We start from the raw sequence: 72,089 nt of genomic DNA, 5'->3' as shown, positions 1-72,089 counted from the left end.
CGTATGCTTCTTGCATATGCAGCATTCAAGGGATTCAAAGTATATCAAATGGATGTAAAGTCTGCATTCCTGAATGGAATACTAGAAGAGGAGGTGTATATAGAGCAACTAGATGGATTTTCCCTATCAGAAGACAGTGACATGGTGTGTAGGCTACATAAGGCCTTATATGGACTAAAGCAGGCACCTAGAGCATGGTATGAATGCTTGCACTCCCATCTTGTGAAGATTGGATTTGAGAGAAGAAGTGAAGATAGTAATATATACCTGAAGTCAGAATGAGATCAGATTCTGATCTGTGAGGTATTTATTGATGACATAATTTTTGGAGGAGATGATAAGATGAGTCATGATTTTGCAGATAAGATGAAAAAGGAGTTTGAGATGTCACTTATACGGGAGATTAAGTTCTTCATTGGACTACAGATTCAACAAATGAAAGATGGAATCTTTATCACTCAGTCCAAATATGTCAACGAGGTGTTGAAGACCTTTGGCATGGAAGACAACAAACCAGTTGGTACACCGATGGTGACCAGTTGTAAGAGGATGACTCTGGGTTGGTAAATGAGAAGGAATACTGATCAATGATTGGTAAATTGCACTATGTAGTACATAGCAGACCAGACATTACACATGTAGTGGGCATTGCTGCACGGTTCCAGAAAAGCCCAAGAGAATCCCACTTGGTAGCAATCAAGCAGATTCTGAGATATCTGAAGGGAACTATTGACTATGGATTATGTTATCCATACAGTAATGATTTCAACCTAAAAGTGTTTACAGATGCTGACTGGGCTAGTAATGTGGATGACCGGAAGAGCACAACCAATGGTGCATTCTTTCTTGGTGGAAGACTAGTCTCATGGATGAGTAAGAAACAGAGCTGTATCTCTCAGTCTACAGCAGAAGCGAAGTATGTTGCAGCATTTATGAACTACACCCAGACAATTTGGATGAAGCATGTATTAAATGGCTTCAAAGTTCCTGTATCTGAACTGGTAAGTATATTTTGTGACAACACAAGTGCGATTAACATCTCCAAGAATCCGGTTTTACATTCTAGAACCAAACACTTTGAGCTTAAGTATCATTTCTTAAGGGAAAAGGTTTAGAACAAAGAAGTTGTACTAGAACATGTTTCCAGTAAGAAGCAGTTAGCAGACATATTCATCAAGCCTCTACCGAAGGCTACCTTTACCTATTTGAGAGGTGAATTAGGGGTGCTGCCCCTTCAAGAGGTGAACTAAAGGGTGTGCTCCACATCAGTCAAGACTTACATTGATATATCTTTCTCAGGATTGATGTGTTGAAGGATGCTACTCCTTAGGGGGAGTAGCATAGTAGAACATAGATGCTTATGCCTTCACTTTGGCATTATTGTCAAAGGGAGAGAAGATGTGAAGCTCAGAGATATCCTTGTATATTGCCATCAATGACAAAGGGGGAGATTGTTGGCATATGTGCAGAGTATGTTGACATGATGATATTGTATGCTGTCATTGATGTCAATATGATGAAGAGTGAACCGGTATATTGAAGTAAGCACTTACAAGAGAACCGGTATATGTGAAAAAGTGAAGCGGTATGTTTGTCCAAGTGAACCGGTATGTTGAAATGTAAAGCGGTATATGTGAAAAAGTAAAGCGGTATGTTTGTCCAAGTGAACCGGTATGTTGGAATGTGAACCAGTATATGGAATGTTTTGTATCAAGGTTTTATATGGTATGACTACCGGTTAGTAGTCTTAGCTTCAGGGTTTTCGATTGAAGTGTTCTATGCCTATGTGATTCAACCGATGACATTGTGTGATGTGTTAGCATTGTAATGAAGAACAGATTGTGTTGCCACATCAACTCTGTGCACGTGAAGGATCTTGCATGAAGGAGATTGATCCTATCTACCTTGGGAATGTGTGAAGTCTCTGTAAATAGTGGAGAATGCGTGATGGGTTATCAGCCTCCAAGAAGCGGTGAAGAACGAATGATGGAGAATATCTTGAGATCTGTTCAAGACCGTTGTATTAAAAGCAAACTGTTCAATGGTCAAGATTGAACCGACTGAATTGCTCAACCTAAATGTTTAGGGTTTAGAATTTATGCTACCAACCCATCTGTTTCCTGTAAGATCGATGTTGTTTTTCATGTTGAAGTTGTTAGAAAATGTTGTGTGTATCTAAGTGCAAAGATACGTGATTCTTGCCAGACCAGATATGAGAATAGATACCTACAGAGTGTGAGTGCAGAAGGAAGGAACTGAAGCGGATCTGCATTGGCATTGAGTGTTGTTACCATATCATTGTAATACCTGTTGACCTCTAACCACTTCAACAGTTGGAAAATCACTTAACAAGGTAGCCTTAACCGGCTTGTTGTAAATCCTTTAACAGGGTGACTCAAAACCATTGAGTTCTAAAAATCCTCTAACAAGGTAACCTTTAACAGGGTTTAACCCTTAACCGGGTATGTTAGCCATCCCTTAACTGGGTGATCCCTAGCAGGATCGGTTCCTAAAAAAACCTATTGTAAAGTCTTTAACCAGACTAGGCTCCTAACAGAGCAGACTTCAAAAGAGTTCAAAGAACAGCTTGTGGGTGTTCATCCCCACCGTGGTTTTTCCCAGTTGGGTTTCCACGTGAAAAAATATGTTTGTTATGTGTGATGCTTTTCATATGATGCTTTGTTATTCTCTATTAAGTGGTAAAGCATGTTGAACCTGTAAGTCTTTACATTTCTGTTAAAGTATTGCTAGTGTATGCATATGGGTGAAGTGGAAATAAGATGTTAGATTGTGTGGAAAGCTGAGGTACTAGTTTTTGTCTTTCACTATGTTTAACCGATAGTAATCTGGTTCAGACTGGTGTTATTGCTTGCCAGTTAAAGTGCAGGGTTCTCAGTCAAACCGGTTCAAGGAAAAGTGTTTTTATTAGTACTGATTCACCCCCCCTCTCAGTACCGGTTTGGTTTGGTACTAAATGTTCATAATTGATTCATCACCTACCTCCCCCTGCAGCCACCACACCACCTTCCTCCGCAGTTCCGACGCCAACCCTTCCCACAACAACACCCCCGTCCACAGCCTCCACCCACACGCCGCCGCACCAGCCAACAGGCCTGCCTACGAGCTAGGGTTGTGATGCCATAGCCAATGCTCAGCTCCCATCGCACGCAACACCGCCATGGTTTCCCACCTTTGAGATATGGAGTTCAATAACAAACAATGTCCCATAGACATCTCAAATTCATTCTTCACATTTTCAGAGAATTCCATACATAACTTATCCTCACCTCCAAAAATGATATCATCAACAAATACTTCAAAAATCAATATGTCATCATCAATGATCTTATAATATAAGTTACTGTTAGCATTGTAATACCCTAAAAATGGTCATCTAAACCATGAGCCCCTAATCTCGACAACGTCACCAAGGTCCTAACCAAAGGCAATTAAGTAAATCTTGAGCACACAATTAATTTCTAAATCGTTAAATGTCACATGGTAAAATTAATCAACCAATATTAATATAATATTTATATTTAATTAATTAAATCATTCCAAGAAAATCATTTTAAACAATTATCTTATTTATTTTATTAAATATCCTAGCATATTTAATTAAATAAATCAATTTGCCATTAAATCAAGAAAGAGGAATTTAAATAAATCAATTGAACACAAATCTTCAAAAATGGAAATAAATCAAAAAAAGAATTAATTGACCAAGAAAGAATTAAAAATTTGAGAAAAGAAATCAATTGGAGATAATCTTGAAAAACAAATTAAAATTTGATAAATAATCTCAAAGAAAGCAATTAAAACAATTAAATATTAAAATTGAATGAAATAGAGAATAAATCAGTTTTTTCTTGATTTTATCTTAATTTTAGTTCAATTTCCTTTAAAACTGAGAAAAGCATCCAATCACATCAATTCACCTAGATTGTGCTTCCTCTTGGAAAATCTTGACCGCTCATCATAATTTGATCTCAGTCGTTGGTTTCTTTCTGAATTTTCTATAAATTCAGGCTCTCATCTCTCATTAAAAAATCTTGGAGGTTGGAGAATATATTGTTATTATACTGTTTTTGCTCTAGACTCATTGATATATTGCATGTTAATTATTTCATATTGATTAAATCATTTAGCTCATTTATTGCTTAAATCTTGTTAGATCAATATTACATCCATCTAGCATTCATCATGCTCATATAGATTAAATCCTTCGTCTTGATGTTGTCTAGTCACTGGTATTGCTTATAATCTGAGAGCAATCTTATACTTGCATCTTTTAGAAGGCAATGGGTCGATTTGTTATGGTTTTCATATTCATGTTTATATCTGTCTAACCATGCATGTAATGACTTGATTGAAGTGTTGTGTATTGCAGATACATATACAAGTCCACTTTTCACACACACATTTGTGGCGCCCACCGTGGGGCAGAAAACTACTTTTTTGGCCTCAAAATCATTTTTTTTAATCCTGCAGGTTTCGTTCGTACAACCTCTGTGAAATATCGTACGAGCAGTTTCACTGCATCATATGACATTATATTGACACCTGCAATTTATCATATGAAACAAGATCATATCCTTTAAATTATCGTACGAATCGGAATATGGACTTGTACGACATACTGATTTTCTTATAGTTTGTCGTTCTATGATGATTCCTAACTCGTACAACATACTGCTTATGCTATCTTTTTGTCATTCTACACTAGTTTCTAACTCGTTTGATAAAACTATTATGTCATTCTGTTTTATGAATATTGTCGTACGATTATGTTTTCTTATAGATTAAAAACATATTACCTTTCAAGATTTTTTGCTTAAATTTTGATGATGCTAACGCTGACCCTGGATTGTCTTCTGTCTACCTGAGATTTTTACAACCTGACCAATCTCTTACAGGACTCTTGTCAAAGAATCTATCAAATCAAACATACGTCTGTTAAAGAATGAAAACAACATGACTACTGATGTGTTGTTTTTGCAGGTTGCCTAAAGAAAATCAACCAAATATCGTGTATTCTTTAAAATTTATTTTTTTTAGGCACTTAAATTGCTATCTGGTTAATGAACAAATATGTCTTTCATGTTTTCAAAAAGATCTAAGAGGTAGGAGAGTATGCTCTTGTCTTTTATAGACAATCAGAAATCTAGACCCTCGAAACTTTCTTCTAAATTTTGAGATTTGTGTAGCTTTAGCGGGCCTGTCACAGTGGGAAAAAGTAATCACCCTGTGAGAACGACCCAAGTGAGTACAGCTAGACCTGAGCATTCCAACTCACTATAATAAATAGGTCTCTGATGATTAAAGTCTTAGAGGATGGGATTATTTGAGTTTTCTCTTTGAGATCTCTCATATCGGGCATTTTGTAGGACCTCACGGTCTCAATCGCGTTTATGTGACTACAACTTATTTCGGTACCTTGTCGAGCTATAGGCCTCAATCATGCTTGTGTGACTTCAAGGGATAATTTCAAATGGAATTCCTTAATAAGAACTATAAAATAGAAGCTACCTGATTCACCTTCGAAAGGTTGATAATCTTTGTGCAAGAGAGATAGTAACTCTCCCAAGACACTTGCCATATCATTCCCCCATTAGCATTTGGAGTCGGTTGATACGGCGTTAAGAATCCATTGCGTGAGACTCAACAGCCGTATTCTGATTAGCTATTGGGTGTGTACCTAAGTCAGCAAGCAAAGGTTTTCTTCTCTAAGCCAACTTCCATAGGGTTAGCATGTTGTGCTTGAAATATTACATATCTTGCATGTTTTCAGTGTTTTCATCCCTGGAATTTAAAAATGAAATATTGAAACTAGAGCAAACAAATCAAACAGATCAAACAACTTAGTGATAAACTCTTTCTATGTCAAAACTGGCCTATCCCTGCCAAAAATCAGTCCATCTTAGAAATTGGTTATACTCAGTTATCGTACTCAGCCATTGAAAAACTCAGAATTTTTAGTATCTGCTCTATGAAACGTCATACGAGTCTGGTAAATTGTCATCCTGCACCATATCCTGTGTCGTATGAGTATACTAAATTGTCATCCTGAGTCCAATCTTGTGTCGTACGAAACCAAACAGTCTGTCATTTAAGCTAAATCCTGTGTCGTATGAAACAGACCAAACAGAATCATTTGTCATCTAGGACTTATCCATTTGTCGTACGGTACTAGGAAGCAACTCGTACAAAATAGAATTGTTGTCATCCTGAACTTGTTGAACTGTCGTACGGTCCCATAAATTATGTCGTACAAGTCTCTGATTTTGCCAATCTAGAACAGTTAAACCTGTCCAAAATAGTCTAGAGCGAGCCTAAAACTGGTTATCATCCTCACAAGCATAAACAACCTTGATAGTGTACCTCTATAGTTGCATTACATGATTTTGTCGATCATCTTTAAGCTGGTTCAAACAAACATCTTATCAAACCTAAGTGAACTTAGATAATGTCTTACACAGGATAGATCATTCCTGAAACCAGACCAGATCTTAAGTTACTTCTCTCAATTACTATGTTAAACAAACTACTAGCTACAATTTGATCTTGACTTCTACAACACATCTCACTCTTAGTTATGTCGGTTACAAAATGCCTATTCAAACTAGAAATTCTCGCAACAAAAAGGACAAAGAAAAAGAAACGCCCTTTGTGTCAAAAGCCAATCCATTCTTTGTGGAAAACCCCTTTTACAATAAACCGTCCTCGTCACAGATACCAGTTTATGACATACCAATCTTTGGTCAGCTCCTATCTCCCACCATGTCTCGGGAAAGACAAGAAAGAGAAGCTAATAAAAAAAACACTCATGACAACTTCAGCAATCATGCCATTGACAGCGATTCATCAACTGAATCTGAGCTTCCTGAACCTCCTGAAGACGAAGTACATAGATGTCAGAATAATAAAGAATTCCAGAAAATGATAAAGGTCATCATGGCTAGGGAAAAAGAAGACTATTTCCTAGAATTAGCAAAACAAGGTGCCAAACTCCCTACTAGTTATAATATGGAGGCCCTTGTTGCTAAAGAGGAAGAGACACCATGGGCAAAAATGAGAAAACAAATGCAAGCATTACAAACTATAGTCACAAGGATAGAAAACAAAGATAAAATGCCAAAACAATATTCTCTGGACACAATATGCCCATTCCCATTTGACAAAAACCTTTACATGTCTCTATTTCCTTCATGAGTTGAGATCCCAAAATTTGATAAATACGATGGTACCTCAGATCGTCAAGATCGTGTCAGAGAGTTTTGTGCTGCTTGTATGGAGTTTATGCATGATCAAACATACCTCATGTGCCTTTTCCCAAGGAGTTTAGGGGGTCAAGCAATGGAATGGTTCCCAAGCCTACCCAAAGGAATAAAAACGTTTGAAGAACTAATCCAACTATTTTTACAACAATACTCATACAACATTCGTCACCCAGTCACTATGATAGAGCTTTGCAATACCAGACAAAAGACAAGAGAACCCTTTCTCACTTTCCTCCAACGATGGAGAAAGATGTTCTCTAGGTATTCACAGACTTTCCCAGATCTTGAGAAAATGGATATCTTCGTCAACAACTTAGTCCCTGAATTGAAATACAATATCCAGATGCAAGTACACCCTTCATTCAACAAAATGGTAGATAACGCCCTCAAAATGGAAGATGTGCTTATCAAAAAGGGAGATATATCACTTTGGAAAGAAACATCGCAAGGTTCTAGCTCTAAAGAAAAGAGTAAATACTGGAAATATGGCAAAGACAGCAACAAGAATGTTGTTAGTGATGGAGTGGTAGATATTGTCCAAGCAAAAACAAAATCCACAATATTTAACTTGGCCAGTGGCACACAAGCACTCGAGGCAGCTGAAACTACAACAGAGAATCCCCCAAAGAAAACAAGAGAGTGGTTTAAAGACAAACCTTGGGTCTCAAAGCCTAAGCGTGAGTTTACTCCTCTAGATGAGTCATATGAATCGGCTTTTAAAACTTTATTGGCAAATAATCTGATAACATTGCCAGACAATTCCAGACCATATGACCCAGAAATTAGACCCAAATGGTGGAGAGAAAACGAGTACTATGAATACCATCGGAACAAGGGACATAACATAAACCACTGCATGAAACTCCAACATGAAATCCAAGATCTCATTGACGCAGGCAAGATCGTTGTTGGAAATCACGCAACTAATGCTGATCATAAGGCCTTTAAAGATCCCTTACCCACTTATGAACAAGGAGATTCCTCAAAATCCAAGGGAGGAGCTAGAGTCAATTATACTTACACTAACAACGATAATGTGATCAACATGATTGAATTTGTTCAACCTGAATATTGCAATGTGATCATAGTCCAGGATCATCAAAGTCAAGCACAAGCTGCTAATGCCATGACTCGTGCTCAAAGGAAGATTTCTCTCCCAAGAGCTAGTCCCCCAACTTTTGATCAAACAACATCAAAACTGCCAAATAGACAAACAGACACAATCATGGCTAAATCAAAACAACCAGCTTCATCGTCTTCTCCTGGTTATAGTATTGTCAAACAATTGAAGAGAACCAATTCTCAAATCTCCATTTTAGAACTGCTTAAGATCTCTTCTGCTCATAAAGAGGTCCTGTACAAGGCTCTACTTACCACCAGTGTCCCTAAAGATTTGGACGTAGATCGGTTTCAATCTATGGTAGGTCACCTGACCTCACCCCATTATCTCACATTCTCTGAAGAAGATGATAATTCACTGAGTCACCCACATAACCAGCCATTACACATTGAAGCCATGATTCATAAACACCACGTTAAACATGTTTTGATAGATGGAGGCGCTGGGTTGAATATTTGTACCTACAATCTATTAACACAGCTGGGATTTTCTGAGAATGTCATTGATCCAACAAAGAAGATAACAATCAAGGCTTATGATGAAGAGGAAAGAACTTCTAAGGGACTGATTTCATTACCAATCAAAGTAGGACCTATGGAAAGAGATGTCATTTTTCAAGTCCTGGATCTTCATCTTTCATACAACATCCTACTGGGTAGGCCATGGATTCATGAAATGAAAGCAATACCATCTACGTATCATCAATGCCTAAAATTTCCCTATAATGGAATAGAAGTCAGTATTCCGACCGATACAAGCTATACCCGCAATGCATTAACACAGGGTGCTGATGCTTTTGTTCCTAATAATAGAGCAGCTTCTGCAACTAAAAGTTTGGAATCTTTGCTGAAAGATTTCGAAAAGAAACCGAGAATCACAAACACTGGCATGGATGGTTACAAGATAGAGCCTATGCTCTCACTAACATCTCTTCCTCCATCACCAAGACAGTTGGGAAAACCATCAGAGGGTATGAGGCCACAAACTTCAATTCCAAAAGTCATTCATGATGGCACCTTTATATAGTCCTCTACTTCTCTTGCAGGTGAAATAGAAGGGGATGATGTCCTTAAATCGCTCTTCAAAGAAGACGGTGCAGATAAAGAAATACAACATTGTGAGATTTCCCCGACACAATATGGTCCAGGCTATAAGATGCTTCAACGCATGGGATATTCAGGTACTGGTCCTCTTGGCAAATGTCAAAAAGGTATTGTTGAACCTATTCAGTTACAAACTAAGTCTCCCAATGATAAAGCTAGACTGGGATATGATCCAAGAAAGTCATCAGATCAAAAGCACACATCTCACCATCAACGTAAATGGAAGAAAAAGGTACTACCTTTAACAAGACAAGAAATTGATACTCAACAAACTCAGGAGAAATGTGACGGTGAACAAAAAGAATTGCCCACCCAGAGAGAGGAAACAGATGGTAATCAAGTTCCAGTTATATCAACTATAATACCATAGGAAGTAGAAGTCCCAGAGGATATGAGAGACGAAGTATACAAAATTAGAGAATTGTTTGCACCACTGAACATTCTGGTCACATATATTGGTAGACAATAGGTAGATGATTCAGAAACTGATTCAAATGAGTTTGAATGGGGTCCTGACCATCTCTCAGATACATCTACTACAGACACCCCTGAAGAATCCAGAGTTATTACAAATGACACACAAGAACTGATACACCTAAGAATGCAAAAGAAAATAGAAGAAATGAGACTAAAAAGACAAGAAGACTATGAACAACAACTAAAGAAAGAAAAGACACAAGCAATTCCTTCACCTACCAACCCTCCTAATGAGATAGGACAAATAAGGTACAAAACTACACAAGAAGAACTAGAAGCTACAGAAAAAGAACCAGTCATCAGTCCAGAAGAAGCTGAATGGAACAGACGATAGGGATTAATAGAACCGTCAAAGTCATGTCTACAAGTGTGTCAAATGCAAGCAATCAATGAACCAAATCACGAAGGAACTTGCAACATCAAGGATGTGGGTGTTGATACTATATATGCCTTCACTAAACCACTTGAAGATGAGTTAGCAACTCCATCCTATGACTCTGATGACTCAGACAAGAGCTCTGTCTATGACAACAACTATTCAACAACACATTATGACTACTCTGTCATGAATGATGAGATACTGTCTACTGTTATACCACAGTATGTAGCCCAGTCTGAAGTAGGTAACGACGCTAGAAGTAGGTCGGTTGAATTAGGTCCAATACATACTAACATGAATGACGATAATCGTGTCGTAACTCTTCCTGGTCTCAAGACACATACACAAGGTAGTCTTTTGGAACTTGACTGGTCGGTCTGAAACAATAACGATAGTACCGTGAACTCCCTTGAGCCTATTCCAACCTTATCCTTAATGCATCCAAAACTGATTAATTACACCCTTTATAACCAACCCTTGAATGTACCTACTTTTGCCAGTGACTATACACTAGCCTACTATCTCAATGCAGTTGAACCCATCTACTCTTCCACCAACGAACATAATGAAAACATGACTGAAGCGAATATCAAGTATGTTAGTCGCAAAAGCAAGAAAAATAAGAATAAAGGATCTGATGGTGAAAAACACATTGTGGCAGTGTCAAACTCTAAAAAAGAGAAAATAAAGGATGAACCTAAAGGTGAAAACCTCTCTGAGGCGCCTGAAGGTGAGATACTTGATATACTGCCAAGTCACTTCCAGGAGAGATCTTCCATATTGATCGAGCCAACTCAACCAGTGAACATTGGGAGTCAAGAGATACCGCATATCATTCATTTAGCTCAATCACTGTCAGCAGAAGAGAAAAGATTTCAGCAATCTATTTTTAGAAAAGAAGATCAACTTTGCATGGACATACTCAGATATGCCAGAACTAGATCCTGATCTCATCATGCATCATCTCTCTATCATGCCAGGAGTTAAACCAGTCAAACAAAAACTCTGAAAGATGCATCCTCATGTGGTACTACTAGTCAAGGTTGAACTAGAGAAATTGCTAAAAGCTGGATTTATTAGAGCTATAGACTACGCAGAATGGATATCCAACATAGTACCTGTATCAAAAGCAGACAAATCTATTAGAGTTTGTACAAATTTCAGGGATCTCAACAAGGCATGTCCAAAAGATGATTTTCCATTGCCCAACATTGACATGATAGTAGATATGACTGCTAGATATGAGATGTATTCATTAATGGATGGATTCTCTAGTTACAATTAGATCAAGATAGCACCTGAAGATCAAGAGAAGACAACTTTCACATGTGCATGGGGAACCTTCTGCTAGAATGTTATGTCGTTTGGTCTAAAGAACGCAGGAGCAACTTACCAAAGAGCAGTAACCACTATTTTCCATGGTATGATGCATAAAAACATGGAAGATTATGTTGATGACACCCTGGTAAAGACTATGAAGAGATCTACGCGCATTCAAGAGCTAGGCCTCATATTAGATCGAATGGAAATATTCAAGCTCCGCTTAAATCCAAAGAAATGTGCATTTGGGGTAACATCAGGAAAATTGCTTGGGTACATAATATCCAGAAAAGGAATTGAGGTTGACCCTGAAAAAGGTCCAAGCTATAATGGAAATGCCACCACCAAAGAATATCAGTCAGATGAGAAGTCTACAAGGCCGTCTTCAGTCCATAAGGCGTTTTATATCTCAGCTAGCTGACAAAGCTCAACCCTTCACAAAGGTATTAAGGAAAGGGATTCAATACAACTGGGATGAAAATTGTGAACGAAATTTACAACAAATCAAAGAAAATATTTCTAATCTACCCATATTAATGCCACCAATTCAAGGTAAGCCACTAATCCTGTACATATCAGCTACGGATACTTCACTGGGGGCACTTCTGGCACAACAGGATGACAATAAAAAGGAACAAGCTATCTATTACATCAACAAAATATTGGTGTCATATGAAATGAATTATACTATAATAGAGAAAGCATGCTTAGCTTTGGTCTTTGCATCACAAAAATTAAGGCATTATATGTTGGCACACTCTATTAAGCTGGTAGCCAAGATTGATCCACTCAAGTATCTTCTCAGTAAAGCAACGCTTACAGGAAGACTGGCCAAATGGGTCATGGTCCTTATAGAATTTGACATTGAATATGTGGAACGTACAACCATCAAAGGACAGGTTATTGCAGACCAACTTGCCGAAGCTCCACTAGAAGACGATCAACCTCTACATATAGAATTCCCAGATGAATCAATCATGCACCTTACTAAACAATCATGGAAGATGTTCTTTGATGGGTCTTTCACTCAACATGGTTCTGGTGTCGGGATACTATTTATTACTCCCTAGAAATACTCAATTCCAAAAGCTTACAAACTTCTCTTCCCTTGCACAAACAACATTGCAGAATATGAAGCTTTGGTAAATGGGATTAAGCTGGCCATCGAGTGGAAGATCATGGAATTACACATCTATGAAGATTCTCAACTCATTATCAACCAGATTAATGACCTATATCAGACGAGAGATGAGAAACTGATGCCTTACAAGTGGATGGTGGATGACCTCAAGAAATATTTTACCTCTGTATCATTTCAGCAAATCCCCAGAATAGCAAATAGAGCAGCAGATGCAATGGCCACTTTGGCATCTATACCACAGCTACAGGAGTCTAATTTTTGCTTTGAATTCCTGGTGGAAGAGTTACAATACCCTGCCTATGATTCTCCCGAGTCCCAGGTAGTCTATTTTATTATTGGACATGACTCATCTCGTTATAGCCACATTTTCTCTTACCTACGTAACCAAGTCGTCCCTGCTAATCTTTCCCGAAATGAAAAAAGGAACCTAATCCGAAATGCGTCACGGTACGTCATCATTGCTAATGACCTATTCAAGTGAGGTTTAGATAATACTTTGCTTAGATGTCTAGAAACTGAGGAGTCCCAATGCGCATTATCCAAAGTTCATGAAGGTGTTTGTGGATCCCATTCGAACGGTCTAACTTTAGCATGAAAACTACTCAGGGCTGGCTACTACTGGCCAGACATGGAGGAAGAAGCTATAAAATTTGCTAAAACCTGCAAAAAGTGTCAGCTGCATGGACACCTTATACACGCTCTAGCAAGGGATCTCATACCCTTTGTGACACACTGACCCTTCCAATAGTGGGTGTTCAATCTGATAGGCCAAATATATCCTGCGTCATCTAATGGACATAAATTTATTATCACTGCCACTGAGTACTTCACTAAGTGGGTAGAAGTGGTTCCGCTCATCAAACCGGAAAACAAGTAGCTCTATTTATTCTTAACTATATCATCTGCAGATATGGTATACCTTCATCAATTATAACAGACAATGGAGGATAGTTTAAGAACAAAGATCTAGATGAACTCTGTGAGAAGTTTAAAATCAAACAACACTAGTCCTCAGTATATTACCCTCAAGGTAATGGACAAGCAGAGGCATCTAAAAAAAACCTACTGACTATCTTGCAGAGAACAATGAATAAATCCGGGAAGGATTGGCATCTGCAGCTCAATCCTGCACTGTGAGCTTATAGAACAAGTATTAGAACACCTACTGGGGCTACACCTTTTTCTTTGGTGTATGGGTCCAAAGCAGTATTACCTATTGAAGTAGAAATACCATCTCTAAGAGTTTCCTTGCAAGGTCTTGCTACTGATGAAGACTATAGAATATCTAGATTGCAAGAGCTCGAATTGCTGAATGAGCGTCGACAAATGGCATTTGATCATCTCAGAGTGTATCAAAACAGAATGTCCAAAGGATATAATAAGAAAGTTCAACACCGAGAATTTCAGGTTGGTGACTTAGTTCTAAAAGAGAATCCTAAAAATCAACAATTTTGAGATAACAAAGGGAAGTTTGAACCCAACTGGCTGGGTCCCTATATCGTTACTGCAACTTTTGGCTCTGGTGCTTATCAACTTTCAACATCAGAAGGAGAACAGCTCCGCAAACCGATTAACACCATCCATCTGAAGAAATTCTTCACCTAAATATTCTTTGCTCTAGCAGCTTTTACAATGGAAAATGTCCTGAAGAAATCATAAAAATCAGAAAATGTCCTGAAGAATTCATAAAAATCAGAAAATGTCCCGAAGAAATCATAAAAATCAGAAAATGTCTTGAAGAAATCCTAAAAATCAGAAAAAGTCCTAAAGAAATTCAAAAAAAAAGAAAAAAGAAAAATAAAAAAAAAACAAAAAAAGAAAAAAAGAAGAGAAAATGCCCTGGTGAAAACCTGGTAAATAGGCACCTTGGTAAAAAAAATAAAAAATGAATCTCTGCCAAGCAGGTGAAAACCTAGGAAACAGGCACCTCTTGTACTCAAGCGCTCCATCTATCAACGCAACATTGGCATTCCTGCTTTCCTGCATATTTGCTTTCGCTTGTACATATTTCATTCACTTTTGTGACATCCTAGTTCGTTGAAACCTTCATGGCTTGAAATCAATCAATGGCCTAGTCTTAGGTAATCAACAGAGCACATTACATGTCCTAAGCAGTGTCAACCAAGTCAACCTTACATCAGTGAAACCTGGTCGTCCACTCCGAGTCAGTTACCTGTCTCCTGACTACAGAAGAGTTTTATCACTAAGTTAACAAGCAAAACATTATTGAAAACAATCACTAAACAGTTTGAGCTATGCATGAAAATTTTCTTTGTGTGTTGTATTTTATATTGGTTTTCGATTATTATCCCTCTGAGTAACTCGAGGAAGTCTATTGTGACCAAGAGGAGCAAGGACTGGGGGCATAATATTTTCTTGTTTTCTGCTTGTAGGAATGATTTCGAAGATCTGAAAACATCTAATCAGCTGGGTGTCTATGATAAGAGCCTTCACATTAAGGTGAAATCGCCACACATACCTCGACTCCGCTTATTTGTATGCTACAGGAAGGTTCCCATCATTTCTTTGTCTGTCTTGAGGGAATTTCTTTATTGTGCAATCCAGGTCCCTGCAAAATCTGTCCAAGGATATGAACGAAAAAAGGGTCATTGCGGACAAGATAATTAATATTGCACATGAAAAGAAAAGAACTCCAATCTGCCTGCTATAATTGTAAAACGCTCAATGATGAAAATTAAACTTTTCACAATCCAATGACTAGGTTTAGATTGCATTTTACATCTCATCTTGCATTTCATTCTGCATCTTGTGAATGTAGAGTGATTTCAGTATGGTAACACTAATCTCTGTATCTTCTAAATGAGAGTTAGAAGCTTCATCATTTCTCAGCTAAGTGGTCTCTTTTTCATCATCATTTCTCCGATCGAGTACTTGTGTATTGAGATGTTAGCTGCATACATGAGCATTTAATATAGATTCATACATTTCATTATTCACTCATCTACATTCATCTTATTGCATAGAAAAATGAAAAATTTGCATTACTCATTACTCATTCACATTCATTTATTTGCATATGAAAAGAAAGAAAGAAAACATCCATATTCCATTTGCATTCATTCATCTATACTAAAAAGATATGCATACATATAGAATAAAGCATATAGAACAACATCTCATAATCCATCAACACAAGTACGATGAAATCAAATCACGAGCTCGTAAATCGGCTGTCCCGTCCCATTTCAGGATCGAAATTGAAATCTGATGTCAACTCTCTCATCGAAATTTCAGAATTTGGACCACTTAGCGCTCTTTTCATCAAAGCTTATTCTTTCTTCTAATTGCACTCAATTTCTCGTTAATCAATGCTGAATCTGAATTTAATTTCTGCAAATCAACTTTGCGCTCAATTTCTCGCAATTTTTTTTTTTTAAATTCCTCTGATTTAATTTGTGCTCAAAACAACTTATTATCGCTAAAAATTGCCTATAATCATCATGTACCCTCATTATCTTTCGATTTCGCCCCTGAGGGGGCATACTCATGACCTTATGACCTTACATCTTCAAACATCGAGAAAATTTTCAAATCTTCATCGAAAGTCAAGCAAAAATATTTTTCAACTAAAATCAATCAAATAAGACCTCATCGCTAGGGGCATCTCAACTTCATCAATTTATATCAAGTTGAGATTTCTGAATCGAATCAATCTCTAGGGGCATATTAGTTTCATTGCTTCATATCAAACTTGTATTTGTCTTTTATCTGAATCAATCTCTTAACGTTAAGGAGTTTCTTTGATCACGCTAAATCTAAGCAGGTGTTCAGTATTCGTTTCTTGATCAAGCTGAATAGTTTATCTTTATCGTATCTTGATCAATCAAGTTCAAGATCGATTTTTATCATCACTCACTGTGTCTAGATCAATCAAGTTCTAGATCAGTAAGATCCACTTCTTGATCAATCAAGTTCAAGTTCGGTATCTTTTGTTTTCTATCGTTCCTAGTTCAATCAAGTTCGGGATCGGTATCGCTTTAATCATACTTCATTTAGCTTTGTCACTTCGAATCAAGCTAAACACCTCGCTTTTTAATCTAGTTCATGATCAATCAAGTTCAGAACTGGCATCTCCTCAACATCAACTATTCTTTGAACCAACACGTTGCTCGCACATTAATTCAAAGAGGGGCAAATGTAATACCCTAAAAATGGTCATCTAAACCATGAGCCCCTAATCTCGACAATGTCACTAAGGTCCTAACCAAAGGCAATTAAGTAAATCTTGCGCACACAATTAATTTCTAAATCATTAAATGTCACATGGCAAAATTAATCAACCAATATTAATTAAATATTTATATTTAATTAATTAAATAATTCCAAGAAAATCATTTTAAACAATTATCTTATTTATTTTATTAAATATCCTAGCATATTTAATTAAATAAATCAATTTGCCATTAAATCAAGAAAGAGAAATTCAAATAAATCAATTGAGCACAAATCTTCAAAAATGGAAATGTAGCGTCGTAAATTATACGCACTTGCTAGGGTGGTACAATTTCACACCTAGTTTAGCACCCGCCTTGGTGCATTTTACATTTTGCATTGCATTTCTCCTTTAGCACTTAATTAATCAAATTAATTAGGTCTAAAGTCCTATTTCACCATTCTCCACATCATAAAGTTGGGCCCTTTCGTTAAAGTGTGCCCTTTTCATTTTATTCCTCCAATACATCATTCAATCAAAAACCCTAATTAGGTCCTATTTTGAACTTGGGGGCTTGGTTTCGGGGGTCAAAACATCTCGAAATCACCTGTAGCTTCGGGATTCTCTCTAAAATCATCATATCCGACGGCCCTGAAAATTTGGTGAAAAGCTGTCGGGACCGTGGCGCCCAGAGTGCACATGGTCCCGGACATTTTTCCCAAAATTTTAGGAGCACAATCCAATCATAAAATAAAGCTTAACCCCAAGAAATTGGCGGGAAATTCAATCTCTAGGTCGGCCAAAAGATGAAATTATGACCTAGGGTTTCATACATAAGAGCTCTCTTTCTTCATTTGAAGGGATCCGATTTTTGTTTTCAAGAACCTCATATGCAGCGAAAGAGCAGATCTTTGAAGACTTCAACAACATTCAACATCCCTCTATCAAGCATTTATCAATTTCATTCATTCATTTAGGGCTTGGAAGACATTGAAGAACAATAGGAGATTACCGATTGAGGATTGGCTTGTACCCCTCCCTTGGGGGTTGGGTATGCTTTCATGTTGTTTTCATGTCTTTGCATAAGCTTCAATACATCACTTATTCATGCTTTAGATCACTTTGCATCTTGATTTAGAGCATTTACATCATCATTTACAAGCAATTAGGGTTTACTTTCTAGGTTGCTCTAGTTTGCTTGCTTGCATTTTAGGATCTTGCACACACACAATACATTTTACAATACAACTTGGCTATTTGTGGAGGTGGAAATCACCGAAGCGGGGGTTTGACTAAGGCAAAACCCTATATAGCCGTCCACACCCTTTTCAGATATAAGTGCAGGTTTCGGGACTCGGATGACGCCGCAGGTTACAGATCCGGGAAAAGCAGGTCGAGACAGCACTCCATACCAAATTGCAGAGCAAAAGACCTGGACAGGGGCGTGGGGCACCCTGGTCCTGCTAGGAAAGGGGCGCTGGGCACCCTGGTCCCTAGGACAGAGGTGCTGGGTGCCCTGGTCCTCCTGACAGACAGCATTTCCGACAGTTTCCAGAGTGCAAGACAGCAGTTTCCGGCACAGTATCAGGACAGTGGCGCCCACGCCCCCGTCCTGAACATTTTCAATCACATTTTGACTCCGGGTACGCATCTGCATTCTTATTTCGTCCTTGTATTTACCGCTGTTCATTGTTTAATCTCAATTCTGTAATCTTGTTATTAGTTCGTACGTGCATTTTGGGATTAGGACTTGAACTTGTATCATTTTATCTTTCAATTACAACAAAGGAATAGAAATCCTAACAGGTAGCCTGTGGCTCTCTCTTTCACAAAAAGAAGTAGCCAATTGTGTGATACCTCTAGGCTCTTTCGTATTCCGTAATGTGTGTCAAAAGGTAGGATTAGGGCACGTTAACCTAGTCTCGCTTTTTCCCCTACACAGGAAATAAATCAAAAAAAGGAATTAATTGACCAAGAAAGAATTAAAAATTTGAGAAAAGAAATCAATTGGAGATAATCTTGAAAACCAAATTAAAATTTGATAAATAATCTCAAAGAAAGCAATTAAAACAATTAAATATTAAAATTGAATGAAAGAGAGAATAAATCAGTTTTTTCTTGATTTTATCTTAATTTTAGTTCAATTTCCTTTAAAACTGAGAAAAGCATCCAATCACATCAATTCACTTGGATTGTGCTTCCTCTTGGAAAATCTTGACCGCTCATCATAATTTGATCTCAGTCATTGGTTTCTTTCTAAATTTTCTATAAATTCAGGCTCTCATCTCTCATTAAAAAATCCTGGAGGCTGGAGAATATATTGTTATTATACTGTTTTTGCTCTAGACTCATTGATATATTGCATGTTAATTATTTCATATTGATTAAATCATTTAGCTCATTTATTGCTTAAATCTTGTTAGATCAATATTGCATCCATCTAGCATTCATCATGCTCATATAGATTAAATCCTTCGTCTTGATGTTGTCTAGTCACTGGTATTGCTTATAATCTGAGAGCAATCTTATACTTGCATCTTTTAGAAGGCAATGGGTCGATTTGTTATGGTTTTCATATTCATGTTTATATCTGTCTAACCATGCATGTAATGACTTGATTGAAGTGTTGTGTATTGCAAATACATATACAAGTCCACTTTTCACACACACAAGCATTACCTTTAGTAAAACCAAGCTTCAAAAGATATTTGTCCAATCTAGCAATACCAATCTCTAGGGGCTTGTTTCAATCCATATAATGCTTTCCTTAACCTGCAAACCATGTTTTTATCAGCTGAAAGTGAAAAACCATCAGATTGCTCAATATAAACTTCCTCTTCAAGATCTCCATTAAAAAATGCACATTTTAACATCCATTAGATAAACCTTGTATTTCTTATGGACATCATAAGCAAGAAATAATCTCACAGCTTCAATCCTAGCTACCGAAGAAAATGTCTCATCATAATCAATTCCTTCCTTCTGAGAATATCCTTTACATACCAATCTAGCCTTATTCCTCACAACTTGTCCATCCTCATTCAGTTTATTCCTAAGAACCTATTTAGTTCCAATAACATTCTTCTTTTTAGGCCAGGGAACTAAAGTCCATGTGTTCTTTTCAATTTGATCTAATTCCTCTTCCATAGCTTTCATCCAGCATTCATCTTTACAAGCTTCAATAACTAATGCCGATTCAACTTGAGAACTTAAACATACCTCATAAGTTGTCAACCTTCTTCTTGTCATCACTCCTTTGTTCTTGTTTCCAATGATATGATCTTCAGAATGATTCAACCTTACATACTGAGGTGTCTTCTGACTTTCTGTTTTCTTGCTCTGATCTTCAGTTAGTTTTGAATTTTCTGATACTGTCGGAGTAACTGGTTCAATATTTTGTTCCAGTACAGGTGCTACTAGTTCAGTTATGATCATCTCCACTTCTGGTTCTCTCTCATAAGTTCTGATTTAACCTTTGTACAACTCATCCACCTTGACATTAGCGCTTTCCACAATTCTCTACAATATCTTGTTATAACATCTATATGCTTTTCTTTCATTAGAATAACCGATAAATATACCTTCATCACATCTAGGATCAAACTTTCCAATGGAATCGTCTCTTTTGATATAACATTTACTACCAAAGATTCTGAAATACTTAACTGAAGGTGTATGACCAAACCATAACTCATAAGGTGTCTTAATAGTGTCTCCTTTGATATGAACTATGTTGAATGTGTATACCACCGTACTCACAACTTCTCTCCAATAGATATGATGCAGATTAGCTTCCATCATCATAGTTCTAGCCGCATCCAAGATAAACTGTTCTTTCTTTCCACAACACCATTCTGTTGAGGTGTTCGGGGGCTAGACAATTGTCTCCTTGTCCCATGCTTCTCACAATAACTGTTAAATTCACCGGATGTGAATTCACCACCTTGATCTGACCTTAAGCATTTAATCTTCAACCCTGTCTTTGTCTCAACTTTAGCTTTAACGATCTTAAACTTTTCAAAAGCCTCAAATTTCTCCCTTAGAAAAGTAACCCACATCAATTTAGAATAGTCATCAATGATTAGCATAAAATATCTATCACCCTGAAAACTCTTAAGTCTAGAAGGACCACATAAATCAGTATGAATAAGATCAAGAACATCATTATATTTATCTTGTATACTCTTAAAAGAAGTTATGACCTTCTTTCCCAATTAACATTCCTTACATACTAGATTATAGGGCTTCACAATCCTAGGTATATCTCTAACAACCTTAGTTGAACTGATCTTTACAATGCAATCAAAATTCACATGACCCCCGTTGCAATCTCCAAACTTGATTTGTTAATGATTTTGCAATTTCCATCCTTGAACTATAATTGAAATCCCTTATCCACCAATTATCCTACACTCAAAAGATTATGCCTTAAAACTTGAACATAATAAACATTATCAGTATTATGCTTACCATCCAAAGATATAGTTCCTCTTCCTCTGACCATGCATGCTTTGTCATCTCCAAATCTAACCAGTCCACCATCAAATTTTGACAAAGATAAAAACTTCCTTTTATCTCTAGTCATATGATGTGAACAACCACTATATATCACCCATTCATCCTTGTCTTCAATTTTAGCAGCAAGAGCCTTTTCCTCATTTTGAACAACAGGTACCGGAGCATCTTCCTTAATAGCCAAAAATACCCATTCCTTATCACTACCAGATCCACTAGCCGAATCTTGTGTCAGTTCATCATCAGAATCAGTTACACCTTCCTCATCTGCATAGTAACATGATTTGTCTTTGTTTCTCCTACACTTATGCTTATTCTGATAATCATGTTAGGCCTAAAAGATCTTCTAGCTCTCTCTTCAAATCTTGAATTCCTCTCAAGACATCTAGATGCAAAATGACCTATCTTATTGCATGCAAAACATTTAAAAGGTGATTTTCCTTCATACTTACTTCCAGCAAGACCTTTAGGTACTCTTCTAGAAAATAGGGCTTCAAGTTGCTCAAACTCTTCATCTTCTTTCTTCATTTCATACAGTTCCTTCACATATAAATCTTTCCAATCACTCTTGCCAGTTGATAATGTAGGTGCATGAAAAGTAGATTCGGTCTTTTCAGCTCCTTGAGGACCAAATTCTTCAAGCTCAAAAGCAAACAATTTTCCAACCAAAGTATACCGGTTAACAAAAGTGTTAGCCATTGTTCTCAACTCATTAATTGTAGAAAGCCTTCATCTTGTAAACCGGTGCAAAGCTCTCAAAAATTTAGAAACACTCTCATCTTCGCTTAAAGATCAACCACAACACTAAATTCCCATTACAATTTCATTAACTCTTTCCATGAAAGCAGTAATCCTTTCATCTTCTTCCATATTTAGGTTCTCATACCTTACCCGGTAATCATCAAGTTTAACAATTTTAACAATAGGGTCACCTTCATTCAAAGCTTCCAAGTTATCCCATATAGCCTTCGCATTAGATTGGTCACTTAGTCTCATAATCTGTTGATCAGAAAGTGCACTCAAGAGTGCTTCTCTATCTCTACAATCATTTTCAATATTCTTATCCAGGCTTGTCGAAGGAAGATTGCCAGATGTCGGATTATGAGGAGTATAGCCTTTCTCCGTGATCTCCCAAATTTCTTTCCCAATACATCTCAAATGAGTTTCCATCTAAATCTTCCATACTCTATAATTTGTCGAATCAAGCTTAGGGGTTTCTCCCCGGAAAACATATGCAGTTGAATTATTAGTTGCCATAGGATCTTCCTCAAGCAGTCAAGCTTCTGCAAAAGAGAACCAAGCTCTAATACCAATTGTTAGGATAACCGGTGGACAACTGAGAGGGGGGGCGAATCAGTTGTCAACAGATTATTAAAATGTAAGCTCACAAAACCTTCTACCATAATGCATAAACCAAACAATAAATCCAACCGGTGACGCATTGGGAGCATCAACCAACACGTTACACAAATTGGTCCATAACCTAGCATAATAACCACCAGACCTAAAATAGGTCTCCATAAGACAAATGAAACACCACCGATCAACTATAACACGAACAAGATAACCATCAACATCTTGATAACCTTCTAGAAGCCGCACCAACACCACTTATCGGATTCATCAAAAGATCTTCATCAAAGTGTTGTCAATAAAACCCTTACCTGTGACCAAAAGGTTTACTAGAACAAAATATAGCATCCAAATCATCAAATCCCGAACCAACTGAATGTGATGCATGTCAGGAACACGTGAATAACCAACCCAAGCCAATACCACAAGCAGAACCATATCAGAGAATACTAAAGATGGTCTCTAGATCAATATCTTAGTCCAACCACTCTATCGGAAGCCGATAGACAACAAACCAGCTAGTGTTGACATCAATGCAACACATAATCAATTCCTCGAAATACTAACTATTATCTTGAACTGCATGATTTTGTGTTGGTGTAGGCATAGAAGCATTAGGAATAGGATTAAGTGATGGAATATGTTGCATCAAAGAACCATTAGCTAGAGGCACTTGATTAGTCATCATTTGAATCCCTAAGCTAGGCAACAAACCATACCTTATCTATCTCATCTCTTTATTTGCACTCACCGCTTTTGCATAAGCCTCAAAAAAATTCACCTTCATTAGGAATTTTCAAGTTACAAACATTGATTTTAAGGGGTCTAAAGCTGCATAATACACTGATAATGCAACCTTATTGGTCAATGTATATGGAGCTTCTAACTTAGAGTAAGCTCTATGAAACCTATCATTGAAACAACTTATTGGTTCATGTGGTTCTCTACAAATTAAGGTAAATTGATTATATAATATTGTATAATCAATTGGAGCTTTGAAATGAGATAAAAAAGCATTTTCCAGTAAATCACAAGAAGTAATGGATCCCATAGGAAAATTGATGTACCACACATATGCCTCATCACTTAAGGTATAAGGGAACAACCTGCAAACCACATCTTCAAGAGGAATGTGAGCTCTTACATATATATCTTTGAAGATACAAAGATGTTTTCCAACATCACTATGAATTTGAAAATTAGGGCACAATTTGTTTGGATTTTTAGGCAAGTCGTGGTAATTGGCAAATCTAATAGGTGAGTTAGCATTAAAGAAAGCCATCGGTCGTGGAAGAGATGGGGCTTGCACCTAGCTAACAAGAACTATAGGGAGTTGAGGTAAGAACATATTATATGAGGTTGGTATGGGACCGACTGAGTTAGCCCTAGGCATGCAGTTATTCCTCTTATTTCGTAGTTCCAAAAATTGAAATCCAAGCTCACAAGGCATAGATCTAGTTACTCTCGTATACTCCAGCTTACTAATTCTAGTAGAATAAGATTTTTGGCCCTCCTTCTAGCACCAAATCTATTGATGTAGAAGTCACCTTCACTTTAACGTGGTAAATTTCCCTTTAAAGTTTAGCCTACTTTCTTGAAAGATTAATATTTTTACTAATCCCAAGGCTCAAAAATATCAGTTCTTTATTTGTAGTATGCACTCAGGGTTGATACATCAACTATTAATATAAGGGGCTCCAATGTATTCTACTAGGATTAGTTCAACAAAATTACAAATTTCTAGAGTAGATTGTTTTTGTTCACTTAATCTCGCTTCACTTCACAATAAATAGAAAAAAGATATGAATGTAAAGAATAAAACTACTTCTATATTTCAGTTCCACAATTAAACGACTCTTGAAAATGTTGAATTGAAGAGAATATAGATTTTACAAGCAACCATAACATAACTCATAATTATCTACAAAACTGTGCAATCTTTTTTAGTAAATTATTTTCCAAAATCAAATTACTATAATTGATCAATTAGAAAAATTCTAGTAGTTGTTGTTGAAGGCTATTACATAACTTTGGGCTTATTTATGGAGCTTTGTTGTTGTATAATGATCATATATGTAAATAAAATGATTAAAGAACCTAGAAGAATAGGCCAAAACATTGTTGTAGGTAACCTCGATAGGGAAAATGTATATCCTACACGAGGGAACAATTAAATGTTTGCTACTTAGGGTAATGAACTTCACAACATAGTTGCTAGTAAATTGGTAGATAATTAGTCTTCAAAGGAACGACTTGACAATTGGGGAAATGGAGAATTCTAAAACCTTTCACCCTTAAATTGATGCTTTGGATCAAGAAATTTTACATTAAGGGTTTTTGTGGCTTCTTTATAGGGATTGTTAATAAAAAAAAATGCAACAAAGGTAGCTTTTGAGATAGTTTTCACAACATGTACAATGAATTTCCTCTTTGTCAAGAGGATTTTTTCTTATAAAGATGTGTTAGCTTGAGTTTTTCTATAATGGAAGTCTATTGAACATATGATCAAACCAATTTGGATCCTACAAAGCAAGAAGATTGAGAACTCAAAAAAATATCTAAAAAGGAATCAAGTAAGGTAGTCCTCCATTAGATCTAGCATATGGTTAAGGTTCATGTCACATCCCCATAAACCTTATATTTTCTTTTGTGTTAAATGCTTAAGGTTTTGATGTAATTTAGACTAAAATGAAAATCCTAATTATATCATGCTTGATATTTTTAACTATAGTTAAGACCTAATGTTTCAAGCTATAAACTTAATATTTGATAGTTAATTATTACCATGTTGAATAAATAAAAGTTATGAAATGAATGTGTTGTTTTAATGTACAATGCGATTGTATCTATACATATGTGTTATATTTTTAGACTAACCAAATACTAACATTTTGTAGTGATGTATGTATAAGAATTGAATTTAGTTATACAGATACCTAAATGAACCTAACAATTTATTTTGAGAACAATCCTTAAACTTTATAGCCTTGCCTTACAACTAGGAGGTCAAGTCACACTTAATAGACCACCTGACTGTGAATCTCCTTGCCAATTACAAGTAAAGTATTTAATTCACACTTAATAGACCATCACTTCACTCTAGAAGGCTGTTCAATTAAACCTCTCATTGTCTCATAGACATTCTACATGAACCATCAATGGATGAATTTGCAAGCTATCGATTGAGTGAATAAATATTGCAACATAGTCTAATTGATTTTAAGGTGTTTAAAAAATGAGATTAACATATAAAGATTATCTTAACTGACCGAATGACATTCTTAAACATTCAAGTTAGAAACTACACATAAATAGATTTACACCAACCATGCAGTAAGGAGAGGGCGACTATATTCAGGGATAGTATTTTTTCACAGTTGTATTCTGCTTGTGTCATCAGATTTTCACAATTTATTAGATTAATGCTATTATTTCTGAATTTGATTGCGTTAGATCATCTGTTCATTCTGATCCGTGTATAGACACTTCGGTAAGGAGACAGTCCGAGTTAAGAGGGCATGGCGTGAGTGTGCAGAAGTATGGAGTAGGGCAAGGAAGAAGGGTCGACAGTGCCATATAGGGAGCATGACGACCCTCCAATCCTCTAGAAATTTGCTGCTACGGATGCAGGACAGCGCGCAGAATGAAATAGACTTGCGTTCCTCCATAAATCTGCAATTTCAGGCTCTGTTTTGTGAAGAAAAATGCAGAGGAAGGCGTGATAACAGGCGATCTGGATTGTGGCGTGGGAGAGAAAGGCAGAGGGAAGGCGTGAATAGAGGTGACTGGGGTTGAGGCGAGTTGCAGAGGTGTGTAGACGGCGGGCGGGCGATAGTAGGAGTATTTCTTCAGACATAATACACCTTAAACAATGCTGGGCTTGGAATACGTCTGCCACTAAGAATAAGGTTCTTAAAGCGCTGGTATTTTCTTCCTATTTTTTCTTAAATGCCAATTCAGATAATATACCTGAACCCCTAGAAATTAGAGAGCGATTGAGTTTTTTATATGTTTTTATGATAGTTTTTTATATGGTTAATGCGAGATTCATAATGTTGCGTTGAGTAATGGTTTTCCATTTGATGTTTGTGATAAAGAGGGCAAGGAAGGGTATGAGCCTTAATAAGTGTTGTTCATTTCTATTAAGTTTATTGACTGTATGTTAAGGGCAGATGTTTATTGAGAGATGCTCACAAGGTGTTTAACAGAATGTAACAATGAAGTGATCACTTTGTTTTACTATAAGCAATAATGGGTTCCCACCCAAAAGGGATTGACTATTGTCAACGTACTCTTTATCTTTGTCAAAATGAAGCCTTGAGTTCTAGGTTGGAATTTACGAAACCATGGTTGATTGATTCCAATTTTGGATAGCATAAATTATTTTAAATTTTGTTAGGAATTTGTTTAAATGGTCCTACATGGTTGGAGTTCTCGAGATGCTTGGTAAAAGTTGGTCTTGCTTTAATAGCTGTGTGAAAAATGAAAAAAATAATAGCTAAGTCTAGCTTATAACCACCATTCAGCTAAGTTGGTTTTTTCTGGTTTTTACTTATGAGCTGTGAACTGTGCTATCTAGGAACAAAATTAAACAAAAGTTAAACAATTGGATAAGTATTACATTGTGATAATTACTATCACCATAGCTGCAAATATATCCTCCACCGTAATAACTGCTAACCCTCATCCATTTGCCAGTGCTGATATAAGGTTTAGGGCATAGTGTCATTAACATGACTGGTTGTAAAAGAAAACACTAAGTTGAAGAAGCCTGCAGCGAGCCTTTACACTTATACCATTCCAAGTGACAAGATTGTTATTACAATTCCTGAAGTTAGTGGAAACTGACTCAGAATCATCATTCTATTGTCGCCAAGAAACCAGGATATAAATGATAGAATTAGAGCATTGGAGTCTTTGCTAAGGAAAAGATGAATGAAATATTTTCTGGTCACTTCTGCCTATATATCCAGGTAGATAGTGTGAAAATAAACAACACGCAGGATATTCATTAGTTCTTTCAGATAGGAGGCAAGGTGTAACACGTTATGGAACTGGTGCACCATTTAGTTGTAAGCTGTAGAGTTTGAGAATTATATCGCCAGATCACCTTGATTGTATGAGTTTTATAACTTGAGGAAAACCTCACATAAATTTTGTAGAGAAAATCTAATAGCAATTAAGTTCTACTAATCTGCTGATCAATTGGCTGTCCTTAGTTCTGCTTAACCATCTATTTTGGTAGTTCGTGCTTGCATGAAGTTAAGAAAGGAATTACCAACATTTTTGTACTAGTCCTGTGGTATATGACACTAAAAATGATTAACAAATATGAAGAAATAAAACTTTTGTATATGAACCTTGTGTGAATCAGTGGCTCGCTAAGGACCCTTGAGGCTCTGCCTGTTCTAAAGTCGAGGAATTAAGTCTTGCTAATTTTCTGTGGTTTTTATCAATGGGTATTCACTGCCATAGGTACTGTATGCCTAAATAAATAAGTGGATGGTGTTACCTTGACCCTCCTTTGGTCATACGAACCTTTAAACTAATGGGAAAGCTTTAAATCTAGTAATATAATCATCAAGTTAAATCTGATTTAAATGAAGGCTGGTATAATATTAAATGTCAGAGTTACATTAAACCTATGCTCCCCCAAGTTTTTGGGACAGGGACGATGGGATGTGTTACTGGTATAGGGGTACTTTTTGGCCATTTTTTAGGGGACAATAGGGGACAGCTATTAATTTTTATTTTTTTTAAAGAGAAGAAATTTCAAATATTCATATGATAGCATTGATATAACATTCATCATAGACATTGTTTAACCTTTGTGAGCATGGATAGTTGAATAGGAATTATGATGTTCTCTATATATACATATGAGCATGAGTTAATGATGGCATGCTTGACTCGTGTGTATATTCAAGATATGGATTTGTTATTAAAATTTTCCTAAAGCCTTCAAGATTGCATGTTTTGTTGTCAAACTCATTAACAAAGAGGAAAAGTTTAGTTAAGAGATAACTGGTTATGTTCCAATTTGACCTTAGATGGGATTGTTCTATGAGTTATTTGTGCAAATGCATTTTTGCATTATGAAAATGACATTTCTTGCCAATTATGTTTTAACTCATATTCAACAATATAATGACTCTAGCATGCCAACTTTGTCTTTGTCAGTCTTTGTATACGATAAACAAGTTGTCCAATGTATTTTGTAGATTTTGTGATCACGTTTCACCTTTGATCTATTACTTAGTTAGACTTATAGTTTGATGGGGGTTTGGGGGCAATGCCTCCAACAGGGTTGAGGGGCAACACCCTTGGTACGTTCCTTGTCATGACATAGGACAGGGTCAAGGGTGGAGCCTTTGCCACCAATCCCAAATTAACACCTTCAGAACCACACAACTTTCATGCCGAACACCATTTTTTATGTTTTTTAACAAATCCTACTGCACATGTCATAAACCAAACAAGCATTGAAAGGTTGTAAGTTTTTTTAAAAAGTAATTGAAATTGTCCTTTGGTATGTTAGAGGATAGCTAGCCGTCCAACAATGTACCCTACAATTTTTTTGAAGTTGAAGGATATTTCCTAAATTTTGACAACAAAGGGGATGGGGAGGGCAAGTTTCCCAGGCGTCCCCCAGATGAGGGTAAAAAAGTAGGGGACACATCCTCAAGGAGCACTGCATTAAACCAATATTTCTATTGTAGACTATGGCTCACCTCTCACTAGTCCACTAGTATCCTTGTATTTGAAGAAGCGATCTCACATTGTTATTCCTTGATAATATGTTTAACACCTTTACCCTTCCCAACTTTGTGTATACTTGTGATGACTAAACATGATGAACAAAGTCAACCTGAAAATATAAGGGTTGGATAATTCCGGTTCATACTAGTATCTGTCTGGAAGGCTCTATAATAATCTACCTTTAGTTACCTCAGTCAATTATTCGTTCACTTTAGAATGCTTGTTAGGTTGAATCAAAATGCAGCTAGAATCGCAATTAATTTCAGGCTGTAGATGACCTAAGCTTGAACCTTGAAGATATTGGAGTAGTTATGTGCAATCATAATATAAAAAGGTAGGGGATGCATCCTCAAGGAGCACTGCATTAAACCAATACAATAATGGATCACCTCTCACTAGTCCATTAGTATCCTTGTATTTTGAGGAAGGGATCTCACATTCTTATTCCTTGATAATATGCTAATACATTTACCCTTCCCAACTATGTGTATACTTGTGATGACTAAACATGGTGAACAAGAAGGTCAACCTAAAAATATAAGGGTTGGATAATTCTTGTTGGAGTAATTAGGACAATATCTAATTTTTTAATTAATTAGGTCTTTTAATTACTTTATTCACTTAAGCTAAACTTAGGTGCTTTTTTCCTTTTATTAAATCAGGCTAATAATATCTCAAGTTGTCTCATTTATTATGATTGTGACTCTTGGCACTAGCTAATTTAATCTTGCTTTAGGGTTTCATTCATCCTTTTATAAGAATTCATTTATTTTGATAGTCATTGTAATCATAATCTTTTTGTGCAGTCAATACAAAATTCTCAGGTTATGTTGAGCAAATTATCCTCGCTTGATCTTTCTTTGTGTCAAGTGGTGTGCTTGCAGATGATTCTTGGCTTGTGAGGTTAAATCATCAACTTCTATGGTTCTGGTTCATGCCAATGTTTGCTTGGAAGGCTCTATAATAATCTACCTTTAGTTGCCTCAATCAATTCTTCGTTCACTTTAGAATGCTTGTCAGGTTGAGTCAAATGTAGCTAGAATTCTAATAAATTCTGGGCTATTAGATGACCTAAGCTTGAACCTCAAAGGTATTGGAGTATGATAGGCAATCATGATAAAAAAAGGTAGGGGACGCATCCTCGAGGAGCATTACATTAAACCAACATTTCTATTGTAGACTATGGCTCACCTCTCACTAGTCCACTAGTATCCTTGTATTTGAAGAGGGGATCTCACATTCTTATTGCTTGATATAATGTTAGTACCTTTACCCTTCCCAACTATGTGTATAATTGTGATGACTAAACATAGTGAACAAGATCAACCTAAGAATATAACAGTTGGATAATTCCGGTTCACACTAGTGTTTGTCTAGAAGGCTCTATAATAATTTACCTTAAATTCAACTAGTGTAAACCTTCTAGAATGACCTAAGCAAATTAAAGTCAAATGCAACTAGAATTCCAGTAAATTCCAGGCTATAGATGACCTAAGCTTAAACCTCAAAGATATTGGAGTAGTGATAGGCAACATTGGACCATGCCAATGATCAATGCTTGGGGCAACTATTGTACCTTAGGGACTAGCCGACATTCGCTTGTATCATGAAAGTGAAAGATTGCCAAGGGCTATCCTAGATGTGATATTGGAGTGGTTGAGCTTGTTGTTACCACTATTTGTAGGTAACAAAAATCAGAGCTGCTCGTTGCATCGGGAAGGTTAGCGGGCAATCGCCTATAGCGCGAAGGTGATCAATGCTAGGTGCTACTCATATTGTGAAGAGGATAGTTGACAATATCACTAAGGCCACGAGGTGGTATACATTCAGAGCTATTTCCTTCTTGGGTGGATAGACTTATTGCTAATGGCCTAGGGGAAATTGAAATTGAAATCCACCAATATGGAAGGTTCATTACTTGTGGACCCTCAATTCTAGGCAATGATTGCAGTGATTCTAGAATGCTATCAATAGGTATTTAATAGTTTGGTAAAAGGTTTATGCAGAATATTATTCATCTTTAACAGCATATGATCCTTGATCCATCATCGTTCTCTTCATTTTTTTATAATATTTTTTTTAAATTTATTTATTTTAGCTTTCATCCCTTCTGATATATCTTTTTTACATGTAGCATTTTTTGTATTTAGGATTCCAAGAGCATGTTTTAAATTGTACTTGGTGACTGGTTAATTTTCTCAGTATCACCTATATCAGAAATAGGAGAGTGGAAAGAAAGACAATAAAGCAAGAATATAAGATAAGTACAATACTTTTCATGTTGGGTACCTAGAGGTTTGCTTATCATCTTGTAGTCACACATTTCACATGACTTCCTAAGCTCTCCAATTATAACATTGTAACCAACCTATAGGGTTTAGTAATTATGACATCCATAATAATCGCAAGCAATATTAAGCTACTACAGTTGAACAGAAGAATGGACATGATTCATAACCAACTCTTTTAATTTCAGAGTCCTCATTTTTTTACACAAATATTGTAGCTTGCAATACAAAACAAGGAGATGTTTCCTCTATCATGTCTTAAAAACCTTAAATAAAGAATAAATTTGAAAAATTCAAACAAATAAATAGACTAAGTAAACCTTCAAATTCTAACTAGCAAACACATAAGCACACACCCATAGGAAAATCACACATAAACCTCAGGTATGTAACACACCATGTTTGTTCTTTGCAGAATGCTGATAAAGTGGGATAGATTTAATTTACAAGGCTTGCTTTGCCAATTCAACTATTCTGAAGGCAACCATATCTACTAAGTTCAGACAGAATAGGTTCCCTACCACTGAATCCATATACATGGGAAATTGGATGGTGAAGTAAAGCCTTGGCACGCCATGATGACCACATAAAAATCCACTGTCAAAAGGTTTCTGCAAATACTGGATATCAGACAGCATAGAATGTGACTGCCATGTAATAGCATTTCTGAAGGACATAAATCCAGGTCACAAGATGTATTTCAGCTTTCAATTCAGATCAATAAGGTTTTAATTATGCTAACATATTTCTTGTTCCACTTCTGTTTAAATCCAGCCTTGACTGTCTAAAGCTTAGAGAATGTTTTAGAATAAACAAGGCATTTAAACTGCTGGCAAGAATCATACAAAAATTCTGCTTAGAGAATGTTAAAAAATGGCAAACAAATGAAATTCATCGAAAAAAATACTGGCTTATAAATAAAATAAAGAATCAAGCACTGAAGTGCTTGTAGAAGTGTGAAGATAAGTCCATTGTAGGGTGAAATGCTGACATAATTTTAACAACAAAAGCAATGGCTAGTAAATTAAATGGTGCTTTCACGACCCATGAAATGTTCCAACTAAAGCATTCATTGACTATCAATTTGGTACACATTAAACAGGGGGAAATATAATTGCCCAGCTAAATATCTAGTGGTAACAACATAAAGAACACAAACATAGGGGACAAGATAGGCTGAGACAAATAGCAAAATGCTGATGATGCCCCCTGTTTCACAGTGGCCTCACTTCATTTTAATAAAATTGTGATGAAAGATAAAACTCCACGAATAATTATAGTTGCCTTGAAACTGTGCTCTTTGTTTGCAATACTAGAGGAATTACAAAAGGAGCAATACTAACGCTCAAAGTAATTCCAACATCTCCTATTTAATAAACTATCAAGTTCAAGATGGGTTTCCAGATCAAACCTTAGTCAAGACACTTGAGTTGGCATCGTTCCTATTGAGGCATCCTCATCAGGCAGATACACAGGATGAAAATCCGGAGCATTGCTTTCGTGGTTGGAATCTAATTATTTCATTAGGCGAATCCATATTACTGTAGAACAGAAGATCGTTTAGCTGAGATTTCTGCATGCAGCTCTCTGATCCAAATCAAAGGAGTTAATCAAATGCCACCAAGATAGTCACTGATCTAAATCTTAATATATTGATCTGTTATCATGTTGATACCTTTTCTTCAGATTAACTGCCGCATCTCTGACAGTTCATTGATCTAGGTTAAGATGCTGATTTAGAAGTTCATTGATACCTGCAAGTTTTGGCGTAGCTGCAAATCTATATTTTTGACAGTTACAAAAGAGTTTTGAGTTACAATTTCTATAAATAAAATTTTGAGAGTTTTTTTTATAATGCCTCTATACAGATATATTAGAAAATTTCAAATAATAAAAATATAAATTCATTTGTAAAATGTATTTTTATTTCTACTTTTTGATATTGTAGAAAAAAAAAAAAATTTTTAGAAGAGTAAGGACTGCAATTTTTATATCATTTACAATATATACTCATCTTAAGAATAACATATACATAAAAAATTAAACTTAGAAATTGTGCTGTCATCAACCTTATCGGAAATAGAAGATTGGATCCTAATCAAAACACTATTGTCCAGCGGGCTCCTCCATACCTATGCTCTTCTCATATATCCAGGATGCATGACACCACTGCCCTAAAAACAACAATGGCACTTATCCTGATGTGCACATAATATGCATTCTTCTCAAGCGATACAAGACAGAAACCCTTGATCATCCACATCCAATTGTTTGTGGTTTTAATGATGTATTTGTGTTAATTGCAATGAAATTCATCACTATTGTAGAGTTCATTGACCTCAAGGCTGTTGAAGAAGTGAATTACAAATCTGATTGCGGATATTAGCCTAATAAACTTCATTTGTCTCGCAAGTTTTCTAACTTGAAAAATAATTATTACAATATAGATAATTGAATCTAGCAAATCTAAACATTAAATTGTCCTGATCGTATTGAGGGAGAACTCATGGTAAAGTACCTTTTCATGAAGTTGTTTGCCTCATGTTAATGCTAGGCTGTGTAAGGGTTTGTAAGTCTAACTATTACAGCCTAAGTGGTTCCACTTCCTAAACTTGAAGGCTCTCCTATTCTACACAGGTGTTTCAACTTTGGTAACATGTCCGTTGAATATAAATAATATATAAGTAGAAATAATACCATAAGAATCCCTTTGTGAAGTTTGCCATGACCTAAAAATTTGTCACTGCTCTGCATTCTATAGGCTTAAATTATTTATTTTTTTCATCTTCCTGCTGCCACTTTGTTGCTTCCATTTTCTTGTTGGCAAATTTTGGTAGCTAGCATCTTTCTTCAGCACTGATTTCAATGTTATGTTTTGAAAATGAATCTGTTCAAGTTTCCCACTCATTGTTTTATTTAAAAAAACTGTTCCCAAGACTATAATTATGTGCTTACTGTGGTTTATTGTTGAATTTATTCCAAGATAATTTATATCGAGGTGACGATAGTCAATTTTACTATACAAGAAAATGATGGTGGAGAGCATCATATGTTATCTTCTACAACAGAAGTTTAAAATGCCCTACATAATTTTACAAAACACTTCCACCAATGCATATCACAATATAAGTTTTTAATTACAATAATTTGTACAAACAATGCATATCACGTAAACAACAAGTGAAATCGAGTAAACACCTTAATCAAAAACACCATATTGACATATTCAATTCAAGACAGAAAGGAAGAATTTTAAATCCAAAGACAAACGAAATTCCTCACTATTTATTTTATTGTTGCATATTTGACCAGCTATCAGAATTGAGAAGCAACATTTCACGGGATGCAAATACAACTATTCTATCACTCTCCAACTTTATGATAATATACTAATTTTAATATATGCTCTGCATCATCTTATTAGATAATTCCATAATTACCTTCAATTGCAATTGTTTTCAAATAATGCATATCTATCAGAGGAACGATAACACCATATTGATATTTGCAAACTTCAAGACAGAAAGGAAACAATGTAATTTCAAATAAACGAAAGTACTCACCATCTTTTTTGGTTGATGCAGATATGAGCAGCAGATAAGAGTTGAGAAGAAAACCAGAACTGAACAGCGAATTGCTTGAAGGCAAATAAATGTATCACAATTTCAAGATCCATAAGTCTCTTGTAAGAACAGTCTTCACTTTCAATGGAAAAGGGCCTGTAGTTCAGTGTTTGGGCATCACAGCATGCTGATGGGTGATCTACATTGAAGTTTTAACAGGTCCATAGAAAATACAATATTGCTGTAGAACTGTGCCCGTAACATTTGTTGAAGACGAGGCTGAAGAAGTGTTATTGGGATGACTGCTAACCCATCCAACACCTAATCACAAAGGAAAAGTTAAAAACATTGACACTCACTTGAAAACAGGATTTTTCAGGAGGGTTAAACAGGTGAGTTACCTGGTCTTGACGTGTCTGCCCTTGAATAGAATCAGGTGAGTGTGAAAGTAGTAGGGAGCAGATGGCTTTTACAACTTCATCTCGGAAATGCACCATATCCTCAGCTTCTTTGAACTCCAAACCCTTAATTGACCTTATTTCTCTTAAAGCCCTATGCCATTCAGCTCGAGTCTCATCAGCTATCCCAAAGTCTTTCCATACTTGGTTGTCCTCTGTAATTTCAGAAAGGGACTTTGGCGATATCATGAAGAACAAGGGTAGTATCTTCATGTTTGGATTTTTGCCAGAAATTTTAGCTTTGAGAAAAGCGGAAAGTTCCAGCATTGGCCACTTTGAGTGGCTGAAATCCTTTGAGAGAACCAATACTGCTACTCTGCATTTCTCAGCGGCTTCAAAAATGCGGGGAGGGAATTTTTCAGCTATTGGCAAGCTTAGAGGATCCTCATCAAAGAAACAGGACACACCTTTATTTGTGAGGTCCTTGTGTAGCTCCCGAGCAAGGATCTTCTGTTTGCCGCTGTGACCAATAAATACATCCTTAGCCAAAGACTCGCTTCTTCCTTCACCATCTCTGTTAAAAACAGAACAAAAAAGGTCAACAGGTCAATTTCTTCTTACAAACAACCAGGCCTTGAATTTGATAAAGCAGTAATTGCAATTCTTAGGTAGAAAAATTTAAAACAGGTTGTATGAGAGCTATAATTTTGTGCCCCACAAATTTGCAAAGCTCTTAAATGTACTAAATAAATATTTATACTAATAACAAAATACGTAAAAGGAAACCATAAACTCAAATTTGCCTCACCTCTGTGTTGAACTCGTTGAAAACCTGCCATAAGCAGTCAGAACGTGCAGCCACTTTAAGGTGAAATCCATACTCACCGTAAAGTGGCGGCACATTATGGTCTGATGGTTTAAGCTCTTCCTTATTAAGGGCCTCTTCACCTCTGCCATAAGCACGGCACTAGAGGACAGCCCTCTAGAAACACCAGGAATTCTTGCAAGCATCTTGGGTCTGTAGCATAGTCAATCAAGAAAATAATCATAAGAGTATCAACAAATTGTCAAATATGTGAATGGATGGTATAAAGCTTGTTCAAAGTGTTTCCAATGTATTATAAAACAAGAAATATAGAAAATTGTTCACTCACAAAATAAGAACACTACATGAATAGCTAGCTTAAAAGGTACAAAATATTGACCATTCACCAGCTTTATGAGAAGAACAATATCTTCAACCTCCTCCAAGAATTCTAGAATTATAAATCTCATTTGTTAGACACTAATCCACTCAAATCACATTCTTAAAGAAAAAACCATTCTCTTTTATTGAAATGACATTACCTACACAGCCAGCCTTAAAGCCCCACAAGATGACCCTAAATCAGCGCACGGAGACACCTGATTATGTCAGTGAAAAACTCAACAAATTGCAAATTTTGGTAGGGTTTTCAGATTGATGTACTGCTGGGCAAGGCAGTATTTTCATCAACATTTCCTCTAAGAAGCAGAAAAATGCACCCAATAACCGTATCAAGTTCATATAGTCAAACCTATCTATATATGCATGCATGGCAAGTTTTCATCAAAACAAACACTACCAATACTACATTCAAAATCAGCCATTAGATATACAAAGATAAAAATGACAACTAATTTGTTAAATCTCTGCTATACAGTGCTAAATTAAGTAGTGAGCAGTCATTCTCACAAGGCTAAAACGCAATCTTAGAAAACCAAAGTTAAATTAAGCTAAGCCATACCAATACTAGATAGGATAGATATATATGTCCATTTAGTAAAAATCATAAAAACCAGAACTCACCTGACTTCTCGGAACTTCCTTGTGACAGAAATTCAGTTGGATGCAGAACTCTAATAGTTTACAGTTTACACCCTTTTATAGGAAGTCTCTACTAGGCAAAGCATAGAATGTCATTCGAATCCGAGGAAAAATAGAATCCTCTATGGATCACATACATGACGGTAGTGCTGCATCTAGTCGTTAGATTTGATGCTTCAAAACGGGAAAATAAGGTGAGACAACTCCATAGCAACACACTAATTGGTATGTTGTCGACATACTTTTTGACTGAGTGACCCTGGCTTGTACAACAGTATGTTAGACAACCCCACCGAGTCGACTAATCTTTTGGTTTGGAGATGTACGATTGGTCAATCAGTAATGATTCGATTTAGTTGGGCCATCCCCTCCATTGGCTTTTTGTTTGCTAGTATTAAATGCCATTACTGTTTAGCATGTGAGCTTGTGAAGCCAGACTGTCTGTTTTGACGACTTCTGTTGTGTGAAGAATCTCACTCCACAATTAAAGAAAAGGACTAACGTTCAGATTACAATGGATTTGATTGAACTGAACTCTCCTCCTCCAAGTGGTCTTTTGTTCATTAGTAAAACTATAGGATTCTTAGAAATATATCTGTAAATGTTTTTATTCATTAACCGTGGAGTAAGGTCCCACTCTCATTGTTTTGAACCCTAAAAAGCAAAAACAAGGAGGGAGGAAGCTGAGGAGAACTGCATGGTTAGTTGAAGAGAGTGCGGATTAGTGCGCAGAGCGGAGGGGCGAAGCATTTCGAGTTAGGATTATCACTAAGTAGTAAACGTAATTCCTCTCGTTTAAATATATCCAGCTCTCCAAGAAGAAAATATATTTAGACGATAAAAGTGATCAAGGAGGAAGTCCCCAAGATGGCCTAGTGGCAAACCGTAAGGTGAGGGGTTAAATTATGATGGTATCTCTTCGGTTTTGCCCTTCATGAGTGAGAATAGTGTTGTGGTTAATGAAGAAATTATGAAAGGTTTATTGTACTTTATAATTATATTAAATATATTTTTTTTTAAGGAGGGAAGTTTTTTCCATTTTTCATCATTTCTATTTAAATTAGGGGTTTGATTTGATACACAATTATTCCATTTATTAACATTTTAGTTTTTTAGATTCCTAATTTTGGTTGGTAGTCATTATAAAATTATTTCTTCTCAATTAAGTCTAATTAGTATGAAAGATCCATCTTTATGATTTGAATTATTCACCTCTAGTTAAACAAGCACCTACCAACTTCTTATTGATCTACTAACCATGATGCTAATTTTTTAAAGCTACCTCTAAATTCTTGTCCCCATAGAAAATAGATTCCAATATAATTTTTAGTAAAAAATGTTAAGGTCATATATTTATAACTAAACGAAAATAAGACAACCTTTAACTTTATTTAAGGTTAGTAATTTAATTTTAAAGAAAACATAAATAAATAAAGCTTAAGAAGAATAATTATTTTAGAAATTGTAATTAGAGGTGTGCTAAAATAGAAATAGAAGGGTTTTGGGTTGGATAACTTGAAGTAAAGCTTACATAACAATATTTTGCTATAGAATACTAATCTTTGGACATTAGGATTGGATAATGAATTTGAAGATTGAGATAAATGAATTTTAATTATATAAATATTCAATAGAGAACCACAATTGCAAAGATGGGATTCAAAAGTTACAATTATCTAGAATCTTCAATTCTATCCTAGAAACTTGTGATCTTAGTCAAAATAGAGTTGAACTTGTAAACAAGGTTTTCTTGGTCCTATTTGAAATGAGTAATGCTTTGTTAAAGTGCTAAGGACTATTGTGAAGCATTATAGACTACATTGCAAAAATGTACTAACTTCTCCCTTACTCTTTTATCAAGACCCAAAATTGTGTTAATAGTAAAAATAAAGAGATAAAAGAGGTATCCAATAAATTCTTGAGTGTAGATAGTAATGTATGTCATTAGATAGTTTGTTTTTGATTAAGGAAAAACAAGTTTTTAAGGGACCAGAAACCCTTTACAAGACAGGTTTTAGAAGGACTTGCAACCCAAATCGAAAGATAAGCTTGAAAGTCCACTCAAAGAAACAAAACACAAAAGAGACTCGACACAGCCAACCAAAAGAAGGGGAACAACAAATACCCCCACCAAAAACCAACAGGCTGCAAAAAACCAGTAGCCCTAACCCAACCAAGAAGGATCAATAATTTGTCTTACCCTTGTGGGATCGAAGGGTCATATCAAAAGAGGACTGGGACAATTTAGATTTTTTACTTTTAACAGTGATCCATCCCTCCTCAACCCTAGCAGCAGCCTTTTGCCAAGAGGAAGGATCCAGAATAGAGGGCCTCCCAACATCAGGAGGAACAGAGCTAGCATCCAGAGAGGCAAGGACAACAGAAGATCCAACAACAATCTGGGACGTGGGAGAGTCATCCATTGAAGAAGGAGATCCAACATTTTTCAAACAATCAGTTGGGGTACCACCGCAAGCATCCACACATTCATGAGGAACAGAGGCAGCAATAGGAGGCTCATCGGGTTGAGGAACCTATGCCACCACCTAGGAGAAGCTTTTCTTTTTAACAAAATAGTGTTCAGAGGATGCACCCTTCCACCAAGTAGCAGATTTTTTTTTCTTTTTATCTTTTTCACACCGTGCAGCAACATGTCTAGTTTGAAAGCACTTTCGACATCTAAAGGGGATACCTTCAAAGTCGAGCAGTTGGACCCAAGATCCCAAGGAAGATTCAATTTCTAACTCAGCTGGAAGCCCTTTAGAGACATCAATGTTAACCAAAATTCGAGCATAAGTAGAGTGATAAATTTGGAAAGAATCCTTATCAATCATTAGGAATTTGCCTAAAGCCTCCCCCACTTCCTTTAGCAGAGAATCCGTCCATAGATGAAGCAGAAGGTTAGGGAACCTAACCCAAATAGGAATCTCATTAAATGAATCAGTAGATAGGTTAAAACTCGGGAACCAAGGTTTTACCATCAAAATAAATTTGTCTTCCCAGCTGAAAGGATTAATACCTAAGATTTTCCATCTATCCTCTGCATATTTAAATTTGGCAATGAAAAAACCCTTAGCTGAAGGAAAAATGGTAACCGAACCTTTTATGATCGGTTCCCAGCTTTGAGAAATCCAAGTGTGCAGCAGAGGAAGGCTTGGCCAAAAACCCTGAAACCTGCAAATCAGACCATGAGCTTCAAACACAGAGGAAGTGTGGATGATCTCCATATCAGTATCAATAGACACCTTGAAAACTAGAGTTTTGCAAACTGTAACAGCCATAGGCATCCCGATCAACAACAGAGGGCGCTGGAAGCACCGTATCTCCATCCTTAGGCGAAACCCCCGAAGAGCCCTTCACAGCACCAGGCGAAATCCCCTCTGAGCCCTTCACAGCACTAGGCGAGACCCTCGAAGAGCCCTTCGCAACACCAGGCGAAATCCCCGCAGAGGCCCCGTTCATAGCACCGAGAGCAGTCCCAGCCGCACCAGGAATCACAGCAACAGACTGCCTTGGGGAAGCGGCAGTGGCAGGCATAAGCGGCCTTAGGGCAGCGGCGACAGATGCAGCGGGAGACGGCATCGCGAGAGTAAGTTAGTTTAAGTTCGTTGTTGTAGTCATAAAGATACGGCAAAAAATCTCTGCGTCACAAATCAATCAATTTTTTGAATTCAAGGCTCATCATTAGATAGTTTGTTATGGAGTGTGCCTTGAAGCGAACTGTGATAATGGATTTAAGTTGATAAAGATAAATGATTTTTTTTGTAAATGTATGCAAATGGATATGCTTGGTGCACTTAATTGCATTTAGAGAGAAGTCTTGTGTATAATTTACGAGTATTCAAATCATTTCTTCATGTGTTCCTCTTATGTGAAAATTAAATGCATGACCTTAAACACATGAAATTCTAAATTTTGTATACGCATTGGTAAATATTGGTTTAATCCTAGGTTTTACAATATTAGGACTTGGTAAGAGGATAAACTTGCATTATTGTTCTTGTCTAAGGTAAGTGCAAGATGATGGGTCCACATTTGACCATAAGTGGTAGTGTTTTTCCTCAAAATCAAAGTTTGTCATAGTGGAGCAAAAATTTGAAGCACTTACACATTTCTGGAATCTTAACAAGGTCTAAAAATTTTAAATGTAGGGTTTTGTGTCTAGTTTTTAAACATGTTATTTATTCTACTACGTAAATGATAAAAGTCAGTTCTATGTAGGATTTACAAAAAAATCTTATTAAAAGTCCCATGTTTTGAGCCAAAACATGCATGTGTACAACCAACATAATTTGGCCTAAATAAATGTTATTGTATAATTTTATTTAATATTTTTTTATTTTTTCTTAAATTAATTTTAAAACCCCCTTGTGTACAATCAACATTATTTGAGTTAAACTAATCATAAAATTATTATTATTATTTAATTTTTGTAAAGACGAGTGTCTAGATTTGTAACATATTGTTTTTTCAAAGTTCCAAAAAATAAGTAGTTACTAAAAAATGGTGATACCTATCATTTCAAGTTTATAAACTACCTTCCTAAAAAAATTAATAAATAGGAAAATATGTTTAATCATAAAAATAGTCACATATTCAAAAACTAGATATCATCATCTATGATGGATTTTAATTTCATCAAAAAATAAATAAAAAAAGACTGTCAACCATATTGCCAAAGTCAACCTAACACTTCCATTGAAAGTGGTCCCATCAGATTGTAATTAGTTACCCTCTTAGTGGTAGAATTAGGTCCTGGGCTAGTGAATACCAAAATGTTCTATCTTAACCTAGAAGCATGCATCCTTGACAACCACTACAATGAGAAAGAATACAGAGTGGAAAAGTGGTAAGGTGTACTTTTTTCTCTAAATTTTTCACCTGCTTTGATATGTGTGCAAAAATAATTGAGCATACTATCAAACTAGAGCATATGGATACTACACATATAAAAAAGGCATTTTGGTTATAGAGATTGTGCTTAATAGCTAGTTTTAATTGCAAGGTAATTTTGATTAGATGTGATGTATTTTGCTAGGAACCAAATGTACCATGATTCTACAGAGCATATAGATGTTTAATATCACTTTATTTGTAGTACGGTGCGATTGGTAAGATCATGATTTACAAAGTTGAAATTTGGGGTAATGCTACAAATTCACTTACAAAATTAGTGAGTATGGATACGTTATTGTGGAGCAAGGAGGCCATGCGACTTGCATTCGATACTTGATTTATTTATGTTTTTATTTATAGCATTGCAATGTATAAAATCAAGTGGGAGAAAGATAGGACAAGTTGATACTAACCTTGTAATGTTATGTACTAATGTTTGATGTCCAACATTAGTTAGTGTAGACACTTGACCACATTTGGTTTTATCCCTTTTGAGTGATAATCAAATAAGACCAATTGTTTAAACAACCTTACAAAGAATATTATTTTAATTACGTAAAAGTAAATATTAATAACTTTTGGTGCTCCTTTAGGAGATATGTTTAGCTAAATTAAATATTTATTTGGGTCCTCTCTTGTGACATATTTAAAATATTTTGTGTGGGTTGCCCATGGGAAAAAATTTTAATATTAGAAAAAAATAGTATTAAAAAAATATTGGAGTAAATGGTTTTGTGTACTCATGGTTTAGAGGCACATGGTTTTACTTTTACCACTTGGTTGTTTTATGTGAGCTTGATGTTTCAAAAGTATTCATGGAGACTTTGTAAGCGTATTGTAACATTTTTCATTACTAAATAATACATTGAGTGAGGATATTTTTGGAGGCTAGGTTTTTTCCTCTTGAGGGTTTTTCCAAGGTATATCTTGTGAAATGTTGTAGTATGCATTACATCTTTACATTATGGTTATTCTATAATCTTTTATGCGTGTTTTTCTCTCATAGGATTATGTAGAAGATGTTTAGATCAACCTAATATTATTTATTAACAAGTGATATTAGAGCCATGGTTGTGGTTAAAGGAGGTGAAAGATCCATATTTTTTGTCTAGCCGTTTCTTAAGGAGATTTGTTTCAAATTTGAAGCCATGACAATGATAGAGAGATTTCATACATTTCAAGGTATAAGATATATTGTGCAAGCTGAAAATGTAGATTTAGAGTTTTGGGGTTTATAGATTTGTGGTTATGTTTTTTTTTTTAAAGAGAGTTTAAAAAAGGCATTTGTTTGGGTTTTTACCATGAGGCTTTTATGAAGGAATTTTTATAAATAACCCCATGGGACAAAACAACCTTCACCTTGAATTTCAGAGGCCTAAGAGACAAGGATTAATATATAATTTGACCCATTTTGGCAACTAAGGCCTAGAAGTGAAAAAATGTCCCTCCCCTTGGCGTCTTATGGAAATACAACCATACGTTTTATATATGGTAAAAAAAATCTGCAAAAGTGATTTCAAAAATAATAAAAAAGAAATTCAAAAGGGTGGGTAGGGTTCTAAAGGCCCTTATACTTCACATGATAGGCTTCATACTAGCCAGTGCCAACTGACTACTAGTACCAATTTGATGGTATAATTGGTAATTAAGTTTTGTTCTTTCTAATGTATGTTTATAAGTATTTTTAGAGTTTAGAATTTGGTGGAGACAAGTAAATAAATTGTATTTTGGTTTAAAGACATGGTTGATATGTATATGAGACAAAGTTTCAATTTAGTGAGAGTTGAGTTCATATATAATGATGATGATGATTATGATGTCATGGATGTTCATGTACATTTGAGCATTGACATGATATCATCATGCATGAAATTAATAGGTTGTGGTATTTTATTAATTCACGAATACATGTGGTGGTAATTCAATGTTAGAAGATTGTTCTTATCTCTTGGATGATTGTTTGGTTCCTTGACTCAGGGCACTTGATTGTGGATTTGTTTCGAAAATCAATTCTCTAGGTTATTTTATGTTTGATTGGGGAGATTTACATATATTTTTCTTGGTTATTTCAACTTGTGGGTTACAAATATGGTGGTGAGTTTGCATGTTACATTGGTTTGACATCAATGAGTTATGCAATCTAATGAGTTGGCCACCCATTTGGTTGTAGTGGGACGAATCAAATGTGGACTATTTATATCCATATGCATTTTTAGTTTTGTATATCTAGTTAGTTGACATTATTTGTAGTCATTTATATATTGGTATATTCAATTAGAATGCAAGGATGGATTATTGGAATGTTTGTTCACCTATCAGGACTAGTATCCTAATTGCTTATCATGATGCCATGCATATCTTGGTTACATATTTCAATGGAAGCATTTGATAATGACTTTTAGTGGTGATTTTATCTTGGCTTGGAGATCTTGGTTCTATTTTACTTTTTAGATCTACATGGATTGCAATTGAGTATGTGTGGACCATGTTGGCATTTGCATGAAGATTGCATAATGATATGTTATGTTGTCATTGATGTCAATTGAAGCGGTAATGATATTGCTGATATTGTTGTTATTGTTGATATTGTCTTGTAACCGGTAGGAAGAACTTTGTGAAGGATATTGTAAACCGACATGTAAGTTTGTGAGTTGAATCGGTAACCAAAGTAAAAGGTTTAACCCTTCTATGTTATGTAACCAATAAACCCTTCCAGTAGTTGTTTTTGCTAAACCCTAACCGATTAAGGTTGTTGAATTGGTTATGTTGGTTTATGATCTGATGGAGACACGTAAGGTCATTGTATGAAGACAAGTTCAAAATGTTTTGGTGCATTTGTTTGTTGATCTAGGGAATGAGAAAAGTGTATTGCATCTAATGCAAAGCGCGTGATGAGTTACTGAGCTCAATGAAGCGATAATCAAGGAGCGGTTGAGGTTTTTTTATTAATGTGTAGAGATTGCTATGAAATCCAACAGTCATTATTGTACCGACTTGTTTGTAATCTCGATGAGAAGACTAGATTTTTGTTGTGTTACCGACCTAATTGATTTGTATTTAAGGTCGATGAAGTTGTTTTGTTTTGGAGTTGGCAAGAGTTGGCTGAAATCAGTTGAGTGTGTGGTTGCCGAACCAGAGAATAAGTCTGCAGTTTGAGTAAAGGCAGATAGAAACTTAAATGGATCTGATCAAGCAAATGTAGTGTTATTCAGACAGATCAAGAAACTCTTGTTGTTTTTTAACAATTATAGCATAATTGAAATCCCCTAACCGGGTAATCTCTAACAAGCTTGGTTACTTATTAAATCCTCTAACAAGGTGGTCCATTAGATTGGATTCTTAAATCCTCTACTGAGGTTACTCCTTACAGGGAAAACCGAGTGATTCCTAATAGAATCAGTTCTTAACAGGACTTTTTTAAAAGCTTTAACAGGCTTGGCTCCTAACAGGGCAAACTTCAGAAGAGTTCAGATATTATCTTGTGAGTTCCATCTCACCGTGGTTTTAACCTATTTGGGTTTTCCACGTATAAATACTTGTGTCATGTGGTGAATGTTTTTTGTGGTTATGATCTTACTGTTGATTTGATTAACTACTTAACTATTTCTGATAAGGCATGATAACCGGAAGCATTGAGAAATGAAGCATTTGGATGTTTAGAAGCTTGATGTTGTTTACTGTTAAGTTGCTGTAACAGTCAACCGATATTCTTATGAGTATTGATCTTGACAGTGGTATTTCATTGATAAGTTTACTTTGAGTGATTGAGTTTGAGTTTGGGAAAGTTTGTATCAGTTTTTCTATTTACCGATTCAACCCCCCCCTCTCAGTAATCTACTGGATACTTATTCTTTCATCATGCCATCAATTCGGCGATCTTCATTAGGATATGACTATCATAATTCCATGGAGATGTCAATATCATGGTTCAGTGAGAGTTTCAATACTGATGGATCTTTTGTAGAAGTTCTTGTTGTTAGGGAGGAGCTCTTGGATCCCAATTACTATTGTGAGAGTTCTTTGACATGTTAAGTTTCATTAAAAAGAGATGCTTATCTTCATGTGATTAAAGATGTTGACATCTTGGTTAGCCATTGGGGAATCCTGGAGTTTTTTGTTGAGGTGTCAACTTATGACCTTTTGACAAGTGGTCCTCGATTGAGAGGATGCTTGGTGTTGTGCCATGATGTACTATTGATTACACATAAGAATTTGGCATGATACAAGTTCTCTTGTGATTAGAATACATTCATTGGGGCATATGATGTTTTCTAAAGGAGATATTAGATCATGATATCATGTTGTATGTGTTAGGATTATGTGACATTGACCTTCCAATCCTAAGTCATTTTTGTGTGCCTCCTTATTCCTTGGAATGGGTTGGACATCTAGGGATATAAGAGGCTAAAATATATATTTTTAATTTTTCTATGGCATATTGTAATTGCATTTATAGAAGTAGACATGTACTTTTGCTGATGGTTAAGAAACATATTAGTAGATTAATAATTTTGGCATCCACTTTTTGGGTAGAGACCACCCAGACTTGCATCTTCGTTTGTATTGACATATGCATTTTCATGACACCCTGAGTTGGGTATCCATATTTGCATGTTTTGGGTTTGAGCCATCAGAGAGTAATGGAGCACTTGGGACTGACCAATTTTCATTGGCTATGGTTCAATCACCTATGTGAAGGCCATGTGATATTTAACTATCATCTACCATGTATATGGGTTATCCACTAAGGGAGGCGTGGGTTTTTCTAGGTGGCTTTTACTTCTTGTTTGGGATATCATGGTAGTTTTCTCTCTTACAAATCTCTGTAGATTAGAGCCTTGAGATAGTAGTTTCATGTTGAGCTGCAAGTATCTAGATGCTATTGGATTGCTCAAAGAATTGTAGTGAAGTGTGTTTATGTACATCTCTCTTTGAAGATTAATAATATTCTTTGCATCTTTCTTGTATGGATATTTTTATCGAAAGGGTTTCTCTACGTAAATTTGGTCTCATCTATGGTATTGTTGAATATTATGTTTTATGTTGAATATGCAATCACCTTAATCATCTAAGTGGGTAATCTTTGCTACATAATTTTAAATTCTCATTACTTTGTATAAGTTATTATTACAACATTTCTACTTTGATTTCAAATATTTGATATTAGAGTTAATCATCTCGTTGAGAGGGACACCTTTATCTTAAGTGTTAATGAGTTTTTAGCTATAGTGGGATCTTTTGTATTGTTAGTTTTACATATTTGTGGAGAAGATTACTTCTCAGTAGGACATTTTGAAATTCAATAATAGTAGTTATTAGATGTGGAAATTGAAGATGGAGGATCTCCTTAAAGAGAGATCAATGGTTCTAGTATCACAAGATACAAAACCATCTACAATGATGGATGAAGTTGAATAAGAATGCATGAGGAGTCAATTACTTTTGTCTTGTAGATTTTATCCCCTTGAATGTCTTAATTGAAGATATTATATTCAATTTTTGGAAGAAGAGAGGTGAAATCTATCAGACTAAAAGTTTGTCTATAACTATATTTTGTTGCTTTTTTTGTTTGAATCTTGTTGGGATTAAGGTGTCTCAACCTTTAGAGTCCTAGCATTTAATTTGTTTCTATTTTCTAGGAGTCAAATTTGAGAGTTGCTAATATAGTTGGAGTTGCGCGTAAAGACAATTATTGTTTCATCATTACTATTTCTCAACCTCTAATTAGCTATGATTCAAGTTTCCAACATCATTGGACAACATTTTGTACACGAAGTGTCTTGTCACACTCATAAAGGTATAATTTTGAACTTCCAAATTTTGGATCTCCCAAGCCGAACTATTGATACCAATTCTCACATGTATATCTCATAACCTTGCCGAGGTATATAGTTTCTTTGATCTACAAGCACCTCATACTATTGAGCAACTAAATATTATCCATTGCATCCCTCCTCGTCTTCAACTTTTTTTCCTCTTCAAAATAGGATAAGTACCTCATCTTCAATGAGGCCATCATCTTACCAATATTAGGTTGCTCTTCAACAATGACTATAGCCATGCCAACAGGCTTTGACTTGGCTGGAGACTTCTTTTCATACTTTGTAGATTGAGGCTTCTTCATCTTTATTGTCTTCACCATAACAATAACACAATATTTGATGGAAAAATCTTTTAGAGATTTCACTCAAGAATTATCATTGACTACAACTTTTCTTGAATTTTTAATGAGTTTCTACACAAATAATTTTCAATGAACTTCTTGCAACCTTATTCCTCTCTCAACTAAGTTTTCATTTTTAAATACTTCTATGGTGAAAAATAGAAAATCAGTTTAGTGAATGTTTCACTATAGAAGGATTTGCAACAATAAAAAAATTACATGCACACACATATTGGCAACAACTTCATCTCTCAATTTTGTGCTATTCTTCTTGCATCCATAGCTTCTCATCTTTCTTCCACTAATCAAACTATGAATTTCAATAGAATAGGCATAATGTGATTTGGATGTTTCTCTAATACCAAATTAAAACAAAAACAGAGAACAAAATAAAACAACATACTATTGGAGTTTATCCCTCAATGCCACAAGTCTCAAGGATCACTTATAATCAAACACTCATCACAATGTGAGAGAGAAGAAAAAATCTATGGAGGCCAAAAGACAATTGATCCAAAAAATGAATCACATTGATTATTTGAATGATGAAATAATGTTACCATGAATCCTTATAAAGGAAACCTAAAAGCTAAATAAAGCAACATAAGATAAACCTAGGTGATGATAGAACTAGATCATGCCATGTATCCTCATCATATGTACGTGACTCAAGACACTTAAAATGAACATAACTTGATTAAGATTAAGCACTAGAGTACTAGATTACTCTAACAGCCCCCCTTAAGTGCAACTTAGGGAGTAGGTAAAACCTTTAAATGCAAATGCATTTGATTAGGTATAGATCTTCAAGGAAAATATCTTTCACAATTGAAGAAAAAGATAAACCCTCATGCAAAATAACTCCTCTTCGAAAGAGAGAATACAAGATGAAGGACTAAGAAGCCTCCAAAAAGTAATGTTCCAATAGAAACATGAAAAACGTCACCAAATCATGAAGAAGTTGTAGGCAATTGTCAAAAGATAACTGTTATGGTGTTGTGAATGAAGAACCTCTTCTAAAACAAGGAAAAGATCATAATCAAGAAGACAACAATCTACATGAGTGTCTATATGGTATGTTCTCCATCTCAGCGAAATATAGCCACTACTTCAACCTAGTACATAAGAACAAATATTGGATAATCATGAGAATATAGACACCAATAGTCTAAGGAACTCTAATTAAATGAGGATGGAAGATTTCCTGCATAAAACTAGAATGCAAGAGTTTCTATATGGTAGGTGCTCCAACTGCTGCATCTGGCTAGTACATAGGAACAAATACTAGCTACATAGCTCACTCCAAAGAGAAACCAAGGAAGCATCAAATCACCACATAATGTTTTAAAGGGAGAGGCATTAAAGGTCCATTGAAACCATGTGTCATCATGTAGTGCATAAAGGAGAACAAAGAACATCTGAATATGCACAAGAAATTACCTACAGCTAAAATGCACACATGAGATAAATATGTCCTGGAAAACTACAACACTACAAAAACCTTGCCATGCTACTTTATAATATTGCATGTACAAAATAAGACACAGTAGGATGTGTGAAATCCCTAAAAACTTATACAATAGTGATACTTTATCTTAGTGCATCTACAAATAGAAAAGTGCTTGCAAAAGATGCTCAGAAAGTTCAAATAGGAAAAAATGTTGGAAATACATGTACAATAATCCAAATGAAGTCATCCCATTCAAATAGAAAGATTTCCAACAACCAAAACAACAAAGTAGTCATTCAAAATGTGAAAAAACATTGAAAAAAAAAAAGGAATTGAATAGGGGAAGAGCACCAATAGATAACATAGCTCCAATAACCGTCACCTTATTGTCATGTTGACCCCCCAATAGTTGTCATAGTGAAAACACCATTAATAAATTTGTTTTGTACTAATAGCCGATCATTTTTTGTAATTAATTGGCCCATTTGTGCACAACTATTGGAACACTTGTCCCATTTGTGTACCACTATTGGAACATTTGTGCACCACTATTGGGACATTTGTCAACAAGTACTAGCGATTTTGAGTTGACGATTACTGGAACATCTTTAGTTAGGTATCAGGCAACACTTTGAAATGTGTACTTTTTGACCTTTGTGCGCATAACTGATTCCACAACGTGCATCGTTACTACCCAGAAGCCAGATCAATAGCTATAAGCATTTAAGTCGCATACGAAGACAACTAAAAAAAAAATCAAAATATGATATATCGTTTAAGATCTGTGGGTGCGCGAAGTTAGCTATGACGGCTACTGGTGCTCTTCCCCTATACCTGGAGAAAATCTAGAAAAAGTGCATGGCTAGATATGAAGATATCCAAGAGATCTCTCCAATGCTATAAGAATTGTGAAAAATAGAGAAAATGACAAAAAAATAGTAGCTTGGGAGCGAAAATAATATATTTGACTTTGATATGTGATAAAACATACTAGCAACAAAACCATAGGAAATGTATTACTTACACCATTAGAAAGTTCTTAGAACCAAATTTCCAAAGCTATATGACTCATGAAAAGATGGCACTATAGGCTCAAGTTATGGTGAAAAGAAAAAGAACACCTCTAGGAAAGATGAAGGGGTCAAGGGGCCAAGGATACTGTTGACAAAAACCAATTGCTAGAAAATGTTGAAATTGGATAAAATTTATGTCCATGTGGCCAAAAAACAACCACTATCACAAATCTAATAGAAGATAACAAAAACTGTTTCCATGGATGAAAAAGTGATGCAATTGGTTAGGCCTAAAAATATCTTGGGCTAAAAAAAATGCAAGTTTCACCAAAAATAGCCACCAATGAAGGAAATTTTGAGCCTGACTATGTAGGAAAACTTTTCACTGACAAAAAAAGGCACCCAAAAAACTAGCAAATGGACACTAAAGGAAAATAACTCGCAATTTGAAATATCCCCACAACAAAAAGGACCAAAAAGACAAAAAGGACTCACAACTATTAGCGTATGAGTTTAACAATGACTGTAATGAACAACAAGGTAGAACAAAAGGAATGAACAACAATAAGCTCAACCTTAACAAATGTCATATTTGACTTGAAAATTGTAGTATGGTAGATTTTATTATAAGTATGATAGGGAACCAACTAAGATTGTTAGTCCATGACTCCAATTATGACTCAAGACAAGAAGAAGAGGAAGGTTGTAGACAAATAAATATGTCTAAATATGTATACATATATACAAATTATGACTGTTAGCCTATGGCTGCAATGAAGAACATATTAAAGAGAGGGGATGGAAAGTAGTAAGAAAGAGTTTAACAAACTAAGACTATGGTTGTAATGAAGAACAAACTAAAGAGAGGGGATGAAAAGCACTAAGAAAGAGTTTAACCAACCAAGATTGATAGCATCGAAGTCAAAATAAGAACAAACTAACATTGGGAACTTATGACATAAATTAAGATCAAGAGGAAGGGTTGTACACAAAAACTAAGAATAAGAGAAAGCTTTGTAGTCAAATTAAGAACAAACAAAGTCTAATAAGCTATGACTAAAAGTGAGAGAAAATAAAGTATGTTAACATATGACTCAAAAAAATAACAAACAAAGATTGAACATATGATTGAAATAAAGATGGAAACAAGGCTATTGACCTATTACTCATTTTAAGAACAAGAGGAAAGTTGGGTACATACATAGACACATGTACTGCCAACCTATGACTATAACAAACAAAAAACAAAGCAAAAAGATAAACAAAATAACAATTTAGCAAATCTAAAACCCCAGTATGCATTTTAGTAGAAAAAATACTTGCCAATTGCATTTGCATACTTAGCATACACACATATATGCACAACATATTGGGAACAACATATACATCATGCAAACAATGAAAAAAAGGTTGGCAAATTGCTTTTGCATACACATTATAGATATAAACAGAAATTTCATTTGAATAAAATAAGGAGAAAATAGAAAAAGAGTAAAACCTAGAACACTGCTTTATCACTTTGTCCTCTTGTTAGGCCTATGTGTCTTCTACCTTGTCTTGTTAGGACGATGTGTCTTCTACCTTGTCTTCTTACCTTGTTGTGTCTTTTGCTTGGGTCAATGATTCCAAAACAAGTGCCTAATGAAAGGAATTCCTATCTATTTGAACTTGTAAAACTAATGATTTGCTAGGTGCTTGTTTTAGATGGTCTCTTAAGTTTTCTTGTTGTTATTGTTTTCAAATTTGAATGTTCATTCAATTTGCTGGGTCAATTTGTTCTTGACATTAATTTTTGAGTTGATTGGTTTGGTGGATGCTTTCCTTTCATTTCAATTATTTTTAAAGGAGAAATTGTGGCCTTACAACATGTTTGTGGTGGATGCAGGTGGGCATGAAGGTGATTTCACCAATAGAGGTGCAGTGAGGTGACTAGAAGTTGTGTGATTCAACTGGACAGATGGGATAGGGTGCTAATACATGTTAACTTAGTCATGTTTTAGTGGGCACATATGGTCTTAGGAGTTGTACGGTAATTCTCTTAGTTGGCAGAGATCTGAATGGATGGACTTTCAAGTGGCAATATCATTTTGTTGTGGTGGGTTATTAGTAGGGTGGCGAGCCTTTTTTGACTATCATGTTTTGGTTTAATTTTGTCTACATGGATGCATATACTTTGATCACATGGCCCAGTAATGGGCATTGCAGATTGTGTTAGTGATCTGACAGGTGCTGAATGATTTCGGCCCCACTTGTTTGACAATTAGCTTTTGTACATATATTTTGTTTTATATATATATATATATATATATAACAAAATAGGTACTTACCAAAATGTGTACAATTTCTAATTGGTTTATGTTTGGGTTAAAAATTTCTCTTTTGGATAAAAAATTTGACACAGGCGTTTAGGTGCATCACTATGGGCCCCTAACTGACCCAATATTATCACACTTATTGAACCCCACACACATATCGACCCCTCTCCCCTAGCAATTTTCAAATGCTATTGGGGAACGTGAAGTCGCCTCGTGCAAAATGAAATGAAACCACACCTAGCAAGGATCGACCAATTGCTAAGGAACTTGAAGTAGATTGCAACTGAAATAATCTCGCGTGAAAAAAAGCTAGCACATCTTCCCAAAAAATGGCGCTAGGGGAGAGGACCTAGTAGTTGAGCACCCCAACTTTGCACTTCTCAAAATCCTCTTGGGGAAATTTTAAATCTCTCCCAATTTTTTGTTGCAGCTTACTTGGCAAGTCCCCTGCTTATGACGAAGGTTTCAAGGCCACATCGTCAAATATGATGCCATGTCAGCATGCTTTTTGTCAAGGTGTCCAAAACAACCCAACAAGGGTGAGACCAAAGGTCGTGGAAAATGGAGACTCATACTCGTGGAGATGATTGGGCATCACATGATTGGTTGCTTTTAACAACAATGGGTAGTCATCATCAGTAATAACAACTTTAAAATCACAACTATTGAAATTAAATCAATGACTGCTATCACAACGATTGGACATTAAATCAACAAGTGTAGGTATTAAATCAACAAATGTTATTACTACCATTGGAACGCACTCAAATACTGAATCCTCTTCCCTATTTAACGAAATTGAATCCTCTTCCCTATTTAATGAAATTCAAAAGTAGATGATCAACTAGAAAAGGGTGGTGCTAAAAATAAATGACAGAATTGGCACTGGCAGGAAACAAAAAGATCATTGAAACTCAAAAATATACCGTCGATCATTGACCAAAAATAGAAAAGCATAGAAAATAAAGCCTTCTAACATTGGAACAAATGCCAACATTAAAAAACAACCAAATTGTGTGTGAGAATAAGATCTCCATCATAGAAAACCAAAAGAAAATGCATAGTCAAAGACTTTGAAGCCACGACGGGTAAAAAGGATGTTGCAAAACAACAGATTTGTGCGGCCAATGACCAGGAAAATCTCATAGAGAAGAGAAAAGGACATGCTAAAGTATCCAAGAACACCACAAATGTAGGCGATTTTTGGTGCCAAGAAATATGGTCACAAAGGAAGTTTGAAAAACACTAGCAGATAATTCAAAATCTCTGAGAAAAAAAATTATAGGACCATTACTGTTGATTCTCCAGGTTATATGTATATATATTCTATCACTCTATGGCGATATACTAATTTCAATATATGCCCTGCATCATTTTATTAAATATTTCCACCCTTATTTTATGTTGCAGTTCTTTTCAAATAATGCATATCTATATATAGTATGTTTAAATTGCTTATCAGATGAACCATAACACCATATTCAAAATACAAATTAAAGTGCTTATCATTTTATGTTGATGCAGATTTGAGCGGTAGATAAGAGTTGAGAAGAAAATCAGAACTGAAAGATCAGTCTTAAATTCTACACATTACGCAATATATTAAGTTTAGAGAATGTCAGACAATTCTGAATGTTTTAACACTTTTAAGCTTAAAAAAATATGTATGATTTAAGCCATCCGAAACTGAACAACATTTTGGTTGAAGGCAAATAAATGTATGCGGTAGAACATCACAGCATGCTGATGGGGAAGTCTTGTATAATTTCATAAAGGGACTTTGGTGATGTCACGAAGAACAAGGGTAGTATTTTTCATGTCTGAATTTGGGATACATTATAGCTTAAATAAACTATGCCAGTGCTGGATGGTAGAGATCTGTATATCATCCATCTGGTAAAATTGATAAAAGGGTAATCTTTTTTCTTATAAAAAGAACAGAGCATACGAAAGCAACAACCAAAACTCACCTGATTCCATGCAACTTCATTCTGCCAGAAATGCAGTAGAATGCCGAACTCTAATTCAACTCACCCTTTTATGGTCAATCTGACATGGCATTGGATGCCATTTACACTTAAGAAAAGTAGAAACCTCTTTCAATCTTCTAGAAGAGAATGACATATGACAGTAGGGCTGTATCTAGACGTCAGATTTACTGTTTAAAATTAAGTGAAACAATCTTACACAGTAACGCATTAGATACTTTGTTATATTACTTTTTGACTACGTGACAAGGCCACCCTGACAAGGCCACCCTAAAGTTGCAGCAATAACAAGTAGGCCAACTCCAAAAACAGCCAATGATGTTAGAAGTTTCCATGGTTTGGCACAATTTTACAGAAAATTCATCAAGGGATTCAGTGAGATTTGTGCTCCAATGTTAGACACCATCAAAGGAGGTTTAAAGGTAAAATTTTAGTGGACAGATGCAGCCAATAAGGGGTTTGAATTATTGAAAACTAAAGTAGCTACTCAACCAGTGCTCATTTTACTTAGTTTTGATAAGTTTTTTACTATTGAATGTGATGCTAGTAATATTATTGTAGGAGCTGTTTTAAGTCAGGAGAATAGACCAGTTGCATTCTTTAGTGAGAAGTTGAATGATGCTAAGAAAAATTAATCTTCCTATGATTTAGAACTCTATGCATTAGTACAGGCACTTAGGAAATGGAGACACTATCTTCTTCCTAAAGAGTTTGTTGTATACACAGATAATCAGGCACTAAGTTTCTTGAACTCACAAGATAAACTGAATCATAAGCATGTTGAATTTTGACAACCTTTGTCATTGATGTCAAAGGGGGAGTAGTAGAACTGAGAAAAATGACTTGCAAAAGAGATCATCTGCTTAGGGGGAGCACACAGTTTTGGTAAGATTTTTGGACTTCAATTTTGGGGACACTTTTTGGATTTTTCTCATGAGTGTTGCCATCAATGCCAAAGGGGGAGATTGTTGGCATTGCACACTCCAATGAGAATTGTAGGTGATTGAAGGTGTTGTCATTGATGGCAACCTTGCAATCTTATGGCACCGACAAGCATCGACACCGACAGATAGTTCACCGACAACGACAATAATGTTTACCAACATCCTAGCCGACAAGATTTTGATTATTGTATTTTGTATTTAACTGTAATATCTTTTTGTAAGTCGACATGGCTTGTTGTAATAAGACTCATATATAAGTATGAGATCTTGTAGATCATTTGTGTGACACATATGATAGATGATAGATATGATGGATATGTAGAGCGAATATTAAGGCAGATTTTGTAGAAGGGTTTATGGTTATTGTATGAGCTCAAACCGGTACTGAACCTGGCATAGCAGATTTTTTTTGTAGCAGTACATTATATTGGATTTTCATAATCGATTTTGTAAGTCAGTGAAACTTTCTTTTGTAATTGAGCAGTGAGCTCTAGGCAGTTGGCCTTCCTGCATGTGCAAGCCCCTCTTGTAAGTAATATCCATTCATTGGCCAGTGAGTGAATATTGTGGGTCACAAATCCCACCGAGGTTTTTCCCACACCGGGTTTCCTCATTAAACATCTTGTGTTATGGTGTGCTTTCTATGTTGTCTTTACTGTTCTTATTTACTGCATTAATTCTTGTTTACTGGTACATTGTTTTGGAATGCAAAATACTTAATAAGGTCAAATATTTTGTAAACCGGTTAGATACTGATTCACCCCCCCACCCTCCCCCCCCCCCCTCTCAGTATCTTTGGGAATCCTAACAGAAAAGAAAAAGAACACCTCTAGGCAAGATGAAGGGGTCAAGGGGCCAAGGATATTGTTGACAAAAACCAATTTCTTTGTTAGAAAATGTTGAAATTAGATAAAATTTATGTCCATGTGGCCAAAAAAACACCACTATCACAAATCTAATAGAAGATAACAAAAAATGTTTCCATGGATGAAAAAGTGATGCAATTGGTTAGGCCTAAAAATATATTGGGCTAAAAAAAATGCAGGTTTCACCAAAAATAGCCACTAATGAAGGAAATTTTGAGCCTGACTATGTAGGAAAATTTTCCACTGACAAAAAAAGGCACCCAAAAAACTAGCAAATGGACACTAAAGGAAAACAACTCACAATTTGAAATATCCCCACAACAAAAAGGACCAAAAAGACAAAAAGGATTCACAATTGTTAGCGTATGAGTTTAACAATGACTGTAATGAATAACAAGGTAAAACTAAAGGAATGAACAACAATAAGCTCAACCTTAACAAATGTCATATTTGACTTGAAAATTGTAGTATGGTAGATTTTGTATAAGTATGATAGGGAACCAACTAAGATTGTTATTCCATGAGTCCAATTATGACTCAAGACAAGAAGAAGAGGAAGGCTATAGACAAATAAATATGTATACATATATACAAATCATGATCGTTAGCCTATGGCTATAATGAAGAACATATTAAACAGAGGGGATGGAAAGTAGTAAGAAAGAGTTTAACAAACTAAGACTATGACTATGGTTGTAATGAAGAACAAATTAAAGAGAGGGGATGAAAAGCACTAAGAAAGAGTTTAACCAACGAAGATTGATAGCGTCGAAGTCAAAATAAGAACAAACTAACATTGGGAACTTATGACATAAATTAAGATCAAGAGGAAGTGTTGTACACAAAAACTAAGAATAAGAGAAAGCTTTGTAGTCAAATTAAGAGCAAACAAAGTCTGATAACCTATGACTAAAAGTGAGAGAAAATAAAGTATGTTAACATATGACTCAAAAAAATAACAAACAAAGATTGAACATATGATTGAAATAAAGATGGAAACAAGGCTATTGACCTATTACTCATTTTAAGAACAAGAGGAAAGTTGGGTACATACATATACACATGTACTGCCAACCTATGACTATAACAAACAAAAAACAAAGCAAAAAAGATAAACAAAATAACAATTTAGCAAATATAAAACCCTAGTATGCATTTTAGTAGAAAAAATACTTGCCAATTGCATTTGCATACATAGCGTACACACATATATGCACAACATATTGGGAACAACATATACATCGTGCAAACAATGAAAAAAAGGTTGGCAAATTGCTTTTGCATACACATTATAGATATAAACACATTTGAACAAATTGGAAACTACATCATTTGAATAAAATAAGGAGAAAATAGAAAAAGAGTGAAAACCTAGAACAATGCTTTATCACTTTGTCCTCTTGCTAGGCCTCTATGTCTTCTACCTTGTCTTGTTAGGACGGTGTGTCTTCTACCTTGTCTTCTTACGCTGTTGTGTCTTTTACTTGGGTCAATGATTCCAAAACAAGTGCCTAATGAAAGGAATTCTTGTCTATTTGAACTTGTAAAACTAATGATTTGCTAGGGGCTTGTTTTAGATGGCCTCTTAAGTTTTCTTCTTGTTATTGTTTTCGAATTTGAATGTTTGTTCAATTTGGTCAAATTGTTCTTGACATTAACTTCTGAGTTGATTGGTTTGGTGGATGCTTTCCTTTCATTTCAATTATTTTTAAAGGAGAAATTGTGGCCTTACAACATGCTTGTGGTGGATGCAGGTGGGCATGAAGATGATTTCACTAGTAGAGGTGCAGTGAGGTGACTAGAAGCTGTGTGATTCAACTGGACAGATGGGATATAGGGTGCCAACACATGTTAACTTAGTCATGTTTTAGTGGGCACATGTGGTCTTAGGAGTTGTATTGTAATTCTATTAGATGGTACAAATCTCTGAATGGATGGACTTTCATGTGGCAACATCATTTTGTTGTGGTGGTTTATTAGTAGGGTGGCAAGCCTTTTTTGACTATTATGTTTTGGTTTAATTTTGTCTACATGGATGCATATACTTTGATCATATGACCCAGTAATGGGCATTGCAGATTGTATTAGTGATCAGACAGGTGCTGAATGATTTCAACCCCACTTGTTTGACAATTAGCTTTTGTACATATATTTTGTTATATATATATATATATATGCAAAAGCTAATTGTCAACCTGAAAAAACTGGTGCTTAAAATAAATGACAGAATTACCACTGGCAAGGAAAAAAAAGATCATTGAAACTCAGAAATATACCGTCGATCGTGGACCAAAAATAGAAAAGCATAGAAAATAAAGCCTTTTAACATTGGAACAAATGCCAACATTAAAAAACAACCAAATTATGTATGAGAATAAGATCTCCATCATAGAAAACCAAAAGAAAATGCATGGTCAAAGACTTTGAAGCCACGGCGGGTAAAAAGGATGTTGCAAAACAATAGATTTGTGCAGCCAATGACCAGGAAAATCTCATAGAGAAGAGAAAAGGACATGCTAAAGTATCCAAGAACACCACAAATGTAGGCGATTTTTGGTGCCAAGAAATATGGTCACAAAGGAAGTTTGAAAAACACTAGCAGATAATTCAAAATCTCTGAGAAAAAGAATTATAGGACCATTGCTATTGATTGATCTCCAGGTTATATGTATATATATTCTATCACTCTATGACGATATACTAATTTCAATATATGCCCTGCATCATTTTATTAAATATTTCCACCCTTATTTTATTTTGTAGTTATTTCCTATCTATTTATAGTATGTTTAAATTGCTTATTAGATGAACCATAACACCATATTGGCATTTATAAAATTCAAGACAGAAAGGAAATAATGTATTGTCAAAATATAAATGAAAGTGCTCATGTTGATGCAGATTTGAGCATCAGATAAGAATTGAGAAGAAAATCAAATCAGTCTTAAATTCCTTACACTAAGCAATATATTAAGTCTAGAGAATGTCCGAATGTTTTAACACTTCTAAGCTTAAAAAAATCAGACGTAATATGTATGATTTAAGCCATCCGAAATTGAACAGCATTTTGCTTGAATGCAAATAAATGTATCGCAATTTATCAAGATGTGGTAGAACATCACATCATGCTGATGGGGAAGTGTTGTATAATTTCAGAAAGGGACTTTGGTGATGTCACGAAGAACAAGGGTATTTTTTATTGATGTCTGAATTTGGGATACATTAAATTATGGCAGTGCTGGATGGTAGAGATTTGTATATCTTCCATCTGGTAAAATTGATAAAAGGGTCAATTTACACACAGGAAAAGTAGAAACCTCTTTCAATATTCTAGAAGAGAATGACATATGACAGTAGGGTTGTATCTAGACGTCAGATTTACTGTTTAAAATTAAGTGAAACAATCTTACGCAGTAACGCATTAGATACTTTGTTATATTACTTTTTGATTGACTACGTGACAAGGCCACCCTGGCTTGCATCACAGCATGTCAGACAAACCCACCCACTTTACTTATTATGTTGTTTGGAGATGCTGGATTGGTGAAAAATTCTGCCATTAAAACAAATACAAATTCAAATAACAAATGATTGGATTGAATTGGATCATTTTGTTGACTAGTGGAATGCCATTACTGGTTAGCATAGCAGCATGTGAGAACAGCCTACCATTTTGACTAGTTTTGTTGCTTTAATTCTATACTGGTAAATCTTCCACCATTGAAACAAGATGATTCAACCATCAGATTATAATTGATTTGATTGAACTGACATCTCCTCCTTCACGGGCATTCTGTTCACTAAAATTATATTAATGAGCTCAGAAATTCAGTAATAGTAACACAGTCATTGATAAATTAGTTATTGTGACCTATTGCAAAGCTGTTTAAAAAAGTTGCACAAAGCTACAATAATTATTGAGAAGATAAAAAACAGGCCTGCTTGCTAGATTACAAAGCCATTCTTGTTGGTAGGGATTGCATATAGATTTTATTTTTTGTCTTTAAGTAGATGAAATGATGATCTTTATATATTGGATATGAGAAATAAATATTGTTTTAAAAGAGTGATTTATCTATGTACATCTTTTATAATAATTAATATATAAAGTAAATAGAAAATGAATCTTATATAATGAAGAAGTTTTCATACATAATTTAGTGTCTCAATCCATAATGATAAGAAAAATTACTACTTTTTTTTACCATAGTAAATATTGTTTCTAGAGGTTAATAGATACTATATTAATATATTAAAAATATTTTTTTTAGTTATCTTCAATTTTTAAGTAAATATAAGATAGGTGAAAACTTATATTTCTAGTTTCTTGTTGTTCATCTCATGTATATGTACATTAATTTATGTTCTCAATCCAAACATGTAAATGTAAAGGAAGTTAAGAATGATCACATATTTATGTCAACAAGTTAAACTTAATTTTGTTTCATTTATATTTTTTATTTTGAGATATATCTGGTAGTGGTGGAAATGATATGTTTAGTTGAACTTGTGAGGGTTATATAAATATAATTAAGAAGATAAATATCTAAGATATATAGTAAGAAAAGTGAAATTTTAAGGAAGTATAAAAAAATAAATATGCAAGAGTAGAAATGAAAATTATGGAAATTATATGGGATTCTACAATAGCAGGCAATATAGGATAAGTTTAATAGTTGAATCCCTCAAAATTCTACTAGGTAATTTTTTTATGACACTTGGTTTAAGAATAACTAAAGTGTGATTTTGTTGGAGTTGATAGTGAACCACATAGCTCCCCAAAATCATCTGCAACCAAAACACCTATCACATTTGAAAAGAAAAAGCTTGAGGATATATTGATCTAATAAAACACCTAATATTGAGATGAACTTGAATACAAATAGATTGCACTACATTATAATGTACTATAAAGAATGCTTATAAAAAGATAAAAATAAAGCTTTAGATGAAATCTTAGGTGAGGATTAAGTTAGATAATGACAAGTTTTTTCATCTGATTTTTTGAAATCCTAGATAAAAATTACACTAGATAAGTACAATGTACAATAATGAATGCTTATAAAAACATAAAGATAAAACACTGGATAAAAACCTAAATGAAGATAAAATTATATCATGATGAATGTCCTTAACTAACCAGTTTACCTTAGAGTAATATTCAATTTTTTTTTTAAATTTACACATTATAAACATAAGGCATATATATACAACAGATCAACCTAACAATCAACGTTTGGTACTCATGAAAAGAGTTGAGGTTGGTAACATGAAATGATGAAATGCATCAGAGAATTGGGATTTGAAGAGGTGGAATCGGTTAAAATACCAATCAAGCTTATGATGTAAGAGAAGAAACAGAAAAGCTGTGATGCAGGTCCCCCCTTGAGAAAATAGCATTCTATCAACATTGTGTGAGATCATCTGAATGATCACTTACACCAAACAAAACTACCTCCAGGCTCGAGAAATTTCCATGAATAAAAGCCATAAAATTGACAGCCAATTTTCATAGTCTAGTAGCAGAGGTGGTAAGATGGGAAATTATAGACCAAGAAGAAAATCTCTATTTCCTTTGCAGGCAAGGAACATTGGAGAATGAAAGGTATGTTATGCTCTGCTGTCCATTGTAGGGGAAATGAGGAAGAAGCACTCGGTAAGGCATAAAGTTTTGGAGAGTCCACAATAAGCTCATATATGATGTTCTATAGCTTCCCATAATGAATGCAGACCTTATCAGACCATACAAATATCTCCAGTAGGTAGCATAGTGGCACATCACGGCAAAATTACAACTACGAAGACATATAAGATGGTGGAGTCATCTGATAAGTAAGTGGGAACAAGGATATTGAACCAAAATAGCTTCCCTTACAAGCCTTAAACACTAAGCGATCCTCCAAACTCTAAGGGCTATAATCTATAATTCATAAAAGTAAAAATTAAAAAAACTGTTCACCCACAACAGAGAACTATCAAAATAGCTAGCTGAAAGATACAACATAGTATAGACCATTTATCAACTAAATGAGAAGCAATGAACTTCTTAAAATAAATATGAAATAGAATAAAATGGAAATGAAATGAAATGAAGTTTTCTAATGACGTCCACGAGATCAGGCAGTCTATGGGATGAGAACAACACAATGATTCAAAAAGAATCAATCATCTGACCAACCCAGAAAATTGTCTAAGGGTGACCACTAACCCTTGTTGATCTGATTTCTTTACTGTGGATTTTGACAAAAGTAATCTGCTGTCTGAACAATCAGTTCTTCTTCAAACAAGATATTTAGAGACTCAACTTTTGAAATATCCGTATATTTGCACCGGATGTCATCAAAAGTAGTGCAATCCATGATGTAATGCCATTCCATTTTCACTGATCCAGACATACATAGAAGACAAACCCTTTCAGCCCTTTCCTCTTTGATATTTTCTACCTCCTTGTTTCGCACCTAAGATGGTGTGAGCTAGTTCTTAATTGGGCAATTAACAATTTTGCTTTCCATTTTATATCTGCCTCTATGTAATGTTTTTGTTGATGTTCATATATGAGATTAAAATGCTTGATGGAGTATTCTCTTTTTCTTCCAAATTGCTTTGACCACAATGCCACTTTTACTTTCTCTCTCACATATTTCTTGAATATCAGCATTCCCATTTGGACATTGATGTAGATTAATTCCCCATCTACTTAGCCACTTGATATTTTTTTTTATCCAAGTGTTTTTAGTTCAAAGTTAAAACTAATAATTTGAATTTCTCATATGTTGCTATACTCATCTAAATTAAACAGTGAACAAACATTCTCAGAGTACCAATACATAGCAATGCTAGATATCCTTTGTTTGTTAAAATTGCTAAAATGTGTAATATTTGTCTAAAAAGAGTTTATGGAATAAAAGATGATATAGAAGCAACAACAACCGCAACTTCCCTCTCTCACCTCACTCCTTGTAACTTCCTTCTCTCACAAATGCAATGGTGTTCAACAGTTTATGACAAATAAGAAACACGTTTATGTTGAAAAGTATATTCCAATATAGAGAATTTTTTAAATAATTATCTTATTATACACATTTTATTTTTACAAAAATTAATTCTATTTTCATAAAAAATTTAATTTTTTTTAAATTTTATTTTCATACAATTTAAAAGAAATTACAATACATTTATGTCGAAGGCATTTTCATATGAAGTGAATCACCTACTTTTTGAAATTAATGGTTCAAAATTGATGCAAGACTATAAAATTAATCTCAATTGTATGCTTAAATTTATGCTAATTAAAAAAATTATGATAAAAATTAAAAATATATATATTTTAACATTATTAATTAGAATAGGAAAACAAACCTTGTCCTAAGCCAGAAGAGGAATTCTCACTTTCCCTCCTCTATTGTCATTCCAAAGAAAGGACCTTAGAGAATAGTGAATCTCATTAACGGATTTCTCGGGAACTTTCAAGACTGGCATCAAATAGGTAGGGACAACATTAAGCACTGACTTTATGAGAAGAATCTTACCAGATAGAGTTAACCATTTATCATTCCAAGACAAAATCCTAGAAGATATCGCAGAGACCACCCTATCCCAAAAGTTATGTTTTTCCAAACCAGTAAAAAAAGGGACACCAAGATATTTACAGGGAAAAGAACCCACCTCATAACCCCCCAAAAAAAACCAACCTATTCTTGACTAAAGGGGAAACATTCAAGAAGAATATCATGGGTAGTTCATAGTGGGAGAAAGGCGAGGTTTTGGGATGAGGTTTGGAATGGCTATGCATCTATTATTAGTATTCGTGATTGGTGTCCACTAATAGACATCCTTAAATCTCTGTGAGGCCTATTTGTGGCAGATTATTTTCTTATTGATAGAATGGACCCCTTCCCAGTGGTACAGTGGAAATCCATTGATTCCTTTTCAGTGGATCAAGACCTTAAAGAGGTCTTTGTTAATGAGCTTAAGGTTAGACAAATTGTTTTTCAAGATTGTGATGATGAGTTAAATATGGACTAAAAATGTGTCAGGATCTTACACAGTCAAAGATGGTTATTTGTCTTTATCCCCCCTTCCTTGTTTTCTTTATGGCCTTCAAAGCTTTTTTGGCATTTAGTTGTTCTCCCAAAAGATGGATCTTTTGCATGGTTTGTATTCCAAGACAAAGTTCTTACTGGGATAAGGCTTGATAGATTGGGTATTACAGCTGTCTTTCCTTTGTGGTTTCTTTATGGAATCTTCTGATCATTTATTTGTTCATTGTTCCTTTGCCTCAGAGTGTTGGTATTCGCTCTTCAACAAGCTTGGTTGGTGTTCTGTTCTCTGCTATCCCAATTCATGTCTTGGCCATTACTATTCTCTTCCTCGTTTTATGCATGTCTCTGGGTGGTAGCTCCTTCTATTATTATCTAGAATATTTGGCTTGAGAGAAATAATAGAATCTTCAAGAAGGTTTCTTTCAATCTGGAAGATGTATTGGGTAAAATTGAATCTTCTATATCTGCAGTTGCACTCTCTTTCATTTATAAGAATTTGGATAATCTTCGTTTCTTTTCCCATTGGGATAATAGGGTGACTAGGAATTGGAAGGCCCTCCATGTTATCCCCTCTCATGGGTCAGTATTTATGGGGTTGTCCTATGTTATTAAAAGAAAAAATGCTAAATGGATTCCTCCCCCACTTTGTAAATTTAAATTTCACTATGATGTTGCTTCTAAAGGCAATCCTAGGAAATCCGGGATTGGTGCAATTATTGTTGACCATAAATCAAACATTATTAAGGTTGCTTGTAAGTTTATTAGCATTGGATCTAATAATGTAGCTGAATTTTGTGCTTTATCTTTTGGGTTGGATCTTGATTTATCCCTAGATATAAGGGATATCATCATTGAAGGGGACTCTATGAGAACTTTCCAAGTTGTTGCTAACAAGAAGTGCTCCGCATGGCAACTGCAATATCTCTTGGATCATATTCTTGATCAATTACAACTTTTCAACTCGTACACTATTTCTCATTGTTATAGAGAGATTAATTCTATTGCTAATTTCCTTGCCAACACTGCAATTGATGTTCAGTCGGATTATTTGGAGGTAGCCCCCTTTTTTTAGGGTAATTTACAATTAATAGTTCGGTTGGCACCCCTCTGAGGTGGTATATTGGTTTGTCTTGCATTTGGGATGGTGCTCTTCACATACGTCTTGCTAAGCATGACTGTGTGCTTGCACTTTTCTGATGTAAGGCATTCTTTCTTTATTTTGGGTGGACTCTGTAATGATTTCTCTATGCATGGTATTTATTTCTCTTTTTGGATGGAAAAGTCATCATTTATTCTTGAGGCTTTCATTTGTTGTTTCCTGTGCTCGGCTTTCTTGGGATGGTTATTCTAAAATGTTTACTTGTCAGAATGTGTTGGACATATTTAGCTTCTCTTAGGTTGGTCGTAGCCCTGTGGATTGTGCGGATTAATTATTTCTGTGAACTTTGGCTGATACCTTCTTGGTCTCATCATTTTATTTTGCTACTGATGAGGATTATGCTTTGTCTTATTACAATTTTTATTATGGTATTGCTCCCTTTTGGTGGTTTTATGCCTCTTATTGAGCTTCTTGCTAATGGATGGAATGGAGAATTATTTTTTGTAGCCAGGTGTGGACTAATTGGTGATTTTTATGATGATTCAAGTCTACAATTTGAGAGATTGATTGGTCATGTTTCCCCTCCTTATTTAGCGGCTTCTCTTCATGTCTTCACTAGTATTCTCTCTCTTTTAGAGATTCAGATGACTGTATCTTGGTCTCTTAAGGTGGTTGAACCTTTGCAGATGTTTCCTCCTTTCTCAAGCAGCTAATGAATGTTCATGTGCATGGTTTTTGGGGTCATGATATTTTCAGTGTCTTTGGACTTATTGTAAAATGGTGTTTTATACCATTGTCAAAAATTGCATATCGGTCTCTTTTTTGGTCTGGTCTGGGTTGGGTTTTGGTCCATCACTTTGGATAGGTTTTATCCAACTGATGTAATTGGGTGGTCTTTTTTCTTTTTTCTTTTTTGAATTTGAGCTACAATCGGAGGTTTTCTTCCCGGTTATTTCCTGACGGTATGCTCTATTGAACCAGCTTTCTTGTAAATACTTTTAAAAACTAATAAATTTCAGTGGCTTAGACAACTTTATCAAAATAAAATAAGATAAAAATTTATCTATCTTTTATTATCTTCAAATATTTCTTAATATATTTTTTTTATTAAGATGTTCTATTTGTTTTTAGTTTTTAAAATGAAAAAAAAATATTGAAAAATAAAGAATTAGCTTTCTCCTAATTTTTATTTTAAGAATTAATTTTTCATTAAGCTTAAATTTTCTTTTGATAAGAATATCCTTTTAGTCATATTTTTTTATTAAATATTATATCTTATTTTTTAATTTATTCTAAGTCTTCTACTTCTAAGGATTAACTTTTATTAAATTAAAATTTTATTTTAATTATTTATGTCTTCTTATGGAATTGGGAATAATTAAAAAAATATTAGAATTAATTTTAATTTATACATTTTATCTTATTAAAAAATTATTTATTGTAGAATAATTATATTTTAATTTTATTTGAATTTCTATAATAAATAAATTTCAGCTTAAAACCTAAATTAAACATTTAGATTGAGAGAGCAACTAACTTTTGATTACTCATTTCCTCTCAATAATTTAAAGGTAACATGTATCCTTTGGGACTTATGCTAAGGGTAGTATGTCATTTGATACTCTCTCTCTCTCTCTCTCTCTCTCTCTCTCTCTCTCTCTCTCTCTCTCTCTCTCTCTCTCTCTCTCTCTCTCTCTCTTTATCTATATATCATTCTCCCTCTTTATATCTATCTCCATATCTCTTTCACTCACACACATTCCCTATTTCTCCCTCCTTATCTCTATCTCTATCTCCATCTTTGTCTCACTCACACAAGCAACACTCCCTATTTCTCCCTCCCTATCTCCATCTCTAGATATTATACACTCTTCTTCATCTTTCCTACTCTCTCTCTCTCTACATCACTCTCTACCTTTCCATATATCATTTCCTATATCTTTATATTTCTATCTCTATCCCCCCTCTCTCATCGTCACCTTTTTCTATCTCAATTTCTCCCTCTCCCTTTCTTTCCTTCTATCTCGCCCTCTCTCTCACCCTCTTTATTTTTTACAAGTTATATCTAAGCTCTCTCCTTTCTATCCCTATCTCTATCTATTTCTATCCCTATATATCCATCTCTCTCCATCTTTATATCTTATCTCTCCCTCTCTCCCCGTCACTCCCCATCACTCCCTCTTTTTATATCTATCTACTTATGCTCTCTCTAATGTATATACACACACTCCCCATTTCCCCCTCCCTATCCCCATCTCTATCTCTCTATCTTTCCCCCTATCTATTGTTCTCCGTCTCTCAAAATTCCATTAAACCTTTCTCTCACTCTTGCCACCTCTATCTCTTTTTTACTCCATATTTCTTGTACATATATATATATATATATATATATATATATATATCTGTGTGTGTGTGTGTAGTCACATAAATCTGTCCACTTAATTAAATGAATATGTACTATTTATTTGATTATTTAACCATCAATAATCATAATTAAATTAATATTTAATTAATTCATCCTCAACCCCTTCTCCTATTAATTAAATAAATTATTCAATTTATTGAAATTAATTCATTAAGCTACATTCTAAATCAATTAAATGAATAAACTATATTTATTTAATTTAACCCCCTTTCCTCTTTTAAATAAATAATTAAAACATTTATTTAAATCCCTAAACTACCCCCCCACTTGCATTCTCCTACAAATGCAAGTTGCAACCACAATTGAAATAAATTAATTTTATTTTAATTAAAATCCTATTTTCCCTCACCCACCAAACCCACTTGCAATCCTAAATCCCCTTCTAGACTCTTCTAACCACTTTCTAAATTCTTCTAATCATTCCTAATTAGCCTAATCCCATTTCCTAAATATTGTCACATTCCTAAGCAACTTGAAGTCACTTCTCAAAGACTCAAAGTCTTTGAAAAGCATTTAATGTTTTATGTGTTCAACAAGTTAACCCCTAAAGTCCTCCAAACCACTAATAGCTCTTACATAACCATTTATGGTTAACTCAACTCACTCACATGGTTAGAGACTTTCCCTCTAACTCAACCCTCATTTGACTCATGGGTCTCTTCAAGCATTTATTGCTTTGACCATGGTTATCCTCACTAACTCTTGCACAAGAGTTTATCTATTGGATAAAGACATTATTTATTGGATAATGGATTTATTCATTCAACTCAACACTAACCTTACCTCCCAAGTTAAGCTTCAAGTCATGTCAAGCATTTAATGCTTCTTCCCTCTCCTCTCAACCCATCTCATGATGACATTTGTCATCTTGGGATTGGGTTGAAATCCATCACATGGATCATAAACCCATCAATCCTGACCCTTGTTGAGATTACTCAATCTCAACCATCCATTTCTCTATTATTTCTATAAATAGAGCCCATTCCTTCATAATCCAGATCCTGAAATCTTGTATGCATCTAAGTTATAGTGAATGTTAGAGAGCATTTTAGAGTAAAATCATAATCCACATTGTCTTTCAGTTAAAATCAATAATAGCTAATTAACTCATTTTCTCTCATTCCTATCTAGCTTGCATTTGCATATTTTCATAATCATCTTCAATCTTGAATCTCCATAAGACTTCCATAGTAGTGCAAAGCTGAGAGCTACACTCATGTGGAACTTGGAGAGGAGAGGAACAAGGGAGGACCAGCTATAAGCATGTTGGAGGGCATTTGGGGATGTTTTATTACATTCCTTTGTTTTGTTATGCTTTCTATTAGATGTTTGATATCTCTCTTGATATGCTTGCTTAGGATAGTTATTTCCTTTGTCTTTTGTTTTTGATTTAAGACTAACATCATTAACGTTTGATATTGTGTGTTTTGTGTCCCCTAACATATCCTTTTTGCAGAGCATTAATATATATATATATATATATATCAGTCTCTCTCCCTCTCTCTCTATCTATTGATCTCTTTTTCCTCCATCTCTTTATCTCTCTTTCTCTCTCTCTCTCTCTCCCCCTCTTGGTCATCCCTCTCTCTATCTTACCCTTCTCTCTATTTCTTCTAATCTCTCCCTCCATCATTCTCTCTATCTCTATTTGTCAGAACTCTTTCTGTTTGTCTATCTCTATATCTATCTCCATCTCCACCTCTCTCTATATCTCTATTTCTCTAACACTATGTCATCATCTATATATACCTCTCTATCTCTCCCTCTTCCTTTATAGATCTCTCTATCTCTTCCTTTTTATCCCTCCCTTCCTATCCATATATTTCTATATTTATCTCCCCCTCTAACTCTCTTTATCTCACTATCTACTTTTCCCTCTTCCTCTATCACTCTATCTTCCTTTTAACCTTTATTTTCCTCTCTCTCCTTATATCTATATCAATATCTTTTTTCCTCTCTATATCTATCTCTTTCTATAACTTCTTTCATCTACCTCTCTATCTCAATCTAGTTATCTATATATCTCTCTACCACTATATTTCTCCCTCTCTCTATAATCACTTCCTATTTCTATCTTTATCTTTTTATCTCTCCCTCTTTCTCACTATTTATTATTTTCTTCCATATCTATCTATTTGTCTCCCCTCTCTCTCTTTATTCCTCTTGATGCATCCCCGGTTCATAGCAATCTTGCATCAACCAAAAACATTTTCCTTTCTATTTTGCTTTTTGTTTGCAGTTTTAGTTTTTTTTTTCTGTGTGTCCCAGTTTTGGCTCACTGGATCCTGTGGAGTTGGATTCTACTTGAAGACTTGATTATTTTTCTTATTTCCAGACCGCATCACATTTGGATCATTTTTTGACAAGATATCACTATCGGTTTCCTTGATAGTTTCGTGTTACCGATTGCCTGGACCTATTTTGGTGATCTACCGAAACCCCTTCAAAAACTTGCAGAGCCTTGGGCATTGATTCTGATGTTCCTTGGCATGTGGATGACCTTTTCCCGCGATCTACATTTTATCCTTTGGATTTTCTGGAGGAATCTCTTGGTGGAGACCGACCTTATTACTTTACACGTTAGGTCTTTTTCTTCGGGTTTTGATCCCTTTTGGGTCGACTGGATCCTTTGGACCAATATATATATATATATATTTGTAATTGCGCATTATAATGTAATCAATCAAAGAGAGTCAAGTAGCTAGACTGTCCATAGAAGATTGATCCTAAGATTCAAGGTCCCCGTTGTGACCTATTCTGTATGTTCTACTAGGCCTGTGAGCTGGTATGATGTAACCCGGTTGTTACCAGTTGGATGTAATCAATTTTCATGCAATAAAACAATATGTGCTGCTTTGCCTCCATCATATCTTTGTGTTTTCGTTGTGTTTTCTCTTGCTGACTAGTCCGGATTGATCTCTTTGAGGTCCCTCCTCACCGGTGACTGCTTCAAGTGGTATCAGAGTGAAGTTTCATTCTTAAGGTTGCGTGTCCTGAAATTCTGTCGTAGGGTGGCGGATTGCAGATCCAATCTACAGCTATAGAGGACTAGCGTGAACGATGGCGCGAAGAGGAGCTGGGAATGGTGGAGCACATTGGAATGTCGAACCTGTTGTGATGGAGATGTTGCAAGGTATAGCAACCCAATTGGAAGTCATGGAGATAGCCCAGA

General features: G+C 35.1%; 1 protein-coding gene across 6 annotated transcripts; it reads right to left on the bottom strand.

Annotated features, from left to right (window-relative positions):
• Positions 1–33,086: 33,086 nt before the first annotated feature.
• LOC131857382 (disease resistance protein RUN1-like) lies at positions 33,087–37,980 on the bottom strand. 6 transcript variants are annotated; one of them, XM_059209871.1, is made up of 6 exons: positions 37,699–37,980; positions 36,679–36,888; positions 35,874–36,444; positions 35,473–35,793; positions 33,585–33,689; positions 33,087–33,496 (listed from the first exon to the last, which is right to left on the bottom strand). In XM_059209871.1, the coding sequence occupies exons 2-4, from the start codon at positions 36,879–36,881 to the stop codon at positions 35,650–35,652; spliced, it is 918 nt and encodes a 305-aa protein (XP_059065854.1). In that variant the 5' UTR covers positions 36,882–36,888; positions 37,699–37,980; the 3' UTR covers positions 33,087–33,496; positions 33,585–33,689; positions 35,473–35,649. The 6 variants fall into 6 exon arrangements, with proteins under 6 accessions (XP_059065854.1, XP_059065857.1, XP_059065853.1 ...); XM_059209874.1 differs by having other exon boundaries at positions 33,087–33,450; XM_059209870.1 differs by having other exon boundaries at positions 33,087–33,689.
• Between the last annotated feature and the right edge of the window lie 34,109 nt (positions 37,981–72,089).

This window comes from Cryptomeria japonica, chromosome 8 (genome assembly GCF_030272615.1).
Source record: "Cryptomeria japonica chromosome 8, Sugi_1.0, whole genome shotgun sequence".
NCBI lineage: Eukaryota > Viridiplantae > Streptophyta > Pinopsida > Cupressales > Cupressaceae > Cryptomeria > Cryptomeria japonica.
Note: the sequence above shows the minus strand (reverse complement) of the source record. Positions and strands in the feature narration are given on the sequence as shown.

Excerpts from the sequence above, each read along its gene's own strand:
- LOC131857382 (XM_059209870.1), bottom strand. The coding sequence starts at position 36,881 with ATGCTTGCAAGAATTCCTGGTGTTTCTAGAGGGCTGTCCTCTAGTGCC. Across the intron at positions 36,445-36,678 it reads TCAACGAGTTCAACACAGAG|AGATGGTGAAGGAAGAAGCG; the intron begins GTGAGGCAAATT and ends TGTTTTTAACAG. Across the intron at positions 35,794-35,873 it reads GGCAGACACGTCAAGACCAG|GTGTTGGATGGGTTAGCAGT; the intron begins GTAACTCACCTG and ends CTTTGTGATTAG.